The sequence below is a fragment of the Triturus cristatus genome, chromosome 3_2 (genome assembly GCF_964204655.1).
Source record: "Triturus cristatus chromosome 3_2, aTriCri1.1, whole genome shotgun sequence".
Lineage (NCBI taxonomy): Eukaryota > Metazoa > Chordata > Amphibia > Caudata > Salamandridae > Triturus > Triturus cristatus.
This window is the reverse complement of record NC_140584.1, coordinates 1,072,526,172-1,072,598,260: the sequence shown is the minus strand read 5'-3', so window position 1 is coordinate 1,072,598,260 and position 72,089 is coordinate 1,072,526,172. Positions and strand designations below refer to the sequence as shown.

The window sequence follows — 72,089 nt, the reverse complement described above, 5'->3', positions numbered from 1 at the left end:
TGTTTGACATGCTAATTGCAGTCTTTTGGCCTGGTCACATTTCCACATTACGTAGGTCTTGTAGTCCAATACTCATGTCCCTCAATTGTGTGATGCACCCTCCTCATCTGATCCACAGGTGTGGACCCTACAGTCTGTTGCTTGTGTCACTAGGGCACTGTGTCCCTGCAGTCAGCTATGCTTCAGCTTCCAGACAGCATCTGTTACCGTGACTCTGTTGTGTGTTTCATGGGTGGGTCAATTGTTTACACAATGCCTGAAATCTGACATGTGATCTGTGTGTGCCCTTGATATGTGTTACAATTGCTGGTCTGACTCGCCACATGTGCCTGGGGTATTTCAAACAAACACATGCAGCGTGGGACTCCAATTTGTGTGCCTCAGGAGTATGTATATCAAGTGTGCCACACTTGCTTAGCCACCTGACTACTGTCCAGGGCTAAACACTGTTTCACGTAGACCTGGGCTGTCATGCCTACTCAAGGGCATATAGAAACACTCTGTAATCCCACTCCTGTGTATCAACTTACAGGTTGTGCTTAGTGACGTGCCTTCAGGTGTCTGCCTCTGTGTCATTGTGGTGTGGCTTCCTTTTCTGTACAACTGTGGTGTTCATGAGTTTGAGGGTCAGCAGGACATCTGAGATGTGACTATGAGAGGCAAGACCTGTGTGACATATAGGTGTGTGATCACTTAACAGTGCACAATGGTGTATGCAACTGTGCACTTCAGGCAGCTGTGTTACACGCACAGCAGACTGTGATGTGCTAATTTACAGGGAGTTGTGTTCGCAGAGACTCATATGTCTGTTTTGTATGATGTGGGGTCTTCTGGGTCCGGGATATGTTGTGTGCAGGGGATGGGCAGGTGCACTTGTCAGCTGCAGAGTTTGCTTTACCCATGAGCTATGATTGTGACACAGTGCATACTGTTGTTGTCTGGATGCCCTGCCCCTGTGACAGAAGACAGTGTTGACTGACTTTCCAGGCATGCCAGTGCCATGGAATTTAACTTGCTATGAGTGATCCTGCATTGTGTTCAAATGTGTTCCATGCACCCCATTGTGGCATTTACTATCAGGACATGAGAACATCATAATGTGTGTTGATGGCATGCATCACAAGCATGTGAAATGAGTCTCTGCCCATCCCTTCATCCTGACACCTGTACTGAGTCAGTGGCAAGAGTTGTGATGTGTGTATAGTGACATATTCCTAAATGTTCACTTGCATGTCCAACAAATGTGTAGGTGGTGCATGTCGGCACATTGGGGTATTAGCATCCAACATGCAACAGACATATGGGTGCAGGTCCAGGAGGGATATGAGTGCCATGGGTGATGGTGAGACTGACAATTGGCTTATTCTAAACAGTGTGAGCACTTTGAGCAGTGTTCACCTGATGATGCCAGGGCTTGATGTACTCACTGTGGTGTGTGCAGTCAGTGCAGGTGACTGATGTTGTTCTCTTTTTTCCTAATTCTATCCAGATACATCCACGGCCACAGGAGGGGACAGCTCCACGGACCAGGAGGAGCCACAGAGCCTGACTGGGACAGAAGGCGAGGAGTTGGAGGGGCACAGTGGCATGGAGGGCGAGTGGAGCCACACCGAGGAGGCCTCAGCACCATCCACCCCAGCTGAAGGCCACAGTAGCTCTGAGGATGACTCCCTTGTGGAGGCAGGTGTCAGCAGCCACCACACCCTAGCTAGTGAGGCTGTCCCCGCCACCGCCACCACCCCCACCACCACCATCACCACCCTCCCATCGGCTCCCATAACAGAGGTCCATTGAGGCTCCCGTGTTCGGGAGCATGTCTCCTTTGTGCCAGGCACCGCACCCCTGCCTCTGTGTCCCCTGCTGCCCTGAGTGAGGAGTCTGTGGACTTGCTTCGACAGATCCATGTAGGGCAGACATCAATGCTGAGTGTCGTCCATGTACACACCAGTCTGTTGACACAACTGGTGTCGTTCATGGAGGGCATTTCATTGGGCATGTCTGTCCTACAGAGGACCAACCAGTCCGTGGCCTCCTCCCTTACGGCAGCAGTGTCCCTCCTCCAACAGTCCCGCACCCCTCCTACCCCTGCACCACCCATAATTCCTAGCATCCTACCTGTCCCAAGCACATGCACACCTGCACATTCTCACAAACCCACAGACATGGGCAGCACACAAACACCCAAACCAAGGTCTAGACATGCACACAAGCAAGCGCAGGGGACTGATACCACACTCACAGAGGATGGTTTGCAGACAGACACACACACAGTCATCCACAAGCACTCCACAGTCCTCCGATACCTCTCCCTCCCAGCCCCCTTCCTTTGCCTCACCTGCAACCCCATCTCCACAGAAGCTCTTCCTCTGTGACCTTGGCCTCTTCCCCACCGACCCAGCAGATCCATCTTACAAGGGGAAGAGGAAGTCCCCACACACAGAGGGGAGTGCCCCTCACACCCGGTCACCCTCCCCCAGGCGCAGTCAGACTGAGGCCCCCACCCGCAAGTCCCCCCGGAGCCGGAAGAGCAAGACCCCATCCCCGCCCCGCAGCTCCACGACGAAGTCGCCATCCTCCATCCCCCAGGTCACCACTCCACAGGTTCCCCCACCACACCCTGCCCCAGGTTCTCCCACCCACAGATACACCATCCCCAAAATGCTGAGGCCCTCCCCCTACCACTTGCTCTTCCACCCCCGGTCAGACAGTTTGTGCCACTGATGTGGGGACCATGTCCCCCCCTCTGTCCTGCTGACCTCACCTGAACCCCATTCTGTTCCCATTGAGTTAGGCACTGGAGTGGAGTCCACGACCACCCCGTCTGACTTGGGCACTGCAGTGGGGACCCTGTCCACTCCATCTGACCTGCCCACTGCAGTTGTGCCGGCATACACCCCACCTGACTTGTGCTCCACAGTTGTGACTGCACCCACTACTTCAGTCAGCTCCACTGCAGTTGCCAGTGACTCTCCTGCATCCACCACCCCTTCACTGCCTCTTTCTGCTGCGCCCTGACCCTGTCCCTGCGGTGCCTGACCTGCCCCCATGTATGCGCCTCCGAGGGGATGTCCCCTGTCCTTACCAGTGCAGGCAAGCAACGTGTGACAGTTGTCACTCAAGTTAACTTTTTGTCATTGGAATATGGACTGGCCATTGGCCTTTGTTCTGAAAGGACTTTGCATTTTAAAATTGCTGAATAAAGCTTTTTTCTTTATCCTTGTGAATTTGATTTAGCTGGTCATTATGTTGATGATGTTTAGAATGACCTTGCAGTTGTATTGCTGGATTTCAAATGTTGAATACTGAGGTGTTGATGTGAGGTACTCCATGTGGTCCATGAGATATGTATCCTATTCTGGTCATTATCCAAATCATCCTTTGCAGCTAAATGGGTGTGTCATGATTAACAATTTATGGACATCTCTGTAAACATTTCATTTGCATGGTCACATCTGTGGCTTGCACACATGCACATATGATGTGCTTCCCATTGTTCAATTTGGCTATTTCCCTGACTGTGGGCGCATCTCCCTGGACATATAAGTGTGGGCATCATTTGTGTAGGAGCAAGTGGGTCCTCTGTGCAACTTGCTTGACATATGTATTGAGTATGTGCAGATGACTTAAGGGAGACTCCCGTACCCAGGCTGTTGTGACCAGAGCCTTCATTGTGTGGTAACTGATGGCTGACTGATCAAGTGTTCTGCTGACATGACTGAGACCTGCTGGGGCTATGTTTGGCACAGCTGAGCTTCCACAGGAGTTGAGTCCCCTCAAGTAAGTGTGCTGTTCCGTGACATTGCCTTGACCCATGTTGTGTGTTGTGTGGGCATGTGTGTGTGGGCCCGATTCACAGAACTAACTTAAGACAAAATCCTAAACTTACTACCATTTTGGTATCCACAGAAGGCACTTACTCATTTTGGTATTCACAGAAGGCACTTACTCATTTCGGTATTCACAGAAGTTAGGAGTCCTAACTTTAGGACTCCTAAATGCCTTCTGTGAATACCGAAATTCTTAAAATTAGGATTTTTCTCAATTTAGTAGTAGTAAAGTTAGGACTCCTAACTTTAGGACTCCTAAATGCCTTCTGTGAATACCGAAAGCCTTAAAATTAGGATTTTTCTCAGTTTACTAGTAGTAAAGTTAGGAGTCCTAACTTTAGAACTCCTAAATTGAGAAAAATCCTAATTTTAAGACTTTCCGTATTCACAGAAGGCATTTAGGAGTCCTAAAGTTAGGACTCCTAACTTCTGTGAATACCGTAGTGAGTAAGTGTCTTCTGTGAATACCAAAATAAGTAAGTGCCTTCTGTAAATACGAAAATGGTAGTAAATTTAGGAATTTGTCTTAAGTTAGTTCTGTGAATCGGGCCATGTGTGTCCACATCCCTTTTCATACACAGGCAGTGTTCCCTTAGTATGTTCCTGTTGTTGATGCTTGCTGAGTGGTACTGTGTTCATCCCACAACTTTGCCATGGGCTACCAGATGTGTGGTTGCATGACACACTACTGTTAATTGGTGTTTCATCATTGGGATTTGTCTGTTCTGAGTGGGGATGATGTGATCAGACGCAGATGGGACACAGTCAGGGGTCCCCAAGGCACTTGTTTGTTCGCAATATCATGTAGTTCTCCCTAGGTGGTACCTTTCACTGATTGAGACATGTGTGTGTGCCTGATCCCACTTGTCCGGTTAAGGGCTGCAATGTTTAAAGGTGTCAGCATGTGTGCCTTGTGGTTCTCCTTGGCTTCTGCATTGTCCTGGGACTGTGCCAGGTATTCGGAAGGTTACGTGAGCTTTGACGTCATGGCCATCTACCGCATACTGTGCAGTATGTCTGTCATTCACCGGGGTTGTAAACTGTCCTTGTGTGATGAGTCTGTGCATCTTAGTTCCTCCCAACATTACTGTGTTTGTCATGGGTGCATGTGCAATGTCACCTGTCCATGTTTGCTTCACAGATGCACATTGGTGCAGTTCAGGGTGTGTGGTGTTGAGGGTGGACTGGTGTAAATGTTTACATGGATGGGCCCCTAGCTCCTGTTTGTCCATGGATGACGGGCCATGCTGAGTGATTTGTGTTTGTGTAGGTGTGATGTACGTTTGTGGCACAGGACACATGTCTGGGTTTCACAGTTTGTACGACATCTACCTTTGTCAGCACAGTGGACGTGTCATGCATGCTTGTGTCACCCCAATGTCTGGTCCCTGGGGGTAGTGCTGTTGTGTGTCAGTCCCTTGCTGTGTTAGTTGCTGTTCATTCCAGCTTGTCTCACATGTGTCTATTGTGCTCCCTCTTATCTCACAATGCCTGATTGCCCAGTAAGGGGGGACCATTGATGGTTTACTTTTGTATGGCACTGTGTCCACATCTGTCTCACTGTGGTTCAGCCCCCCTCATGTGTTGTGTAGTTGCCTGGGGATACTGATAGACACACACACACACATGTTGTATCAGATGTGCAGTGTGAGGTTGCCTGTTTGTGTGCATTAGCATTAGTATTGCTGTTGTGTGCCATTGTCTGGATGTTGTTTTTGTGATTTTCCCTGCTGTCCCTGTGAGTCATATCACATCATTCTGCACATTCATCCTAGTTGTTAGGTCCCATTGCTGGCATAGAATGGGAGTTTGTGACCTGACACCTACAGTCTCCACAGGTTGTTTTGATTTGTGTGTCTATTTTCGAGATGTGTGTATGCTTTGTGATGGTCACTTCTGCTTTTGTGTCATTGTACACTGTATGCATTGTCAGCCCCCATGGTTGGTGCTTGTCTGCACATGGCCGAAAGTATGGTTGTGTTTCACAGCACTGTTAGCCTCACCACATCTCTGTGGGTATGGGACATAACCACTACTTTGCCACAAAAGTGTTTCATGTGTTGGGACCAGAAATCATACATGCTGCTTGGCATTTGCAGCTTTGACCTTGATGACACTTTCCTTTTGGTCACTGTGATGAGGGGGGTTTTCAACCCCATCACCACAATGCTCAACATTTGCTGCAGTTTGGAACCACACACTTAACATTTGTTCTACACAGTGAGGGGGTGTTATTTTTACATTGACACAGTGCTAGTGATGCTTGCCTTGTGTAGGCCACACTCAGTTTTTGGTCACACATGTGATGGTAGTTACATTGTATGTTCAAAGTCATAATCACTGTTGTGGGCATTTGTCACAGACTACACACTGTTTGTCATGATGTTAGAGGGGATGTATTTTGCTGACATACCTAATGTTGGTGTATGATGGATGTGTGGCGCATCACCCATCCTATGAGTGAGGGTGGCAGTCGTGATGGGCAAAAGGTCCCTTATGGGTGGGGGTGGCAGTAGTGATGGGCAACATAAGCCCTATGAGTGGGGGTGGCAGTAGTGAAGGGCAACAGGTCCCCTATGAGTGGGGGTGGCAGTAGTGATGGGCATCATAAGCCCTATGGGTGGGGGTGGTAGGAGTGCTGGGCAACAGGTCCCCTATGAGTGGGGGTAGCAGGAGTGCTGGGCAACAGGTCCCCTATGGGTGGGGTTGGCAGTAGTGATGGGCAACATAAGCCCTATGAGTGGGGGTGGCAGTAGTGATGGGCAACATAAGCCCAATGGGCGGGCTTGGCAGTAGTGATGGGCAACAGGTCCCCTATGGGTGGGGGTGGCAGGAGTGATGGGCAACATAAGCCCTATGGGTGGGGAGGCAGGAGTGCTGGGCAACAGGTTCCCTATGGGTGGGGGTGGCAATAGTGCTGGGCAACATAAGTCCTATGAGTGGGGGTGGCAGGAGTGCTGGGCAACAGGTCTCCTATGGGTGGGGGTGGCAGTAGTGATGGGCAACATAAGCCCTATGAGTGGGTGTGGCAGAAGTGATGGGCAACATAAACCCTATGGGTGGGGGTGACAGTAGTGATGGGCAACAGGTCCCCTATGAGTGGGGGTGGCAGGAGTGATGGGCAACAGGTCCCCTATGAGTGGGGGTTGCAGTAGTGATGGGCAACATAAGGCCTATGAGTGGGGGTGGCAGTAGTGATGGGCAACATAAGCCCTATGGATGGGGGTGGCAGGAGTGCTCAGCAACAGGTCCCCTATGTGTGGGGGTGGCAGTAGTGATGAGTGTTAGACCTGACATCCTTGGCGTGGGTTTTTCCCCTATCTTTTGCCTCTGCTACATGGATTTTTGATGCTGTGCTGGATTTCGTTTTGCTGGTTTAGATGCTTTGGACACTCTGCCACTGCTAATCAGTGCTAGAGTGTAAGTGCTCCTTGTGTAAAATATCGTATTGATTGGATATACCTGATTGGCATATCTGTATCACCATGAAGTCCCTAGTAAAGTGCACTGTGTGTGCCAGGGCTGGTGATGACAGATGCTACTAGTGGGTCTGCAGCGCTGATTGCGCCACCCACCTGTGTAGCCCTAAAACAGTGTCTCAGGCCTGCCGCCGCAGGCCTGCCTGCAGTCCCCGGACTGCCATGTCCTCCTGGCCAGTGTCCACACTGACCGGGCCTAACCCTTCCCTTTTTATACACGTCAGTCATCCCTATGGAAGGCCCAAGGTACCCCCCTGGGCAGAGTGCAGTGTATGTAGAAGGTAGAGCATGTACTAGTGCAGGTAACATGTTCTGGTAGTGAACACCGGCCATTTTGTGTGTTCACTACTGCAAGGTTATCTTGTTCCATAGGCTAACATGGGGGAGGCGGGTGCCAATGGCTATCCGCCTATCTTCTCATAGGAACAAGATAAGACATGAGTGTTTGATATCCCTGAGCTCAGCATTTAATAACACATCTTTTAGGAGAGGTTGTTTTTAAATCCTGAGTTGGAGAATAGTACTTTTTAGAGAGTAGCTGTTCTCTTGTCTGACCCTTCTGTGTGCCTGGGCGCGCTTGTGGATTGACTGTCTGGTTTGAGAGTGACAGGGGCTGGGGATCCCCCGGGAGGTTGGCTGAGTCAGCTCTCTGCTGAATGGCGACATTTGCAAGGAGAGTGGAGGGAGGAGATAGCACCTGGGATTGAATAGGGCTGTGCCTGCCTGCCACTCTGCTGGCTCCACCCCCTGCTGGGCGGCTGACGACTCTGCCCCTCGCTCTGAAAAGAATGTAGAGGCCAGGAAAACAAAGTGCTCCAGCAACACCCAGAACTGGATCAGACCGGGCTCAGGACCCACTTGCACAAAGACTTCAAAGACTTTTAGGGGTATAAGTACAGGACCCCTGACAACAGATTTTCAGATTCGACCATCGAGAGGAACCTCTGCTGAAAGACGGACCGCTGAAGAACTAAAGGAAGATTGCCGTGCTGTGTGCTCTAAAGGCTGACCTGTTCTGGCGTACAACTGAAGCTGAGAAGGAGAAGGGGTCTTGCTGTGTGCTGACCCTATCCACTTGACCAAACAAGACTTTGCTGTGTGCTGTGTCTTCAACTGAATCTCCAAGGGCCTGAGAAGAGCTGGACTCCTGTTTCGCAACCCAGGGATAGAAAGGTTGCCAAGAACTCAAGACTCTGCTGTGTCCCGCCTGCGCTGCTGTGTGCCGCAGGGACCGTGGACTGTTCTACCAAGCTTCTCAACATCTGCCTGTGAGGTGGGCTGGCTGCTCTCTGTCTTGCTGGAGAGTACCGCACCGATTCGGGCCTGACACCGGTTGCCGCATCAAACAGATCGACGTGCTCATCGGCACGTGCCTTGCCGCGACCCGGAGGCCTGACGCAGATCGAGAGTCGTATTTCCCTGCTCTACGAAGCCTCGCTGTGAGTGGCTGACTCCGGTGACATCGACATCGTCACTGGGGGGGCTCGTCGAGAGAGTTGTGGAATCCTTGCACCGAACAGCCCGAGGAGCGCTTGTACATCGAGTGCCGCGACACCGCCGGAGCAACGTAGCTGCCTAAACATCGAGAGCCTACAAACTGATTCATTCTCAGTGAGTATCGAATCACGCAAGAGACTAGAGACTATCGTCTGACGATCCCGACCAACCAAGACAGCGAATATTGTGTAAACCTGTGATGCTTGATTTCAACTGCGGAAACTAGATAAAGATATATTATTTTTGATATAACTCACCTGTGTGGTCTAAGTTTGTGGTGTGCGGAGGGGGGATCATTGTGTTGTCTACGTGCAAATACCTTACACATTGCCTTGGGGATAAGCCTGTCTGCTCGAGCCAAGCTACCTAGAGGGTGAGCAGGGGTTATCTACCGTGTGTGTCCTTGTACCCTGACTAGAAGCAAGGGTCCCTATTTGGTATAAGGTGAATACCTCTGCCAACTAGAGACCCCCAGATCTAACAATGAGCAACAGGTCCCCTATGGGTGGGGGTGGCAGTAGTGATGGGCAACATAAGCCCTATGTGTGGGGGTGGCAGGAGTGCTGGGCAACAGGTCCCCTATGGGTGGGGGTGGCAGGAGTGATGGGCAACAGGTCCCCTATGGGTGGGGGTGGCAGTAGTGATGGGCGACATAGGGCCTATGAGTGGGGGTGGTAGTGGTGCTGGCCATGCAACCCCTATGGTGGCCTGTTGCTAGTGACCAGGATATGGATCCCCTGTGTGTGTGTGACATTTTGCAGGTATGTGTCATTTGTTTGTGGGGTGGGTGTCTGACTTACCATCTGCACCGTCCGCGTCGGTTCCTGATCCGGTCATTGATGTACAGTACTGGTATGATCTGCGCGATGGGATTCATGATGTGTTTGTCTCATACACGCTGCTTGTTGCTCCGTCTCGTACCCGTTGCAAGCTGGACCATCTCATAGCCGTGGATTGAGTTCTGGGGCGAATCGTACCTGATATGCTTCTTTTCCGGATGCTGTGACGTGCCGTACATGGCGACCCGTCTGGCACGTAAGATGTGCGCATTGTACTTGTCCGGCCGGAAACTGCTATGGATACTGCTTCCGGGCGACTTGGTTCGGCGTTCGGAGGTACGGCTCGGACGGAGAATGAAGCTTGAATCACAGCCTACATGTCGGTCGGATTTTTGTCAGTTATACACATCGTACTTCATCGCCAGGGCGGACCGGCTCCGGGTAAGAGTCGGTCACAAGGTAAGGCTACGAACAGCTCTCGGAGAGCTGTCCGACCCGGATCGGAATCAACCCCTAAGTACTAATTTTAAGTATCCGTGATTTAGTACAGTACCCCACCCACAACCCCTATCATTATATAAAATAAAAGTAAATTGTTATAGAGTTTTTATTGTTTTCATTGTTCACGAAAAAAATAAATACACAAGTATTAATTTTAGTCCTCGAGAATTAATTTTAATGTTCAGTACGTTTTTAAAATAATGTGTATTAATACATTAACCCACCCAAAACCCCTTTTTTATTTGTATCCCGACCCATTTGATGGTATAATTATTAAACACAAGTAATAATTTTAGTACTCGAGTATTAATTTCAATACTAAGGGGCCCGTTACAATGGCGGTGGACTTTGTTCGCCCACCACCATAACGGTAAACGGGACCGACCGCCAGAGGTGTGGCGGTCCCGATATGCCAATTAGGATGCGCCTGCCACCCAGGCGGTCGCATCCTGCATATTATGCATTGCGGCGGGCGGTGCTGCCACCTTGTGCATGTCGAAGAAGGGGGGTACCATAGGTATCCCCCAAGTGCATCCCCCACCCACCCAACAGCCTGGGGGTCCGCAACGGGCCCCCATTGTCAAAGACCACCTGCCTTTCCCTGGTGGAGTCTCCGCCATGAAAAGGCCATTTTCCGCATGCTTCATAATATGGATGGCGGTGCCTGCAAGGCACCGCCACCATGTTAACTACATTTTCTGCCCGGCCGGCAATCCGACTGGTGGAAAAGCGGCAGACAGTCTTTCCGTCCGCTGCGGTGCCCCTCGCCATACTAATATGGCAGGGGGCGTCACAGAGGACTTTAATCATGGTTACTCCCATGCTCAGAATTCTGTAGACCCCAAAGGGCATCCTTGTGGATTAGTTTATTGCATACATAGTGTTGTGATTAAAATACTTATCTTTTTTAAATAAGTGAGCATTGGGCTGGATATCACATTATTGAGCCTAGTGTGTGATTGAGTTTGACTCTCAAGACTCCATACTATCTCCATGAGACACCTTTAACTGGTGAGCTCACTACCTTAAGAGTGAATTGTACTTATTAGAACTATGTCCAGTCTGTTGAGTTATAGCAGTAGGGGCCCCAGGACGGCAGTGGCAAATGACCACAACCACATCAATAGCCCCTTGCCACCCAGTGGCCACCTCAAACAGGGTCTGACACATGCTGCAAATTGAACAAGTCTGGAGGTTTGCGGTCCGGTCATGCTCTCCAGGACAAATGTATTCATGCATATGACCATTGAAGGGTCAATTGTGTGATAAAAGTATGAGGCCTATCAGCAACAACCGGCGATAATAATCGCTAAGCGTACTTAGCGCTAGGATAATTATCGCCGGCTAGCATGGATTTTTATCACTGAGATAGCGTGCTATTAGCAACGCTTATCTCAAAAGCGATAAAAATCCTACCGCTAGCTGCCTAACGTGAGATTATCGCTGGAAAATCTCACGAAATATGGCGTTAGCTTGTTGATAGGGCCCCACAAACTTAGCCATGATATCCACCTTCCATAGGATATCATGGCTAAGTCAGTCCTTAAGCAGGCGTAAGGAAAGTAGCGATAACAGGGGTTATCGCTATTTTTCTTGCCGCTATGCTTCATAGCGTGGGGCTTGATGATAGGAGAAATGTCGCTTAGCGACATTTCTCCCGTCATGTTAGGTCAGGAACGCCCACTTTGCATCTCATTAGAGATGCAAAGCTGGGCGCTAAGATTTTGTGCGCTACTGCAAGGTTTCACGCGTTAGCGTGACCTTGCTAATTAGGCGATAAAATTATCGCCGCTTTTCGGCCGAAAACGGCCGCAAAAGCGGCGATGATTTTCTATCGCCGCCTTGCTGATATGCCCCTAAATTTGTAAAAAATGCTTGTATTATTGATCTAAATATCACACAATTATCGTTTGCCCGTTTTATAATTAGTTAGTGTGCACTAATGGCTTTTCTTGCTGTGCTTGCCTATAGAGAAAGGGACCTCTTTCATATTTAGCGGGCTAGCCCACTATTTTTTCATCTGCAAGACTCCCGCCTCCATGGTAGGAGTTGCTTTAGAGGAAAAAGATAATTGATGGCAGATCCACCATGACATGCCAATCTGACGGACCTGTCAACATGCTGGTGATGGAGTGTTCTTTAAAGAGGTGTGTCTTTTTTTCAAACTGGAGCAGCATTGAAGTTGTCCTTATATATGAGGATATGAGGATATTGTTCAGATCCTGAGTGCATACATAGTAAAGGGATGCTGCCTTGTTCTTTTCTTTCATTTTACAATTCTTAGGGGCTGATTAGGATAGCGAGCGGACTTTAATCCGCCCTCCATCATCACGGTGCTGGGACCAGCCGCCATACGTGTGGTGGTCTCGCACCACTAATTAGGATGCAGCCGCCACCCTGGCGGTCGCATTCCGCATATTTGACATTGCGGCGGGTGCTACTTACAGCAGCACCCGCCGCAATGCCAAAGTGCCTTGTTGTGCATTGCCATGCACAACGTGGCAGGCATCACGCGGTGCCTGCCACCTTCTGCACGGAAATATAGGGGGTACCATAGATACCCCCCTAGTGCAGCCCCCCACCCCTCCACTGCCCCAGGGGCCCACTACGGGTCCCCAAAGCAATTCCCCACCAACCTTTCCATGGCGACAAAGCCGCCATGGAAAGGACTGTGACACCCTGCATCCTAATATGGATGGTGGTGCCTGCTAGGCACCACCACCATATTGAGGCCCAAGTCCGCCCGGCGGGCAATCGGAATTATTGCTAACCGGTGGAAAAGCAGCGGACGCACTTTGCTTCTGCCGCAATACCCCCCGCTGTCATAATATGGCGGGGGGTATATCGGGTTGGGATGGCGGGCAAATCGCCACCGCCAGGCTGGTGGTGGTGATCCGCCCACTATCCTAATGACCCCCTTAGTCTCCAGACTGATGGTGTCCTGGCACTGCAGACCATTTTCACTCTGGGGCAGACATGGTTTAAATGAAGGCCCCAGGCAGGAAAAAGGCCTACAGGCATAGTACTCTTTGGTGCAATAGGTTTCATTGTGCTGACATCTACAGTGGCTCCACTCTTGGTATTGGAACCAAGAAATGAACAGAGAGGGCTTCATCCAATTTTTTTGTAATTTTTCCAGTTATCACCCACCTTTAAATGAAGCCCTTAGTCTTCCGGCTCTCGTATTTTCCTAAGTGACCCAAATATCCTGGCAAAAATATCATTGGCAAAAATATTGTGGTTCTATACTTATAATGAAAACTACAAAATTACAATGCACAAATATCATTGATAGGAAAAGAAACAAGTAAAAATATAAAATTCGTAATAAATATGGACTTTTCAGTAATGAATTGAAAGTAGTTTATTATTTAAAAGTATTTAATAATTTTAGTAGTTATATATGTGTATATATCAATGTTTAAGTAAATATATATGAGTATACATATATATTTAAGTACATATAAATATTAAATAAAATATCAACAAATATATACATAGCCAACACAAATATTGAACCTAAATAAAATATTAAAATAAAAATATCAAAATGAGTTTTATTTATTTATACTGTGCATTAGATTTATAAATAAAATCACTTTTTTCACATATATTATTAATAGTTTATTCGTTTTGTATATTTTCTTAGAAAATAATAATCAGAAACAAAATAATCATGTAAAAACTGTCTATATTTAAAAAGGATTCCCTTTACTAAAATAGTATATGTAAATAAAATTATAAAAACTATATTGAAATAATTATATATAGCAACAAAGTTTTTCTTTCTATCACACGATATAATAATGCTAGAAAAGATATGATTTTAACGCTACCTTTGTCCCACGATATTTAAAACTAGATATTCTGTCAAAAAATGCTTGTAAGAAATAACACTGATCAACAGGAACAGACGATGCAATTTCATGTTGGATGCATTAGCAATGCACACAATAATTGAGCTGCATGTTCCCATCTATTTGCCAACCTACATCTGCCTTTACTCATTTGCATAATTCAACAGCTTTGCTCAGTTGATGTGTGCGTTTCGAGGTCTCTCTGCCTAGTCCTCTTTCTGTCTGCTATCTCGAGCGTGGCTGCATGTAATTGACGGGGAATTTTGAGATGCATGTTTACTTGTGTCTGTTTCTGCTATAAACTGTCGGTGTAACATACAGTAGGTGCTAATTGTGTTTCTGTTTTACGCTCTTCAAATCGGCTAAGTGATTTACTCCACTGCTTAGGAATATTACCTTTGATAATAGCTCTTATGTGTCGGGCCACTCACTCAGCAATCTCCCTGCACGATCGCCCGATATGTTCTTGCTGAACTTGAGACACTGAGGATTCAAATGTGTCCATCAGATTTATGGATACGAATGGCAGGCAATCATGCTAGGTATTTTTATCTTGGCTGGCAGTTAGAGGACATTATTTGCACTCATTTGTGAGGAAATATATATTGAATGAAGAAATATGGGCCTGATGTACTAACGTTTTCGATTCGCTAACCAGTTGTAGAATGATTTGTGGGTGCCAAGTATGACTTTCGATATGTATTGAGTATTACAAATTAAGGAATCGGTAATGTAGCGCAGATCACTGAATCGCAAGCCAAACTGAGATTAGGGAATCCTGATTCTTTAATAATGAATTGCAAATGGAGAGTGTAAGGCTTTTGCCGTCGGTGAATATTTGCAAAATAGCCTTTTTGCTTGTGCAAATTGCCATCAAGAGGCAACAAGTGGTAATTAGGTGCTACCAATAAACACGCATTGGCATTGCCAATAAGGCTCGCCTATGCAAGAGCTTTTGGCTTTAGCCATGTTCTACACCACCGTGGCTGCTGTTAACCATGGCGAAAAGTTAGTGGCTTAGAGAAGAGTGGTGAGGAGTGTCGTTGAGTGGAATGGCGAAGAGTGGATTAGAGTGTCGTAGAGTGGCATAGACTGTTGTGCATTGGAGGGGCAAAGAGTGGAATCACGTAGAGTGGTGTACAGTTCAGTGGCGTAGAGTACATGGGTCTTGTGTAGAGTGCCTTGGCATACTGTCTTACAGGTTATAGTGGCATAGAGTGCAATGGCACCGAATGCTGCGGCATAGAATTCAGCGGTGTACTATGCAGCATCGTAGAATGAAGTAGCGTAGATTAGAGTGATGCATAGCAGAGTGTACTGGTGTAGAGTTCAACTGTGCAGAATGGAGCGGTACAGAGTACAGTGTTACAGAGAGCAGTACCATAGAACACAGTTGCATAGAGTACCGTGGTGCAAAGTAGAGTAGAGTGGCATAGAATAGAGTTGCATAGAGTGCAGTTGCATAGAGTGGAGTAGAGTAGAGAATAGTGGCGTAGAGTGGAGTGGTGAGAGTGCAGTGGCATATAGTGCAATACTGCAGAGTGCAGTGGAGTAGAGTGCAATAGTGCAGAGTAAAGTGGTGGAGAGTTCAGTGGCCGAGAGTGTAGTGGTGCAGAGTAGAGTGGTGTGGTGTAGAGAGCAGTGTCATAGACTACAGTGGTGCAGGATAGAGTGCAGTGGCGTATAGTGCAGCGGCATAGAGAGCAATTGTTTAGAGTAGACTGTGTAGCGTGAACTGGCACAGAGTGCAGTGACATATAGTGCAGTGGTGTAGAGTGCAGTAGCGTAGAGTAGATAATTTCAGACAAGAGTGAAGTTGCATAGAGTAGAGTGGTGCAGGCCAGAGTGCAGTAGCGTAGAGTAGAATGGCATAGAGTAATGGCATAAAGTGGTGTAGAGTGCAGTGTATATTACAGTGGCATACAGTGTATTGGCATAGAGTGCAAGGGCGTAGCGTGTAATTGTACAGAGTAGATGCATTGGCAAAGAGTGTATTGGCATGGAGTGCAGTGTTACATAGTGGCCTAGAGCGGAGTGGCATAGAGTGGAGTGGTGTAGTGTAGAGTGGAATGGTGTAGAGTAAACTGGCAACAAGCGCATTGGTATAAAGTAAAGTGGTGGAGAGTAAAGTAGAGAGATGTAGAGTGAAGTGGCACAGAATGCAGTGGCGCAGAGTGCAGTGGTGCAGAGTGCAGTGATGTGATGTAAAGTGGAGGGGTGCAGAGTAGAGTGCAGTGAGATGAAGTGGTGTAGAGTAGAATGGAGTGGCATAGAGTAGAGTGAGAATGGTGTGGTAGCACACTGCCCTTACAGACAAGACATTTCCAAAAGAAATGACCATTACATTTACACAAGCATACAATTGATTTGTTTTGATCATATTAAAGTATTTGTTTCCAAAACACAACGCAGGACCCACATACCTGAATCACTGCCTCACATTCCACATGCTCAACAGACACCTCCGCACCGCCCAGCTGTCCCTGGCTACCATCCCATGAATCCGCAAGACCAGAACTGGAGGAATATTCTTCTCCTACCTTGCCTCCCAGACAGGGAACACCCGACCCATCCACCTCAGAAAATTACCCTCGCTGATGCAATTCAGGAAGGACCTCAAGACCTGACTCTTTGGATGAACTCAGCATGTAGTCTGTCCACTGCACAACCCCACCCCCTCCCCACAGCACCTTGAGACCCTCACGGGTGAGTAGCCGCACTCTACAAACCCTGATTGATTGATTGACACTTTAAAATTTATAAAAATATGCTTCATCTGAGCTTTGCTAATTTTGATTTTTTCTAAAATACTTTCACAAATCATTTAAATGTTGTTTTGTGCCAGAAGAAACCCTTTCCTCTACCCCAGTATCCAGCAAGATTGTCACATAAATCCTCTCACTTTGAAGCTGGACAAAGAAAACATAAACACCAAGCTCACCAAGCTCCCTCGAAAGACAGAGTCTGACAATTGACCTTTGTTTTGAATGCACAACAAATGTGACAATTTAAGAACAAGATTTACAGGCTTTTTTACAGAAAGGAGCACTTGTGGAAAAGTACAAGACGAGGTATTGTGATAAGGCTTTGCTCCATGGGAAGGATGAACTGAACCTGGAAAGCCTAAAAACAAATCCAGCAAATAGAAAGTCAGAAAATGTGAGTTAAAAATCATTAAGCCAATGATAAGCAACTGGCAGAATGCATTCCCAGGCAGGTATAAGTGCAGTCATGGCTCTCAGAGGTATTCCCTCCGGATACCTAGAGGCATGATTCACCAGTACCAGGATAAACCTGTTGCCTGAACCAATCTGTGGATTCATTGGCCCTACATTGTCAATGCCCATCCTCTCAAAGGGTTTGCCAATGACTGGTAGTGGGTTCAAGATGGTTTTAAGCCTTGGCTCTGTCTTCCCACTGGCCTGGTTGGTAACACAAGTCCTACAGAACAAATCTTGATCCTGGGCCAATAAAAGTGAGGGGCAAGCCTTACAGAGGTCTGGTCTTGGGCCAGGCATCCTGCCAGGGGACATTTGTGTGCCAGTTCCAGTATGAAGGCCCTGTAGCATTGGGAAGCCACTAGGGCCCTTTTTGTCCATGTACAGGAACCTTAGGCTCACGGTAAAGGAGGTTCTCCTCCCAGTAAATAAGGTGACTACCAGAGGCATCAACTGCTGCTTGGGCTTCAGCCTGTCGCCTCAGTCCCTCAAGGGTTGGGCACTCTCTCCATGCCCTACAAAACTCCTCTTTGGTACATCCTCCTTCTACATGCCTCCAGCAATAACAGGCATGTCACCAAGGGAAACAGTGCCCTCCTCAGTGGGCTGAAACGCGGACATCGCAAGTGCCCCATCCACCTCACTGGGAGTACACTCAGGGGCTGTTTTTGCATGCCCCTTTCCTGTTCCCTGTTTAGCAGCTGGCTGGGCCATTTTTCCAGACTAGGCTATGGACCTTGTCGTGGCACAGATCCAATCAGGTAATCCTAACAGCTCCACATTAGCCTAGAGCTCCACTTCCTTCCAGGTAGTGTGCTCATGGTCATTACATAACAAACAGTCCACTGGCATGGCAGGGCTCACAGCAACTTTCAGAAGATCTGAACCCCCGCCCCACTCAAATGTAGCCAGGGCCCCAGGATAGTGATCCTCTCAGATGTCAGCCACCACAAGCTGGTGGAATGCATTTGGAATTACCTGCTCTGGGGAAACCAGGTGACTCCCTGCCAAAGTCATACCGGCCTCTGTATCCCTCAGAGCCTCCACAACTTGCCCATTGATGGTGACCCATTGCCTATACTTTGCAGTATTAGAGAGCATATGGGTTTTAGAAACCATTTCACTGTCACCCAGGGACAATACCCTCATCCCACTAAACCCCCATTAACTAGGACAGACTCCTTTCCAGCACTATACTCACCACCCCTGGAACCTCTCCTCCAGCGGGAGTTTGTGCTCTATTTTGACACTTTGGGTAACCTTTCTAGTATCCATACTCATAGCACTCACAGCACTTAACAGACTTGGGCTGCTGGCTTTTTTCAGGGTAGTTTTTCTTCTGGTGGCTTGATTGAGAATGAGAACCAGACCTTTTCCCCTGTGAGGAGGCCTGAAAAGAACTCCTTCTTTTTATCTCTTCCTCTTTCTTCTGGTGGGAACTCTGACCACCCTTTTGACGGTCCCCCCAGATGCTTTCTTGGACACTCTGGTGCTGACTCAAATGCCTGCCTCTTCAGCAATCATCCTGGGATTAGTAAGCTTACTATCCACTAGGTGTTGGTGCAGCTCTGCAAAGAAAAATATCAAGCATGTGCTCCTTTAAAATTAAGTTGTACAGTCCTTCATAATCATCTACTTTGCTGCCCTCACCCAGCGCTTCAGTACCTTACCAGCATAGTCTAAGCAGTCAACCCACCTCTGTGTGGATAGCTAGTGATTAGCCCTTAACCTTTGTTCGTATTTCTCAGGTGTCACCCCAAATTTACTGGTCACAATTGCCTTGATAGCAGTGTAGCTTATCTGGTCCCGCACCCACCTCTAATGTAAGAAGAGTGTCCCTCCCCACCATGGTCAAGTACCTCCATAGCCTACCACCCCAGAACTCCTTCGGGACCTTGTGCACTCTTAGAGCCACTTCATGGGCTACAAACCACTGTCCATGTCACCCCCACCACATAGCTGGGCACTAAGGGCCATATGTGTGAAAATACATTTTTGTGATTCTCAAATAGCGATTTTTTGCGAATCACTATTTGAGAATTGCAAAACGCTATGTATGTAGGATTTGCAAATAATTTTGCGAATCCTACAAATTCCTTAATTGCGAATTGCAAATTGCGATTCGCAATTAAGGAATACCTCCCCATTCATTCCTATGGGCCTAGAGGCCCATAGGAATGAATGGGAAGACATTCTCAATTTGCGAATCTCAATTAGAGAATCGAAAATTGAGAATGCAATTTCAAGGGTGCCAGGGTGTCAAAAGGACACTCTGTTGCACCCCTGAAATGTGCATGTGTGCACATGTGGCACACTTACATGCCCTAACGGCATGTATGTGTGCCACATGGCACTTTGAAAAATGCAAAAAAGAGCATTTTCAGAGAAATCGCAAATTACCACCAACTGGAAGTTGGTGGTAATTTGCGATTCCTTAAGGCCAAATTGCACTTTTTCTGTGCTTCTTACATTGAATTTAAGGAATAGCAATTTGTGATTCCTTAAATGCAATCGCAAAATAAGGAATCGCAAATTTTGTGATTCCTTATTTTGCCAGGCAGTTTTTCTTTGATACATATCACTGAGCCAAATTGCGATCGCAAACGCCGAAATTCTACGAATTCCAGCGTTTGCGATCGCAATTTGGAATGATACATATGGCCCTAAATCCTTGGGTATACTGACCCTTGAGTCATGTGAAGACACTGCAGTTATGCTGCCACCATTACTGTTGCTGGACCCTACTTTCAGGGCTCTGATATTTAGCTCTATGAGGTTGAGCTCATGTGTAAGATTCCGCTCCTCCAGAGCCATGCTCCTCTCCTCTAGAGCTTGCTCCTTTTCTAGCTTTAGCTTGGCAAGATCCAGTTTCAAATGTTTCTCCTCCTTCCTGCCTGTCTGCCAGCTCCTCTGGGCCATTGTCTTGGAGGAAATGCTGCTTCCTGCTCTTGGACCCACTACTGCTCCCGGCAAGTTGTTGGCCCTCACTACAAGCAGGTCCAGAGCCACAGCAAACTCCAGAATCAGCTCAGCTCATCCTGCTCCTCCTCAGGACTTTCCTGCTCCTCATGTAGATGGTCATCCCTTGCAACCAGGGACCTTGCCCAGGCCCTCAAGGCTTTTTGCAACTCCACCTTCCAGGTGAAGCCTCTCATGGAGGCCTGGAAATCTTTGCAAAAAATCTTCCTCTGAACCACAGTGTAAGATTCTAAGCTAGCCAGATCAAACTCCAAAACTTCAGCTGCAGTTCCAGGTGATGCTTCTCCAGATTGAGGCATAATTTAGCAAGAAAAATCAAAAGGCCTATCAGGCAGATTTAAAAATAAATTGAAAATGGTCTAAGTGTAAAATTGTAGTGAACAATGAGTTACTATATGGCATTGAACAAACACAAGTCCTATCCTCACCGCTGATACCCAATGTTAGAAACTGGGTTTTGGGTTGGCAAAGGTATGCACCCTGTCCAAGCAGAAACCACATTCCTAGTCAATGAAGGCTAGATCCACTCTAAACCATTAGGTTCCTTTGGCACAGAGCAGTCAGGTTTATCTAAAGAGGCAATGTGTACAGTATTTTTGCAACACACACACAGTAACACAATGAATACACCACAAAAAGACTCTTCACAGGTTTAGAAAACTTAGGGGCTCATTACGATGGCGGGAGGATCGCCACCGCCGGGCCAGCGGTGGCAAGCCTCCCGCCATCACAATGTGATTCACCCACGGGCAGTTTAGGATGGCGGTAGGAATCACATTGGTTCCCCGGCGGACGGAAAGTTTGTCTGGCATGGTCCCGCAAGGCGGTCCTTTTCCGCCCGTCTTACGGAACCCAGAACCAGGGCATCATTGCGGCGGTGCCATGCAAGCACCACCGTAGTGATTAGCATGAGCCCTTCTGCCTGTCTTTTTGCGGTGGGAATCCTGCCACAAAAAGATGCGTGGTGCCTGCCACGCTGTGCCTGGAAATGCACATTGTGTTACAACAAACAAATGATGGACGGAATGCTGACAATGCAGACATTCTCCCCCAGTCTAGAGATCTGGGTTAAATCCATCGTTCTTTTGCCCACTACACCACCCCAGTTCAGACATGGCCATATGCAAATCAGTCTTGACCCTGTGCCTCATGGGAACAGTCCAGCCCGAACTGCCAAGCCATGTCTTCCCTGGACCGGAATCAAGCATCCTAGGACCGGTTTCTGGCTATCAGCCGTCATCAGCCAGGATAGCTTGACTCCAGTGGCGTAGTGAGCACGGGTCCCACGTCTGGGAATACCCATCCCACTTAGGGCGAAAAGCGTTACAACAAACAAATGATGGACGGAATGCTGACAATGCAGACATTCTCCCCCAGTCAAGAGATCTGGGTTAAATCCATCGTTCTTTTGCCCACTACACCACCCCAGTTCAGACATGGCCATATGCAAATCAGTCTTGACCCTGTGCCTCATGGGAACAGTCCAACCCGAACTGCCAAGCCATGTCTTCCCTGGACCGGAATCAAGCATCCTAGGACCGGTTTCTGGCTATCAGCCGTCATCAGCCAGGATAGCTTGACTCCAGTGGCGTAGTGAGCACGGGTCCCACGTCTGGGAATACCCAAGCCACTTAGGGCGAAAAGCATTACAACAAACAAATGATGGACGGAATGCTGACAATGCAGACATTCTCCCCCAGTCAAGAGATCTGGGTAAAATCCATCGTTCTTTTGCCCACTACACCACCCCAGTTCAGACATGGCCATATGCAAATCAGTCTTGACCCTGTGCCTCATGGGAACAGTCCAGCCCGAACTGCCAAGCCATGTCTTCCCTGGACCGGAATCAAGCATCCTAGGACCGGTGTCTGGCTGTCAGCCGTCATCAGCCAGGATAGCTTGACTCCAGTGGCGTAGTGAGCACGGGTCCCACGTCTGGGAATACCCATCCCACTTAGGGCGAAAAGCGTTACAACAAACAAATGATGGACGGAATGCTGACAATGCAGACATTCTCCCCCAGTCAAGAGATCTGGGTTAAATCCATCGTTCTTTTGCCCACTACACCACCCCAGTTCAGACATGGCCATATGCAAATCAGTCTTGACCCTGTGCCTCATGGGAACAGTCCAGCCCGAACTGCCAAGCCATGTCTTCCCTGGACCGGAATCAAGCATCCTAGGACCGGTGTCTGGCTGTCAGCCGTCATCAGCCAGGATAGCTTGACTCCAGTGGCGTAGTGAGCACGGGTCCCACGTCTGGGAATACCCATCCCACTTAGGGCGAAAAGCGTTACAACAAACAAATGATGGACGGAATGCTGACATTTTCACATTGCAGACGGTGCTGCACCGTCCTCAATGTGAAAAGGCCGGGATGCGCCCGCCAGTGTGGCGGGCGCATCCTTATTGGGCTGGTTGGACCGCGGCACGTCTGGTGGGCGGTCCCATCACTGTTATGATTGCGGGTGGACTGCTCGCCATCATAATGAGCCCCTAAGTTCTAATATTCTGGCCAAAACAAGACCAAAACGACATACATCTAATGTTAAGAAGTTGTGATATTATTTTTTAAAGAACATATGCAGTAAAGTGCTTAAAAGCAAGTAGCACGAAAAGGTTATTTTAGGTAACGCTAAACCAGGGCAAAGTCAAAGTTTGGGTCTACCTCTTCCAAGCGCAGAACAGCTTCAGGACCCATGCAGGCCTGGTCGCAAGCAAATAGATGCGTCGATCTTCTCCACACAGTGAAGGCGATGCGTTAGTTCCAGGGTGGGCGCTGAGATGCGCGATGTGGCGGATTCAGCCATGCAGTCAAGGGGATGCGTTAATCGCACTAAGCTGCTGCAGAGGTGATACGCTGTCCGATGCAGCAATCTCTGGAGGCACAGTGTTGGTTCTGATAAGATGCACAGATTTTACTCCCGCAACCGGGTCAATGCGCCAGTTCTGTTACATACTTCAAAATTCATGTTGCAAGTATCTGGCCACTTCCAGTAAGCCAGGCACAGGAGCAGGAGTAGAGACTTTGATATCCCTGAGTTTCAAGAGCAACAGGAGGCAAGCCACTAATCCCTTGGAGATTACTTGGAGGGATGGCAGAGTCCAGCTCTCTTTCAGCAGCAGCAGGGCAATAAACAGAAAAGCAGGCCTTCCAGATCAGCAGTCCAGTTGAGTCCTTCAAGCAGCAAAGCAGTTCTTCTGGCAGAGCTTCAGATACAATTCCAGCAGCATCTGATTTCAAGGGGTCAGAGACCCAGTAGTTATACCTAAAAGTTCCTTTGATGTGAGGGATAATTTACAAGTAGCTCCTTGAAGTTTACAGTAGTTCCCTTTTTAGCCCAGTCCTTTCTGCCAGGCTTTCTTTGGTGGGATGAGGGGGGTAAATCAGTTCTTTGTGTGGGGACAGGACACTACCTATTCATGTTAAGTGTTATCCCCTCCCTTCCATCCTGCTCAGTCAAGTCCAGCAGAATGCAGATGTACGTAGATGGGTACTCAGACACACCTATCCTTCCTGTGTTGTGGCTGTCTAGAGGGAACTCACAAAGTGTTGCTGTCACCCCCAACCACCACCTCCAGCCGTGTATTGGAGACAGGCTGTCAGGCACACAGGACTGTATGTGCAGAGAAATGTCTACTGGATTCAAGCTAGCCTGGGTAATAAGGGGTGATGCCCCGAAATTGGTACCAGGATGCTTGTTTCCTGTCCAGGGAGGCTTGCTAGTTCGACTGGACTGTTACCGTGAGGCACAGGGTTTAAGACTGATTTGCATATGGCTGGGTCTAAACTAGGCTGGCATGGTGAGCAAAAGAACAATGGATTTCACCCAGATCTCTTGACCATGATGCATGTTTGATTTGCTCTGCATTCTGTCCATCATCTGTGTGTCTTCTGCTTTCTCACCCTATGTCCGCCGGGTATGCCCAGACGTGGGTCCTGGGCTCACTGTGCTACTGGATACAAAATAGCCTGACTGATCAGGGGTGACGCCCAAATTTGGTCCCAGGATGCTTGTTTCCTGTCCAGGGAGGCTTGTTAGTTCGGCTGGACTTTTCCCATGAGGCACAGGGTCCAGACTGATTTGCATATGGCTGGGTCTAAACTGGGGTGGCAAGGTGAACAAAAGAATGATGGATTTAACTGAGATCTCTTGACTGGGGGGAATGTTTGGTTTGCTCTGCATTCCGTCCATCATTTATGTGCCTTTTACTTTCTAAAAGTGGCCTATCTAAAACAGTAATGTTAAATCCAACTTCATCTGGAAGGATGATTTATCATTACCATTCCAATCATATGAAACATGAAAAAGCTACTACTCTCTGATTAACAATTGCAGCTTAAAAGTGTATTAAGGAATTCCCAGTGCTAACCTAGGAGAAAAGTAGATCTCACAATAGAGAAAGCATAGGCTGTTTGTCACTATAAGGACATGCAAAACTTAAAAGTGCATGTCCTACCTTTTACTTACATAGCACCCTGTCCTTCGGGCTTTCTAGGGCATGCCTTACCAGTGCTTTATATGTAATAAAAGTTGAGTTTAGAGCTTGGTAAGTAGTTTTGAATGCCAGGTCGTAGTGACAGTAAACTTTACACACAGGCACTGCAGTGGTAGGCCTGAGACACATTTATAAGTCAACGTCTGTGGGTGGCACAATCAGTGCTGCAGCCCACCAGTAGCATTTAATGTACAGACCCTGCGTATATGGTATACCACCTTACAAGGGGCTTACAAGTAAATTAAATATGTCAATTAGGTGTACACATATTGCCCGCATGTTTAGAGAAGAAGCACATGCACTCTAGCCCTGATAAGCAGTGGTAAGTGCTCAGAGTCCTAAGGCCAACAAAAAGATGCAGCAAAACATGGAGGTAAAAATCAGAACGATTGTGGGAAGACCACCCTAAGGCTGACAAGCCTAACAGCTGGTTTCTGTCTAGAGTAGCACAGTGGGTGAGAATCAATTGATTTTGATGCATCCCAAGCAATTGCCAGTGACCAAGATTAATTCAAGCATTCAATCCAAACCTTGTTTCATGCTGCATCGTATGATGTATGACACTGATAGAAATGCCCTAGAGAACGAGACATGGGATTGTGGGTGAAGGCTCAGTACATTGTGCCTACGTTAAGTGAACAGGTAAACTTCATTTATGACAGAAACATCATACATAGAATGGGCAGTGGTTTTCGTATGGGCCACCTGCTATTACACCCATACAAAGATATGAATGTAATATGCCTCATATAGGGGCATATTAACAAGGAACAGGGAAAATTAACACTAAGGGCGCTTAGCGTTAATTTTTTTAACGCCCGCTATCGCTGGATAATATCGCCTGGTTATCGCGTTATTAACAACACTAACTGCCTAGGCGATAAAAAATCCAGTGATAGCGACCTTTTGGGAGGTTATCGCTGGTAATGCAGCGATAAAACTACACGGATAGGGATATCCTAGTTGATAGCCCATGGTGGATTTAGCCATGTAATCCACCTTCCATTGGATTACATGGCTAAGTCTGAAAATTAGCAGACGTAAAAAAGCAGCGTTAACCGTGGTTAGCGCTGCTTTTTTTGTATCTAACAGGGATAGCGTGAAGCTTGATAATAGGAGAAATGTCGCTTAGCGACATTTCTCCTATTAGTTTGCTCTGGAACACCCACTTCGCATCTCATTAGAGATGCAAAGGGAAGCGTAGTGAAAAAGGGTGCTAACATGCGATTTTGCATGTTAGCACCTTGTTGTTGATAGGGCGATATTTCTATCACCGCTTCTTTGGTTTTTAAAGCCAAAAAAGCGGAGATAAAGCCCTTGTTAATATGCCCCACGGTGTATTGTGCTACAGCTCTTCATATGGAATTGGGAATACTACAGTGCTTAATTTGTGCAGAGGTTTTCCAGAGCTCAGCTCCTGCACTTAATTGTTCCCACCTGTATTTTCTCACATGGAACCAGTCTATTTTTGTATGGAGCACATCATTTTAATAATTAAATACACCTTTATTAAATACTATTAGAGCATCCAGTCCATTCTTTCTGCTTTCAGTGGCTTTGAATTTCTGGTAAGCAGTGTTTATACTACCACGAGGCAGTGATGGCAGTTCTAGTTCCAGTAGCCTCCAGTCCTGACCAACACCTGGGAACATTCCATTTATCTACAAATTAAGCACTGGAATAAAACTCTTCCTAAGCTGCATTGGGACGGAGCCATGCACATTGCACATTGATATAGAGGGTGGTCTATTTTGGAGGAGCGCCTTGGGGTCATTCAGTTTACAGAATGCCCCATGTAATTATGGTCATTGAGTCAACCAATATATATAGGAAAAAAATATCTTTGGTTGTTTCATTGTTATCTTTTTATATGGCTGGCCCGGCTATTTTCTCATATGGAATACTACTCCGTCCGATTTTATTTTAGTTTCTTATACTCGAAAAATAAGCAGTTGCGTCATTTTACCTTTTGTGAAAAGTGCTTTGAGATTAGGCTATGAGTCGCACTTTGAGCACATCATTATTATTGTTCATAAACACGCTCCTACAATGATGAACAATGCTTATGCATTTGGAATCAATAGAGAGAGTAATATGACCATAAATCTAAAATTCTTGTTTGTCAGCACTGTCATCAATCACCCGAGAGACAGATTAATTGTGAACAATTGGTTACTGCAAGACTGAAACTGAAAAAAGAACAACCTCTTATGTACTATACTGTTTTCTATTATAAATGTTATATAAATTGTATTTTATAGCTGCTCAGTCTCGAACGAAGGGAGACATTTATAGAGTTAGATTTGTCTCATTTTAAGCAGATATTCGAATTAAAAACTGTGCATAATGCAAACCAGCACAGCTGAAAAGGGGGAAATCCCAGAACTTTAAACCTGTTGGACTTTAAAATAGGTCTAGAAATACATCACATAAACTGATTTGGTGTCAGTCAATTGTGTGATGGAGCCAGGCAAATGTGTACTGGGTGTTCAAAGCTACCAGTAAGCCTTGTGAAACTTACCGAATTTCCTTTGCACAAATTTGAGAAAATAAAATAAAATTACTTAATTTTTTTTTTTTTGTTTTTTTGTTTTTGAAACCGTTTATTGCAATCTCAAGAATATACAAGTATGGGCCTACAACCTTCCGGCCGGCCGCTAGAATGACAAGAGCATATGACATACGTTCAAAAACACTTGGCGTTGCAGAGAAGCAGAATCAGGAGGTATCAACGTCGTGGGCCACATCACTCTGACCCCACAATACGGTTTCATTTTATACAAACAACACGAAAAATCACACCCGCAAGGCAACCCGCAATCGAAAGTAACAGCACGTGCTCCCCGAATGGGGGACCCCAGCCATCCACAGGAGTCTAAAGAGGGGAAGGGGAACAGATCGAGGACTGGGGGAACTCTGTGCCCGGGGCTGAGGAAAGGAGTCAACTAAGGGGACGGGGTTGGTGAGGCAGCAGGCAGCAGTGGTGGCGCGCAGATACCCCCGCGGTAGGCGTTCCAGGGGCCCCATACTTTCACCCATGCCCCAGGCTTACCCCTCGCCACATATACCACCTTTTCTCGGAACATGCACCAATCCATGTGTTCTTTCCAGGCCGACACCGCCGGGGGCCTCTGGGATCCCCACAGTTGAGCGATGTCACGCTTAGCAACCATATATCCCAGAGTCACCCATCGCGTCTGCGGAACCGAGTAGTCAGTTGGTTCCCACACATTCAGCAGGCATCTCCTCGCTTCAGGCAGCAGCGCGACATGCGTAACCACTCGCAGGACCTCATGCACACCACGCCAGAATCGCTCCACCTTCGGGCATTCCCACAAAATATGCAAAAAGGTAGCCAATGCGCCACACCCACGCTTACACAACCCATCCTCAGCATAGCCCATACGCAGAAGCCTTGGCCCCGTCATGTAAACCCGGTGGAGTATCTTAAGCTGGACGAAGCGAAGGCGAGCCGGTATGGCCACCTCCTTCGGAGAGGCCACCGCGGAAATCCAGTCCTCGTCGTCCAACTCCAGCCCATCGGCAACCCAAGCCTCGCGGAGGCCAGTCAGCAAGCCCGATCGGTCATTAATCAATTTTTTGTAAATAAGGGAGATCGTGCTGTCCGGAACGTGGCCGTCCAGCACCCTATCCTCCAGGGGGGAAGACTCCGGGATGGAGGCGACGTCTGGGAAGACGGAGCCCAGTGCGTGACGGACCTGCAAGTACCGAAAGTATTCACTGCCCTGCAGCTGAAACTCCGTCTGCAGCGTCTCGAATGTTTTAAATCCCCCCCTCGTCCAGAGATCCCCCACTTTACTGATGCCTATCGTGTCCCACCTCTCGAAGCCCTTCGAGGTCCACAGGGAGCCCAATCTCTCAGACACGTACAACGGTGATGCCCGGGTCAAACGGTCCTTCCACCCCATAGCTGCGTTAGCCGCGTGCCATACTCGCACCATGACACGCGTAGGTCCCGTTAGGCGGGGGCCGGGCGCGCCAGAGTAGAGCGCTCGATTATAGTCGCCACCAGGCAGGAGCATCTTGTCCATTTCAAATGCCGGATTTAAGGCGGGCCCGTAAAGGCCATGGTTAATTGCAGCTAGCTGGGAGGCCCAGTAATACCGTTTAATATCCGGGAGGGCAATCCCCCCGTCGTACCATGGGAGCGTCAACTTCGCCAGGGCAATACGCGGCCTCCCGTCCCAGAACAGGCGGCGCTGTAGACTCTCCACCTCACGGAAGTAGCGCGCTGGGACTAAATCCATAGTGTTCTGGAGAGCGTACAGGAAGCGTGGCAACGACATCATCTTAAACAATGCCGCCCGGCCGAGCGGCGAAAGCGGCAGGCGCCGCCAACGCGCGACGTCCTCCTTCAAGCGCTGGAGGGGGGGAAGCAAATTCCGCTCGTAGCGGGCCTCCGGGTCCAGAGTAATATAAACACCCAGGTACCGAAACCCCCGAGAGGCAATCTGGATCGGACAGCCCCGCGGGAGGACGGGAGCCTCCCCGGAAAGCACATACACACATGATTTAGCCCAGTTGATGACAAGGCCTGAGTTGCGGCCGAATGAGCGCAAAACATCAACCAGGACAATCAGTGATTTACGCGGGGAGGCTAGGTACAAAAGGATATCGTCAGCGTATAGGGACACGCGGTCCTCATACTCGGGGGTCCAACGGAGACCACGGATGGAAGGGTGCCACCGCAGCCACTCCGCCAGGGGTTCCAAGGCCAGCGCGAACAGGAGCGGCGACAAGGGGCAGCCCTGTCACGTGCCCCGTCCCAGCTCGAATGGGACCGATACTCTTCCATTCACCACCACCTGCGCCAAAGGGCCCGAATACAACAATTTGACCCAGCTGATGAACCCCGGGCCAAATCCAAACTTCGCCAGCATCGCCCAAATGTATGGCCACTCGAGCGTGTCAAACGCCATGGTGGCGTCTAAGGACGCCAGTAGTATAGGTTGTATACTACTCGTCACCATGTATTTTCGCTAATTGGATGTGACAGGTGGCCACGCCCCTTTGACCACGCCCCTTTGGTCCGTGTGTCTATATTGGACGCGTTCCAAGTCTGATTTTAATCGGGGTTTTAATCGGTCCTTATAACGTATTGATAAGATTATAGCATTTTATTGTTTTATAGGTCGTTATTTTGTGAATCATGGCTTATAAAATGATACGGCGATGAAATCAAAAAGCGTATAAAACGATAAGTTAGGATTTGTGAATCAAGGCTTATAAAATGATACGGCGATGAAATCATAAAGCGTGTAAAACAACCAGGCATGCCCGGGCATGTCTTGCTTTAGGCATGTTTATGGGGGACTCAGTACGTATAAATCGACCAGGCATGCCCGGGCATGTCTTGCTTTAGGCGTGTTTATGGGGGCTCAGTAATCGGATATATGGGGTGCAGCTACGAATTAAAATGATATTTTATACATTTCCCATCATCACATTATTGAAAAGAATAATAACGCGTTTTAGAACAAATTGCTTTTATTAAATGTAAAATGAAAGCTCGGAGAAGTTTTATTTTGGGTCAATATTTACAATTTAATTGAAACCATTTTTTACATAACAGAAAATCACATTTTATGTAATTACAGTTTCATTATATGGAATTACATATACTGACAGCATTTAGTGACAATAGAAAAAAAAAAAAGAAAATCAAGCTTATAGTTGAATAATGAGGTAGAGGTAGTTATCAAATATAATATGCACCATTGCATATAAATCACAGTATCAACAGCACACATAAAATCTGCGGAAGTTACATTAAAAAAAGGAATCACAGCATATTTTTGGTACCCGGTAATAATCACAGATAGCTATAAAACATTTGTAAAGTATAGAAAACACATAGTCAAGCTTATAGTTGAATAGTGAGGTAGCGGTAGTTCTCAAATACATTATAAACCAAGACATATGAATCACAGTATCAACAGCAGACATCAAATATGCGGAAGTTACATAAATTTTTTAAAAGAGGAATCACAGCTTATCGTTGTTAACTTATAATAATCACGGATAGCGATAATACATATATAAATATAGAATTCACATATTTAAGCTTATAGTTGAATAATGAGGTAGCCGTAGTTAGCAAATACATTATGCACCTTGGCATATAAATCACAGTATCAACACTGAAAACAAAATGATGTACATAAAAATCAAGAAACCATAGCGTATTAACATCAACCAGTAATACGCAGTATGGCCACCGGGCATAAAATTATACAAAAACTATATGTTGTGATACAGATGAGGTATTTACATAAAAAAATATTTAGTTACCCAGTAAAAAGCATAGGTCTCTATTATAAGTCACGGGTGCTAAACAGACAACCATGGCAATCTCGCGAAGTGTTTTCTTTTTTTTGGCGGGAGTGCTTGGCCGTGTGTTGTTACGGGTTCGTGAGCATTGTCAGCGGTATCACGGAGGGCAAGCGTCGGTGCTCTTCGAGGGGTCGGTGAAAATGGTGATGCGGGGGGAGAAGGGATAACAAATGGTGCAACGGCGTTGTTCTTTAAATCTTCTAAGTGGATACGATGACCACCATTTCCTAGCACCGATGTCGGAATGTTCAGTTCTGCTAGGCTCTGCATGAAGGCATCCCAACCGACAGGCGCTTTATTATTTGCAAAAGAGTGTGTTTGGGTGGCGCCTCTGATCAAATCATGCAGGTTTGAACCACGTATAACATTACCTTTATAAAGAAGTTCCCCCTTATCATTCCAGAAAGCGATGTCTTTATTTTGATGAATTTTATTAAGAAGTAATTCTGCTTTCTTTTTGTGCCGGGGGTTAACGTTGTCAAGGATTTCATTAACTAGATTAAAGGCGTGTGATTCTGGCTCTCTGACCGGTGAAACGGGTGGCTCTTGACTTTCAGGCATGAATAAAGTCAGGCCCTCTTTTTCCATTTTACCATGATGGACAAAGTTCAGATACTTTTGAAGGATAGCGGTATAAAGCTTAGCTTTCTCGTGCACCGGTAAATCACTACGATGAAGAATTTCGCGCATCTCAGCGTCCAACAGATCCGTGGCTGATTTTCTAATGTCGGTATCAGCGCTTGGGGGACTCCGCATTCTGTCTAGCTGATGTTTAGGAACGAGATACATTTTTTCAATGTGAGCCATCACCGGCGGCGCAGCAGGCCCGAGAGAAGCGGGATAGCAATGCCTAGCAGCGATCCTATGAAGCCCCCAGACTGCTTGACAAGACTTTTTTTTGTTTTAATAGAGATCCTCTTATTGCTCAGTTTTTTAACAAGATTACTTTTCTTTTTAAGCACTCGGATCTGTTGAGGACTCAAAGGGACATTGCCCTTCAAGGTATTTAGGGCTATCTCCGATATCGCTGCTACTAAATCGTCAGACGCGGAGCATAGAAGAGCTTTCCTTTGTTGTGGGGGTGATGAAACCAACAGTCTTAAAAGAGCTAGATTGCGCGCTATCCGGCTGGACATGGTCATGAGTGTGTTGGAGCTCTAAACTGGAGCGCTGCTTTTTATTTATCTTCTTTTTATAGCCGGGTAGGACTTTTTTAGAGTATAAGCAACAGGAAGATCCGGTGGGAAAAGCCCGGTCCTTAATCTGTAATCCTCCGGCGTGCCGGCGTTTAAATCTACAAAAAGATACCCATAGGGGCTCTGAGTGGCGTCCTCAAAGGCTTCTAGAAAGAAACTAGAGCGACCCGGGTACATCTGTCTGGCTAGAGTCGTTATTTGAAGCTTGTCTCGGGGGTTTTTGAAAAGCACCATGTACTTGGTGTTCAGAGCGATGGTTCGTGAGCTCTTACCTTGGCAGAAGACGTTTTGCACAATGTATAAAATGCTAAGATTACGATGGTGAACATACTGAGTAAAAGCTTTTTCAATTTCACCGCTGTCACAAGCAGAGGCCATTAGATCATCTACAATTAACATATTAACACTAGAGGGTGGAAATAAAATGTCATCATTTAAGGCGGCGGGGAGCCCCTCGACAAATTTGAGGTGTGGAAGCTTTAGCGCGAGTTCTTGATAGAGCCGCTGCCAACAGGAATAGGCCCACACTACGTTGGTGGGTGGCTGGGTCAGCATTTGATGCGCATTTTCCAAAAGTTTTTTTACAAAGTAACTTTTACCAGAATTGGAAGGACCTGCGAGGATGCATGAGAACGGATGTTGCAATCTAATATCCATACTTTAAACAACCTCTAATAAACTATACACACCAAAAGCGGAAAGTCCTTTTTCTCGCTAGCCCCGTGTTTACACAGAGGCTGCATAACTCTTAAAAGCCGTAGGGCAGGGTTTTATAGTCCTCTTTAAGAACGCGCTTATCATATACAACCCTCAACGTTTTGCGAAGCGGGCGTGTCTCAATATCCCAACGTTTTTTAATTCTCACAATGCAGGGGTGCTGCACTACTAAGCTTTCATCTTCTGGAACACATTCACCTCTTTCGGCGTGCTTGGCATATTGAGTGACCAGCTCTTTTAAGTTTTGAAAATTTACTTTTTCGCGGTTCTGAACATTGAGGGTGATCCCCTTCACCTTCAAGCAGATTTTACCGCCTGATAAGCGGTAACCGTAGGTTTTGGGGCCGGCTGAAACAAACTCTGTGATGTGTTCATCGGGAGGTGTTTCGCTAGTGAGTTCCCCCAGATAGTCACCCACCGGAGGGTTAACATCGCCCTTTTTGCTCACAAAAATCACAGAGTCTGTGTCGTGGTAAAGACAGCGGTCTTGAAGCAACTCCAGGAGCTTGTACAACTCCAATCTAGCATAAGCGGTGGTGAAACTGGCAATAAATATGTTAGCGTTGCATGAAGGCGGGTAATGTTCTTTGGTATACCGCCAACACACACAAGCGGTATCATCATCTATGAACTCGCAAGATGACACCTCGCAGTAGGAAGTAAAAAAGTACTGATCAAATTCATCCGGCTCTGTCACTAGAGTAGTTTCTGAGCGGTCTTCTCTCTGCCCCAGTTTTCCCCATAGAGAGTTGAGAAACAGTTTAGCAATCTGTCTTTTAGTGGGGTTCACATGGATTTTATTAGAGCGCAATCGAATACCCTCTTTCTGAAAATATTCCCTCCGGTACTTCTGTTTCTCGGCATTATCACTACACCACTGGGGGTAACCCGAAGCTTCTTGCTTGTCTCTAAGGTGCAAGTTGATGTAGTCGGTAAACAGATCACTAGAAACATTTTCAAAATGCCATATCTCATAAATGCGATCTATCACATAGCCTTTTTTCAGAGCTACATTCACTTCTACAGTGCACCAGGTGCCGGTCAGAGCACGTTCGTCATCAGAGTGATCACACCGGAAGGTCTGTCTGGCTTCTGTGCAGGAGCGGCACAGGGTAAATAATAGTTTTCCCTCGAATCTGTAAGGAAGCACCGGGAAAAAAAGTCCTCTAGGCGGACGAATTCTACATCTGATTAGACCGAAATACATTTGAGGGGCTCCAAAATCTTTATAAAGGATCTTAGGATGTCCCACAGGGTAGACTTTTGTCTTGTTAACAAAGGGGTATAAGCTGGTAAAATCATAGTAAAAAATCTTTTCATCACCAGAGGCCTTTCGATAAAGAGTAACGGCGTTGGTTCGTCCTCCGTAGAGAGAATCACGCGGTTTCAAGGGCTCGGGTAAGTCACGATCCTTGCTAAAAGTCTGCAGATCTAGATTACATGTTAACTGCTCACGCCACGCGTGTTCCCAAATACTTCTGACGTTGAAGCCGCGTCTTTTTAAAAACTCCTGTTTAATAGTTGTGCGGTTAAGCAACTGACCATATGTACAACCGGTCATCTTATTAAAATCGTTTCCGGCGTAACAAATTGGACAGCCGTGAAAAAAGCAACCATTAAATTCAAAGGCAGTAGGGACCCCGTCAATATTGGCATAACCATCTAAAAAATAGGACCCAATTTTAAGCTCCCCGCCCCTCAAAGCGTGACGGATGGTGATTTTTTCACTGTATTCCAAATACATCAACCATTGAATAGCGGGTGTTGAGAATCTCTTTTGCTGTCTGTGATAATTATCACGAGGTAGCAACGCTAATGTGTAAGGTTTTAAAAAACAAAATCTGAACATCGCCAAGCAGACTGAAGCTAAAGTGATGTACTGAAAGGGGTCGATGAAGTCAACATAGGCATACTCATTGGCCTGACCCGGGTTCACCAAGATTTGCTTGCTAGACATGGCAATGACGCCTTCTCTAAAGCGGATACACGCCTCTCTTAAAATGTTCACATCTTGTTGGCAGTAATGAGACAGCTCCTTCTGGAAATCAAACTCCCGATCTTTGTTCGATTCATACCAGGACACAAATTCTGTTTTCTCAGAGGGTGACATATAGTTTACACCGTAAAATTCTGCTGAGGGCATAGCACCAACGTATTTTTGGTTCTGCAAAGTGTTAAAGTAATGCGGGAAATACCCTTTAGACTCTTGGAAACCCATTGCCTGTGGAAGTTTACTGAGTTTCATGGGCAAAAAGTTTATAGAGTCTATAAACCTGATATTGAGTACTTTGGTTGTAACGCACATGAGCTTTCCTCCCTGAGTGATCAGTGACATTGCCACCTTTTCAAGCACTAGAGCTTTCACTACAAAATAACAGTCATATCCTTTAGAGAAATGTGCGAGAAAACTATAGTTTTGAAATCGGGGTGTAATGAATGTGTTGATAAAATCATTGACGCATGTAGGACCTGAAAACTCCCAAGTAGGCTCACCATTAATATGTCTGGCAAAAATATAATTTGGCTCGTGAATGATATTTTCCTGACGGCACTCCATATCGTAGAATATATAATCATTTGTTTTGGTCGGCGGTTTGAGTCTGCTCATAAAGCAGAGATGTGAATCAAATGAAAACACCCGGGCTTTACAGACACCGCATTCAAGGCCTTCGCATTCATGACTTTCGGGGCCGTAGAGACCGCACGAATCACACAACTTTTTGCTGAGACAGCTCACCTCCCCCGCCACGGCTAAAGCACGATGACGCTCTAAACACTCCGAAGAACGACAAAACAGTCGACACCGCGGACACCTTTGGAGATCGTTGGCAATGTCATGGCAATCGTTCGTAACGCACGCTTTGCAGAAGTCTGCGCACGAGTGATTGTATTTGTGGGTATAGGCCGAATGGCAATATTCGCAGTAATACCTAGCGCCGAGGAATTTTTTTATATCTTTCACACCGTAAAAATGGCTTTCATGTAAAAGAACAAACAGAATTTTAGATTTGTTGGCGGTACCGCTGGTGAAATAACGCCAGCCGCCTTTGTGATATAATACTTTAATCGTCACACCCAAGTAATTTTCAAATGCTTCTATGTCTTGCAAAGAGACATCCGTATCTGGGGGGATGTTTAGGGCATCGTGCATTAACTGTGCCTGCTCTGTCAACGTTCTATCCGTAGATTGACCGTGAGCCAATAACCCTGCCAAACACCCCGCCAGGCACAAATTTCCAGCTGTGTTGTTCAAATCAATCAACCATCGACGTTTCTTTTGAATGATCTTAGTAAACAATACAGAATTTAGAGCCCGTCTGGCACCGCCGCCCCTACTTTTTATCACAGTCACAACAAGTGTTAAACTTTGTGACCCCAGAATCTCTGCATTGCTATTCATCATGTCAACAATTTTGTTTAAGAAATCTGAGGCATCTAGGTCGTGATGCGGTAGCCTGCGAGTGTAAAAAGAGTTAGCCAGACCACCGCCGCTCAGGCGAATTTGTACATAATCGTTGGGGCCTATGTCTGGGGCCATTTGGTCCAGCAGCAGTTGGATAGAGTTAATAACCGCTTCTAGGGCCAGTCTAATAGAATCTATGAGATGAAGATTGACAAAACGAAATTCTTCATAAAATTCTATAGCTCTAAATTTTTTGATAACTCTTTGATATTGTCGCACGCTTTCTAAAAACACCGGCGCAGGGTTGTTACTGATGCTAGAATTATCGCAAGCGACAGCTGTTCTCTGAGGTGTTTGCTCTAACTGCGTGGGGCTCGGTGGTAAATACCCATTGTTGCTTTGAATATTACGGCGTATATTTCTCAAATGGTTTTTGGCTCTTTTTAGGTTTTTGGCTAACCGATTTCTGACTACTTTAGCGGCTAACCATTTCTCTTTACGTTTGGCGACTGTAGTTTCAGACCTTCTCGGCGACCTATGCTCTTTGGGGGTCATTATCAGTTTCCCGAGTCGAGACTCAAGGAATCAAGGTTGGCTTGGGCATCTGCTAAAATAGATGCGAGCGAAGTCTGAGTATTTTGGATCACGTCCTCTACTGCTAGTTTGACATCTGTTATGCCGCCGATATGTCCGGAAGCTTCCTGTACACGTAGAACATTAAAAACGGATGAACTGACGGGTGCAGAGTTCAAGCCTAATCCTTCTAGGGTATTTATTAGGGGAAAAATGGCGTAAATTGCCTGAAGTACAGCCGCGTCGCTGGGAAGTGAAGCTTTAACAGCAGCAGCAGCAGCCCCACTGCGGGGGTCAAGTGGTGTCTTTATCTCAACGTTAAGTGGTTTTTTGACACTTAGGACATCATCTATGGCGCGCGAGGAGACAGAGGTCTCGAGCTGATTTTGAGCAGTTACTAAAGCAGCTGAAAGTGATTTCTCTAAATTTTGCTGTATACGTACGATGCCAGCTTTGATGCGTTCAATGGCTTGTATCTGAGCTACTGTATCACGATTACTTAAAGCAAAAATAATAGCTTCGCAGATAGATGCTGTGTTAAGAGTGCTTCCCCTAAGGTTTGTTATTAAAGGTAAAATATCGTGGCATGCTGATGTTACTGCGGTAATGTTTAGGGGTGGTGTGGGGTTATGTCTAGGAGCTTGTAGCGCCGCTGCGGACGCCCCGTTTGCTGCAGCACTGTGGGGAATTTCAGTCTTTAAATTATGGTGAATAGCACCTGGTGCGAACCTTACTGGGGGACTGGTGATGGCGGGTCCTCCTCCTATTGTAACATCTGTGTGACACCCCCCTTGTGAGCGTGGGTTCTTGGAGCATTCGCTGTGTACAGCTGGCCCTGCTTTTGATCTGTTTTGTTGAACGGGTACATTCGCGTTTTCCCCCCAACAGTCATCATCGTCAAGCAGCGAAATTATTTCTTGTTCATCGGGGGGAATAATGGCGTTTGCTGGTTGCGCATGCAAGTTCTTTGATGGTTGAGAGTGAGACTTGGGGGTAGGAGTAGGTGGGGGGTGCACTAATACCGGAGTATCGCTGCAAGGGTGCGTTGTGACACCTAGAATCTGTTCTGAATTTCGGCTGGGGAGAACGCGACCAGGGGTAGGCGTGTTTGAATTCGAAACCTGGAAGGTCTGTAGAGTAGCAGAATTGTTATCATTAGCATTCGCTTTCCTATTGCGCTTTTGATCACCCTTTTCTTTACAGCCAGAGTGTCTCTTTCTCAAACCGCCACCATTTACAGACACCGGTGGAAACTCATGCAATGCAGGCCCCCCAACAGTACTCCCCCCAAAACCACCCTGCAATGTTTGTGGTGGCCCTCGCCGCCTCGCTTCTTTACGCTTCTGACCTTTGCTTTTCAGATCGTCAGGCGGCAACCTTGAACTCCTTTGTACAACCGGTTGTTGTGTATTTGATTGCTGCACGTGTTGGATGGAGATTGCATCATCAGTTTTATCTAAGTAAGAGCAAAAAACACAATTTTAATTCAAGCAATGAACAGTCGGAAGAGTCCTCAATAGTCATCAGTGCTACAACTAGACTGAGAGTGGCAGCGCAAGCACGCACACACACACACACACACACACACACACAAGCACACACAAGCACACACACACACACACACACACACACACACACACACGCACAAGCACGCGCACATCAGCATGGTCTATGGTAGAACATACTACCAGTAGAAAAGAGAATTAATTCTTACCAGCATGCGCGCTGAAGCCGCAAATTTGACTGGCTGCGATAGGATTAGGGCCTTCAAGCGCAGTGTCGAATAAAAGTGCGTCTGCCGCCTCGGCCACTTCCTGCGAAGACAAAAATGCAAACAGCTGTAACACATTTCCTATATTGGTTTAAATTAAATTACTTGAAAGCACCGCTATACGTATTTACAAGCTCATGCAAACAAAAGTACACACACACACACACACACACACACACACGACCGCAGAAATAGACCCAGACCTTAGTTGTCAAATTAGCTGCTTTTCAAGCCGCAGCTCAACCCCGGCTCGCTGGCCCCAGGCTATATAGTGACATTATTTAAGACCTCGAGCGTTATTAAATCATGATCTGTAAAGCAAGGAGGCGGACTAGTCCTTGACTTAAAAACACGGATCAATGAGCAGATAGTCTTTGAGGTAAGAGCATGTGCAAAATCTAAACACACCGAGAGTCATGTCATATTTCCTATTGCTTAAAATGCCAGCTGCTGTAACAGTACTAAAAGTCTTTTGACGACGACGTGAAAGACTGAATTAGAACCACATGCTAGAGCATTTTTCAGACGGGGTCCGGCAAAGCAAAAAAAAAACGCAAACACACACACACACACACACACACACTTTTTTTTTTTTTATGCATCTTTCACGGTTCCTGACTAGCAGTTACAGTTAATTCAAAACACCCCGAGTTTCACCTAATTTTATCTATTGCTTAAAACCTTTTGACAGAGGAGCGAAAGACTTAATTAGAACCACATGTTAGAACATTGCCCGGGACTTCGGTCTAATTCGTCTTAGTGTGACAGTCTGAGCCGGAAAAAAAGCTTACATCCCTGATAAAAAAGCATTTAACCTTTGAGAGATGACGCTAATAGAAGCGCAACTTCAAAAAGAGCTAGAGGATTATATAAAAAACATAAAACAATCTTCTTACCAACAATTCTTGGTCCTCAGACATGTTCATAAATGGAAACGGTGCTCAGTCATCAGGTGGTGAAATCTTTCAGGGGCTTCAGCTTTTCAAGCGCCCGATGTGGTGGGAGAATGAAGGTGTCACCAGCGCCGTTGGTTGGAGCGTCGTAGCTTTCCTGAGAGCTCCAGCCTGAATGTTCTTGCAGACCTCACGTTTTTATACCCAAAACCCGACAGTTTCCCGCCACAACTCACAATACCACGTATGTCTTCGTGTGTCGAGAATTAAACGGTATAATCCACTAAGCATTTCAGGTTGAATATAAACAGCTGTGCATTAACGTGGCAGCAAGGTGCTGAAAAAAGTCAGACCGCCACGTAAAGTTAGGCCCCCCTTATTTTATCCATATTTTTTGCAAACCTCGACAGCACACTAGGCACCATATGCGGACAATAGCCTGTCTAAGCATTTCAGGATGAATATAAACAGCGGTGCATTAACGTGGCAGCTAGGTGCTGAAAAAAGTCAGACCGACACGTAAAGTTAGGCCCCCCTTTTTTTATTCATATTTTTTGCAAACCTCGACAGCACACCAGGCACCATATGCGGACAATAGCCTGTCTAAGCATTTCAGGATGAATATAAACCACGGTGCATTAACGTGGCATCTAGGTGCTGAAAAAAGTCAGACCGACACGTAAAGTTAAGGGCTTTTTTCATGCAATTTATTTAGATACATTTTATATCACAGAGTAAAAATGTTCGGTACAAATATGATTTTAAAAGTCCAATGAGAGCGTAAAATAGACCTTGTGGATGTCTGCTAGTTATCATAAACACTGTAAACATGTATATTATCAGTGAATGAAATACAATTTTGCATCGGTCTGTTATTTACACGGCCTCTTTTCAATCTGCGTAATTGCCTCAACACAAACCTTGTTACTAGAGCATCATTTGCCTTCAAATCAGCTGAATACATTTTTAAAATGCTTTCAAAGTCTACACCACGGCATCTATGAAATAAATAAAACAAACAATGTGCCCCGCAGGTAAATGATACATCATCCTGAATCTGGTTTTCATGAAATGTTATTAGGCCTGAAGTGTTTCTTTTTAAAAATTGCCATATGGTATTGGGGTACAGATAACTGTTTGGTGGCACGCCATAGGAGTCAAAAAACTCAGAGTCCTTTTCTGTTAGAAATATTGCTAACCAGTGTCGACCCCTTTGATCTTTACCGTCTGTATTGACTATTAAATGAAGCGGTCGCTGGCGATTACCCAGATACATTGGTAGAGTGTCAGCTGCGAATACACCTAAAAATGAATGTTTTGCCGTCTCGTCTTTGGCGAGAAAACGTTCCAGTTGCCACGTATTCATCACATATAGTCGATTAGCACCTCTCGCCTATGGTTAATCTGTATAACATTCTGAAAGACAGCGTAAATCAGAAGGTTTATAGTAGACGGTAGAGCGGCGCTAAAACGGAGCTCCAGACGTACATTGCCTGATTTTTGTATCGAAAAATGGCCGCCACCCACGTCGTTGTCAGGGCATAGATCGAAAGCCAGCATAGAATAGCCTTTCGAATACTCTACACGATCCACAAAGAAGGGTCGGTCTGATGCGTACTTCCCAGCAACTTGCAGCACACCCAAATATTCTCTAGCCACACCCCCAGTTCCAAATGACGGCGTGTATGGTTTTGCCGGTATAGCTTGGCCGTCTACGGAGAGGCTGCTGTGAGATATATTATAATGCTTGAAATTAAAGGGGTTTCTGCCATATTCACCGCTAAATGCTGCGTTATCGACCAGCGCTACTATTACAGTTCTTGGCAAAAATCCGAAAAAAATATTCTCAGTATTCGATAGTAGCGCACCGGCTGGGATGCTGAACACTTTGAGCTCCACTCTTTCGATGGGGTACTTGGCATTACTGGTTAACAGAGTCTCGGCGTGAGCTAAACGCACCACCGGGCTCACTTTGACACGTTTCACAAATAGTGACGCCGCTAAGATATGCACTTTGTAATTTTCTGCATCGCCGCTCATTAAGCAAAAAGTGTCTTTATTTCGAATCAGTTTAATCTTCACATCTAGACCGTTAAGCATTAATTTGTCTTGGAAAAATAAATCGCAGTGTAATTGCCCAATCAGTTCCACTTTACGACTTCGGGCTGTAAAGCTAGCTCTGCTCTTAAATCCCGCGTTAGCACCGTTTAAAGTCGTGTCCTCGTGCTCTCCAGCGGTGTCTCTGTAGAAGAGACCTGCAGAAAGTTGGCGTTTTAAAGTGGGGTCCCCATAATTAAGTACCGTTTCGAGATAAGCCCTGTATGGATACGTGTTGTTTGACTGGCTGATGAGCCGGTCGCCGAGGCTCACATCCAGTTGGTTAAAAAGTGCGGCTATGGGGTATGGAGAAAACGCCACTCGGGCTGCGGCGTCCAAATCGGATCCGTCTGCGTTAGTAATTTTGCACGACAGATAAATCAGGGTAGCTGAAAGGTCCAGGTAGTCATCCGACCGAGCTATGAAGAACTCTAAGGGGGCTGTGTCTGACAGGGCTGAAAGTGGCGGTACTTCGACATATAGAGAACTTTCAATGCTGGTTTGCGTTGGTGGTACTTGGAATAGGTCCAACTCTGACTTTGTGCATTCCTGGGAACCGCAAGGGACGGAGGCCATGGTCCGATTTAAAATATGTTGCCCTTAGAGACTCGTTTTTTTCCGTGTCTTCTCCGGGTCTTAAGCGAACTCTTTTGAGCCGGTCGCCGGCGCTTCACAACGCTTTGAAGGAACGCGGGCGGCCCCCTTAGTGATACACCCCTTTTTCTCTTCCTTCCTCTTTCGAGATAGATTAAACCTGAGCCTTCTTGACCCGTTTTGGTAAACTTTTTCATCACCGCCCCCGAAACGTGCCCTGCGACGTCTCGGGCAATATTTGCTGCAGCGGTTTTCACGTGCGGTTTTACCAACTGGAACCCTCTTCTTAAAAGCGGTACTGCTTTTCTGAAAAGGCTTCTGAATATACCGCCAACACCCGCCCCGTACATAATAGGTGCCCCGTGGAACCCCGGGAGGCCTGAGCCGGCTTGTGCTCTATAGTAATCCCTATAGAGCGACGCGTCGCCGTAATTTTCAGGTAAAATCATTATTCTAGTACACTTCACCACGTCGCGGCCTGAAATGAAGCTTCGCTATGACTTTACCCACTTTAAATCTTATATTAGTGTTCAAATCGTCCTTCAGTTCCAAAGTTATTGTGTGAAAATGTTTTTTGCTGATCGGTACATAATCTCTTTTGGTGTAAATGATGTTTATCATGCTATTATTCTTGCCTGTGATTTCCACGCACCGGAGGAGAGGCACGTAGCTATCCCCCACTCTCTGATGCTCTATCACGTCGCAGTATACAAACATCATATAAAATCCGCCGTGTACATCCGTGTAGGCTTTCCCCGATGATGAAGAGTGGTGAACGTTAGGCGTCAGCCCCAACACTCTCCCCAGTTTTTCACGCACCAAAATACCATAGTCTTGAGCATTCCTCAACTGCACTTTTCGAAGTCGTGGTTCATACGTTAATCTAAGGTCAACAAGTTCCGATATGTTACCAATGGATTTATTCATTACTTCTACAATGTCTCGTATGTTGTCATAGTGCCCCGGCGGGAAAGAAAGTTCGTGGGCGCTTTCCTTCTTGCGTACCACCGTAAATCTAACATCCTCTGTTTCAAAAGTGTCCCACGTGTGCGGGTACTGAATTTCTGTTAGGGCCACCTCCCAATCTCCTTGTAGATGAATAGGTTTTGCTAGTTTCACCGTAAAATTTGAAATTTTGTTATTAGGGAAAGTGTCCAAAGACGCGTTACTCGGGAGCGTCAGATAAAAAGGTCCGACCTCCATGGCGCTTCCGCGGTACCTAAATGCCTATATCCGCTGTTGTAGACTTTGTATATCCTTTAATTCACTCTCAGAGACCCAACTATTAAATTTATCAGGCCATCCCCGCCATTTAACTAGGCACTGTCTTTGTGCCCCGTGCCCCTTCTTTGCCAAAACGTTCTCAATACGGTACACACGATCTTGATCCTGTTTTATTTTTTGCAGCTCTTCTTTGTAAAAACACCCTTCGACCTCCTCCCCAGCATAGTCTTTTAAGTTAAAAACTGTAACGCCTGAATGCTTGGAAATCTTGTCTATCACAAAGATCTCATCTGTAAAAGTCTGCTCATACCCCTTTTGAAATACCCCCTTGCATCTAGATACCCTAACATGATCACCTTTTTTGAGCGTGTTTTTTGAAACAGGGTTGTTGGTGAACACGGACCCGTACACAGTTCTCCAAATTTTCAACTCATTTTGCGGGGATACTTCTACAGGGGACATCTTAATGGTTCTATGATAGCTATGATTGTAACTTTCAATAAAATCTTGTAAACGATCTATATAACGAAATGTGTTGTACGCTGTAAAATACCGCCAAATTCGTGCCTTGAGAGTTCTGTTGAATCTTTCTACAATCGCCGCCTTCACTTCGTTGTTTGTAACAAAATGTTTTACACCATACTTGTTCAGCAGAGCTTTTAGCGTCTTGTTTTCAAACTCTTTTCCTCTATCTGTTTGTAACTTTTTAGGAATTCTCCCGCTGCTGAAAATGTAATCAAAGGCTTTTGTGACCGAGCTCCCCGATTTTTCCTTCAGGCCAACGGCGAATGCATACTTTGACAGTACGTCTATCACCGTTAATATAAATTTTACACCATCATTAACCGCGGCATGTTCACGGACGTCTAGAAGGTCCGCCTGCCATTGATGATTTAAGCCGCTGACTATCACACGCCGTCTTTGAAAGCGCTTTCTCGACCCCTTATGTAGCGTGTAGGCATCTTCGCCCGATAACCAGTCGCGTACCTGTGTTCTTTTAACACCGTCGTTGTGGATTTTGCTCTCCTTGTACAAGGCTTCTACACCGCCAAAACTACCAACTTTCGAGGGGTTGTAATAAACTCTTTTGAAAAGCTTCTGCATCGTAGCGCTTCTTGAACTAAAATACCGCAACCCCTACTCCCGCCCCCCTATTCTATTAATTCACTTTTGTTTTATTATTTTTCTTTATCAAATAATCAGAACTAGAAGCCGGTTTATTTTACAATAGTAGATTATTTAATAACACACGAATTAAACAGTGTATGATTTAAACTGGTAATATAGGAATGTACAGCGCTATAAACGATAATAACGATAAAAACATAGATATTTAACACAATGCTCTCAAAAACTCGTGACGTAGAATCAATATTTGGATTTTGCTAGCTATGAACGGTACCAGTCTTCTTACATCCTCCCCACGCCCCTTCAAGAAGGCTCGACAAAACAAATCAGATATTGTATTCATGAAATTGAAAAACTGTTTCTTATTCAGAGTAGTTCCTAGGGTGCAAAATGTCCGCCTGATATAATTGTCGATGCAATCTTCGAGCACGTCGTCAGCGCCCAAGAAGATTTTGCTCTTTTCAACGTCGTAAAAGCCTCTAGGTTTCTGACCCAGTTCTTTTTCAAGCTCTTCGATGATTTCACATCGCTTGTTACGACATAGCGCGGTCGGGCGAAACACTGGTTTGGGGTACGCCATCTTTGCTCTGATCAGAAAATAAAAAGCGTCTTCCAGGCATCTAACGCTCGGTCGCACGCCGATCTCAACCATGTGTCGAAACACACTTTCCTGCAACGGAAAAACACACATACATAATAGTAGCAATCGCGAAGATCATCATGTTTTCATTTACTCTACATTAAGAAATGTCATGTTCCTCGGTTTTAAACTCCTGTAAAGATACTTGATCTTAAAATATCTACGGTAATTCTTCCTTCTCAAATGCTGTTTCATTATCAAGCGTATGTATTCATCACCCGCTTCATACATACTTTTCACATGCTCTGATGGGGACTGTACTCTCTTAATATACTTTAAAACATTCGCAATCATCTTACTACAATCTTCGGGTACTGACATTTCTTTCAAGCCATAGACCGCCCCCAACGTCGCCATAATCTTATAGGGGTCCAGCTTGTAACATAGTTTCCGTATCAAACTGTCTTCATATTCATCACCCGTCGTGAGACAGTCGTGATGCAACTGACTCGGGTCGTCAATTTTACAACCTTCGCATTCGTCGTACCACCCCGCCTTTAAGCACAATTTTATGATCGCGGCTATCGCTGTCAAAAGTCCGCGATATCGATCCGTGCTCCAACTTTCACCACGACAAAATTGTACAATTGCGTCTAAGCGCTTACAGCTGCAGTTTTTATGCGTTACGGCAAGTTTTTTCTGTCTTGAGCAGCAGAGACATGAAAAACGTAGCGATGGCTGTGTGACTTCCATAGTCGTGCTAGCGGTTTTGTCGCCTGGGGCTCCTCCTCCTCTCTTTTGCTGATAAAAAGAAAAAAGGGGTTTTTCGACCTCAGCCTTCCTCACAACTACACGCCTCATCATCACACTCTTAAACACCCCAGAGGATTTGCCGAAAAATTGCGGTTCGTACTTACTTTTCGTTTTCCAACTTCGCACTTTTCTGTTTCGTTTACAGATTCTTCTCCGGAATCCATCTCTGTACATTCGCTAGAGTCCTCGGGTTCAGGCTCTTGCAGGTCAATACCCTCGTCATCTTCACTTGGTTCCGCTCTTCCACCGCCGTCTGTAGCATCGGAGGTATTGCTCGCCATTTTAGCAACGCCACCAACCGCCTCTTCGCAGGCTCCGGTCTCGGGCTTTATATTCGGCATAGCCGATGCCTCGACGTCTGTCTCGGGCTTTTTATTCAGCATCGCCGATGACATCTCCGACGTAGTACCCGCAGGCGTTGTTGGCGCGCAATTTTCCTTATCACTATCGTCGAGTTCTGCAGCGTCGTCTGCAGCATTTGCCGCTTCCTTCAGCATCGCTGTTATAGTTTCTCCAAGGGGTCCCGCTTCCACGCTAGAGCAAGACATTCTCAAAGTTGTCTTAAAGCTCGAGCTTTTCTTTGTCGGCAAAAAGCGGGGGTTTCTTAACACACGGTCCTCGGAATGCTGGCTTATATCCTCTGTGAACATACTAGACACGCCCCGCGGTATGTTTGTAGACTCGTATTTCACACTACCCCCACTTCTTAGCAACCCTCCTGCATGCGTGGTCGATTCATACGTTTTTGATTTCATCGCAGTATCATTTTATAAGCCTTGATTCACAATTCCTAACTTATCGTTTTATACGCTTTATGATTTCATCGCCGTATCATTTTATAAGCCATGATTCACAAAATAACGACCTATAAAACAATAAAATGCTATAATCTTATCAATACGTTATAAGGACCGATTAAAACCCCGATTAAAATCAGACTTGGAACGCGTCCAATATAGACACACGGACCAAAGGGGCGTGGTCAAAGGGGCGTGGCCACCTGTCACATCCAATTAGCGAAAATACATGGTGACGAGTAGTATACAACCTATACTACTGACGCCAATACGGCCGGCTCCCGCACAAACGGGACACGCGCGAGCACCCCGTGCAAGCGCCGCAGATTGAGGGCCGTGTTGCGATGGGGAATAAAGCCGGACTGGTCTTGGTGGACCAGATCGCCCACCACGCCGACCAGCCGGTTGGCTAGCACCTTGGCGAGGATTTTGGGCTCCGCATTCAAGAGCGAGATGGGCCGATAGGATGTAACCCGGTCCCGGGGTCTCCCTTCCTTGTGGATCACCACGATTGTAGCCAGACGCTGGTCCGGCGGGAGGGAGCCCAGCGAGTGGGTCGCCAGGAACATCGCGCGGAGATTGGGTGCCAGTACATCCGGTCGCAGCTTATACAACTCGATAGGGATGCCGTTCGGGCCCATGGCCTTGCCGGATGCGACCGAGCGTATGGCGAGGGCAATTTCGTCAGAGGTGGGAGCGGCATCTAACGACACCCTGTCCACCACCGAAAGGGAAGGCAGCGCGATATCCCTAAGCAGGGCATGGGAATCCTCCTCCGAGCAGGGAGAAACCGGGGAATACACATCGCGGAAATAATCCGCGAAACAAGAGACAATGTCTTCTGGCTCGGTGACACGCACACCATCCATCCTCTCAACCAGCGGGACCACACGACTCGCTCTCTCCTTCTTATCCAACCACGCAAGCAGTTTACCAGCCTTATCACCTACATCATACAGTCGCCCCTGTTGCTCTCTACTGAGGCCCCTGGCCGCCTCCGTGACGAGGGCCCTGTAGGCCGCCTGCTTAAGTTGTAGGACATGTAGTGCAGCATCCGTCACCCCACCCTCTAGATCACCCTCCAATTCAGCAATTTCGGCCTCCACCCGGGTCACCTCCTCCTGCTCGCGCCTCCGGGCATGGGAGATAACGGAGAGGGCCTCCCCTCTAAGAACTGTCTTGAAGGCTTCCCACAGGGAGATAGCCGAAGGGACGGACCCCACATTCTCATCAAAATACCGCTGCAAGGATTTAATCAAATCAGCGCGAATGGTGGGGTCGCGCAGGTACCAGGCGTTGATTGGAGCTACCCTGCCCTCCCCCCTCGGGAAGACATCAAAGTGCAACAGGAGCGGGGAGTGATCTGAAATACCCCACGCCAAATGGCGTACCTCTCCTACCCTCCCCACATAGGCCGCAGGGACAAGGACATAATCAAGCCGAGAGAGGCTACCATGGGCACCCGAGTGGAAAGTGTACTGCAGCTGCGTGGGATGTTTTAAGCGCCAGCAGTCCACCAATCCCAGTGTATCTAGAAAGCCGGACAGCCACGCCTGCGCCCGGGGAGGTCCCTAGGGGGGTGGCGATCCACGGTCCCAGAAACCACCGCATTGAAGTCCCCCCCAACCACCAGAAGCCCCCCCGGAAGGTCAAGAAGGAGGCACCCCAGGTCTGCAAAAGTGGTAGACTGTAACCCCGGTGGGACGTACACTGATACAAAGACAACTACTTTGCCCTCCATTCTCCCCACTAAGACAGTGTAGCGTCCCCTCTCATCATGGCGCACCTCGTCTATTTCCAACGGGAGCGAGTTCTTCACCATGATGCCCACCCCCCGTGAGCCCGACGTGAAGCCCGAGTGGGCCACCAAACGATAGCCACGCCGATTCATGGCACAAAAGGAATTACCAATAAGGTGTGTCTCCTGCAGAAAGACCACATCTGGCGAAGTTCGTTTCAGATACTGCAGGACCACACCTCGCTTGATCCTATCCCCCAGTCCATTAACGTTCCAAGACAATAAAGTCAGGTCCCTACCCCCCATCACGTACAGAAGCCATCATTCGTCCCCCTGAGAGCACCTTAAAAACACCAATACAATAAAGGGTTTGCCTTGCGGTAAAAACAAACAACACCCCACCCCAACCCACCCATCCCAACAAAACTCCCCCCTCCCTGCACCCCTGCATGAGCCCAAACAGCCCCCCCAAAGTGCAGTGTGCCTGTCGCCCCATAGATGATTAAACTAACTAGTCCCCCAGAGGAGGAGGGAGAGCCCCCAGGAGACCCCGTACTACCTCCACAGGAGGGGAACTTACACGAACAGTCAAAAGTGACGATAATGTTGTCCAAAGCGAGGCCTATTATTAGTCCCTCAGTCCTGATCCGGCGAGCCCTCCCCTCCAACCGCGCCCTCCCCCACCCCCCCGGCCCCGATCCCCGGGCAAAGAGTCCAACCAGTCCCCGGCCGCTTCGGGACGATCAAAAAAGTGCGTGCGGCCATCCACCTCCACCCGCAACTTAGCTGGAAAAAGCATCGCATACTTGAGGTTCAGGTCCCGTAGACGACGTTTAACTCCGAGAAAGCTCAGTCTCTGCTTCTGGACCGCTGGGGTGAAATCAGGATAGAAGTTTACGTCCATATTGTCGAGTCTGACCGGTCCTTGTAGCCGAGAAGTCTGCAGGATAGCGTCTCTGTCCCGAAAGTTGAAAATCCGGGCGATGAGAGGCCTCGGAGGGGCTCCGGCCTTAGGTCTTCCTCCGGGAACCCTGTGGGCACGTTCCACCGCAAAGAATTTACTCAGCCCCCGGGGCTGGAGATGGGTGAGAATCAGGTCCTCCACAAACAGGTCCGCCGCCGCCTCCTCACGTCCCTCCGGCACCCCGACAATGCGGACATTGTTCCTCCGGGCCCGACCCTCGGAATCTTCCAGTCGACGATCCATCAGGGCGCTCGCCTGGCCAAGCCGGCGCACCTCCTTTTGGAGGGCCGCTACGTCCGTTGTGAGGCCTGAGGTGGTGTGGGCCAAAGAATCGACCCGGTCATTGGTCTTGGATAAATCGGCCCTCACCAGGCCAACATCCACGTGGACCGAGTCAATCTTCTGCGCCAGTGTGTCAAAGCGCTGGTCCACCGAGGCCTTCATCTCGGCGATAGCGCCCATGACATCTCGCAGGGTCAGATCCGCGGGCAGAGCAGGAGCATCAGTCGGGCCCTCAGGGGACCTACGCGGCACCTCAGGAGATCCCTTCTGGAGGGTGTAGCGGTCCATGTTGTTGGACTGATGGGCTGCGCCACGGCGGGTCGATTTCACCTTTGCCCGGTCGCCATCTTGCTTTGTGGACAGGGTTTCAGTCCCCAAATCGTGCCAATCACCTCGGAAAAGGCCGACAAACCAGTTCACGGGCTCCGGGGGGGGGCAACCACAGGTCCGCAGGACGGATCACAGCCGGCGGGCCGGCAGGGCACCCCAACGAGGCCACACGACCGCACACCGCCCCGCAACCCAACCTCGCCTACGCAGCAAGGAGGGTGCAAAAGCGAAAGTGAAAGTGCGGGGTACGCGAGTCGCCCGGCCCTGCCCGCCGCTGTTGATCACTTTGTCTCCGGATCGCCCCGCAACTCCAATCCGGGGGGCCGGCGTGGAGAAGGCCGCAAACCTCACTCGGTGCTCCCGCCGGTATCCGAGGTCCAATTTGGAAGCGGAAAACGGGTGACACCTCAGCTCTGGCTCACCAACACAGTCCCCTCATCTAGGACAGGATATTGTCAGGATTTATGTAGGAGGTCACGGAGGTCCTCGGGAGCCTCGCACCTACGCGGCCATCTTGGTTGCGCGCTAGGCTCCTCCTCTAAAATTACTTAATTATATAACATCCTATAATGGTGTAATCTCTGGCATTTCGCGTACTAATTGCAAAACATGTCAGAAATTACCCAACATTCTGCCGACATAAACAACATTTTGCCCAAGCTTAGCTACCACGCAATTGTACATCAGTCATTTTTTTGTTTAGTTTTTTTGTTCTCATCACCCATTAGTTTCTCATAGCACTGTTCCAGCTACTGAGGAAAGTGATACACTGAGATTGCTGATGCTAGCTCGCTGGCCCCGCCAGCTTAGCATTCACAACACAAAGAGGGTTAATCATTGGACAAGGCTGATGTTGGTGGCATTCGACGTAAGCTTTTCTAGACCCTATCGTAGCTTCCCGAATCACATGCCATATCTACGTAACTCATCGAGCTGATATTTTTGAGTAGTGCCTCAACAGAAGGGGGCTCTGCAGACTTCCAGCCTATATATCTCTCTCCTCGCCAACAAGACCAGATAAAAAAACAAGCCTCACCTTGGTGGAATTAGACCCAATATTCATCTCGGGGTCCCTCTCTAAAAGACCAATTGAGCGCTTACCTTGATTTGATGCCCAGTTATTTCACAGAGGACCTTACTCACTCTATACCTGTAAGATGGCAATGCAGGGCAGAGCATGAGCATGTGCATATCATCTGATTGTAAAGCGCCATACTTCGGATAAACAAGCGCCTGGCAGATCAATTTTGTCAAATTGCTCGGACCCCAGTAGGCCCTGTAGATAGTAAAAAGATGGTTTCTCTTAAGTGACACATATTTTACCATAGAATATAAAGTATTTAAGGATCCTTACCACAATTGCCTTATATCACCCTCAACTAAGTCATCCTTCCAGATTAAGAATGGTTCAGGCTGATGTTAGTCTTCAGCCATAAAAAGGTCCTAGCACCACGGTGCCACTTAATTTTGTAATGGCTCAGTGTTTATTAAGTGATCTTCCCACTCACTCTGAGCCTCCTTCGACTACTCCTGTGATGCCCACCGTGACTGTAGCTGATAATACTTAAACTTTGAAATCTTTTGCCTAGTAAACACTGTGAGTTCTTGCCACTCTATTAATCTTACCCCCATCTTGCAAGTGACTAAGCGAATCATTTAAAAATTCTAGCGCACCATGAGAGTCACGGATTGGGGCTGAGGATGCACATAACCATCTGCTGACATAGGCGTTGAGTTTATCTAATATTCAATTATAGTCTCTCAGGGGGCTCCGGCTCCATCTCATACAGGCTCACTAGAAGTATGGCCTGTCCAATTGCAGTCCATGATACGCAGATCCCTACCTCCAACACTCACTCCATATCCACTTACCTCACTCAGTAGCATTCATTCAGCCAATAGATCAGTCTCCTGTGTCCAAGTAGGTGAGGCAGAGGTTGCCGTTTGTGTCAAACCCATTGCTACCTCTCCTGTCCGCCCAGTCAACAGTAGCTTCCCTAACATTTATCCCAAGTTTTCAAATTGCATTCATAGTAAGGGATAGTAAAGCCTTTTTAAGATAAACCCATATTCTTACTGTGGCAGGAAGGAACTTCAGCCTTACTTTTTAAAATTAGGATCTCCGTATTTCTACAACAAATGACTCCCTCCCAGGCCCATTAAAATTGTTGTGTACAGTTTACCCATTGGTGAATTATCTGGTTCATTTGCTAGCATCTGCATGTTTTTGAAGTGAAATACATGATAGTGAATCTGGAAATTAGTCAATTCCAAGCCACCCGCAGTCAGCTTCCTATTGAGCTTTTTGTCCGTGAGCGTCTAATGCCTTTGGATGCCCACAGAAAACTGCAAATTTTTCCCTGAAGTTTGCTGGTATGCTCTTTTGGGAACATTAGGGATATGGAGTTAAACACAAATTTTATTTTAGAGAGGGTCATCATTTTGACCAGATTTGCTCTACCATAGATTGTTAATGGCAAGTTATTACTAGGAGCTTCTCTAGTTCACGATTAACTCTTTTTAATTTGAGCACAGGAATATTTTCCAATTTATGGACTATTTGGACTCCTTAGTACCTCATCTGCATCTTGACAATCCTGCATACCACTCTTCATATTCAATGACATGACCTTGGTTTTATCTTTGTTAATCAGGTATCCTGACAACTTACCAAATCCCCTACAAACAAGGTATCCTATACAGTAGCATGTCATCTTCATACCAAGCAAATTTGACCTCCATATCAGAGGTACTGACTGGGATGATCGTAGAGGCCGACCTAATCGGGAAACCTCACCCGGCCCGGACACGGAAAGGATTGACAGATTGATAGCTCTTTCTCGATTCTGTGGGTGGTGGTGCATGGCCGTTCTTAGTTGGTGGAGCGATTTGTCTGGTTAATTCCGATAACGAACGAGACTCCTCCATGCTAACTAGTTACGCGACCCCCAGCGTAATCTTCCAACCAAAGTCTTTTTTCCATTACGTTAAGCCACCGGCATTTAGCGCCAGCACAATAACGGAGATCACGTGATGATCTCGCGTCTTAAGTAAACCTACGATCACTTGGCTCGCTTCCCCTTTCATCCTTCACACGGGACCGGAGAAGCAGGGTAAGAGCATCCTTGTAGCTCCCCGTTAACTGATTGTTGCATTACTTTGTGCAGTTTGTCCGTTTATTCTCCTGACAACTGTACTGTTTTCCCTTATTTGCTGCGTTGCCCTTAGATTTAAGCCGCTTACTAATACATTTTATTTATTCACTGGTCAACACGGTCCTTTGTCCTACTATCCTCAGTGACTGGACCGGTTGGGTATTCTTTAGCATACTTAAGAACCCTCGGGGTCACATTTTTCAGATCACGATACCTTCGTGATTTTGCTGGCCACGCGCGTATTAATGGCACGTTCCTTCCTCACTAGCTCCACGTAGCTGGACCCCTGTGCCTTCATTCATGCTTTGTGATTTATGCAGGTCCTTTCTGACGTCTGGTTGTTTAATCCTCTCCCTCCCTCCCCTCCTTTTTAGATTAATTCCTTGGCGGCGAATTAGTGGCGACTAGTCCCCAACTGCCTTGTCCATAATGAATTGGATTTCTTTCCGGGAGTGCTGAATATTGAGAGCCTCCTGATTTAACTCGACAGAAAAGCCTTTCTGCGACATAGTAAGTTATGCGCCTAATCGTGGAGCGCCTTTGTTTGGTAATTTATCTCCACTCTATCCACTAACTTACCTATTCGATTTTAGGTGGATACCTCTTTTCCCGCTTCTGTCGTTACCTTCGGGGAGTTTGATACCCTCCACCTTTGACGATCCTTTGACGTCTTAGAGTCCTGTCTTCTGACAGATAGGGTAACTTTTTTTGTATAACTATTGCAATCAATTTCTTTCCCGTTTTTATAGATCTATTAGCCTTACGCTCGTTCAATTTTGTTTTTTAGGTGCCCACACCCACCCCCCCTTCCACTTGCACCCCAGTCCTGATGAAGACCCCATCCCGTAAGGTCGCAATGAGTACCTACATGCCTTAAGGGGTCGAAACGTCGACACAACATCTTTGCCAATATTATCACCAGTTCAGGATGTACTGTGATCTCCTTCATATATATGGCTTCTCTTAGAATTGTAGATATTTGAATCATGATTTGATCTGATTTTAAATACGGCAGAGATTTAATTTTGCCGATTAATTTGATTGTGTTCTTAATGCATCTATTTTTTGTATTCACTTCCTTCCAAATCCTACACTTTATCACTCACCTCCTGACTCCTCCTCCTCTTTTCTGGGCACTGTTATGATACCAAAAATGTTGTCTGTACTATGGAGCTCAGTAATAACAAATTATAAGTGTTCAATGTGATTAAATAGGCATTTGAACCTCCTTAAAAGGTTTCTTGGTACATTGTTTTTCTAAATGCTTTGTATTGAATGATTCTGTATGCTGGGACCACTGTTCTCATACTGACCTAATCTGATGAGCAAATGGTTCTAAATAGAGCTTGAATAGGAGGAGTGGAAGAGGGCAACCTTGTCTATAACCCCAAGATATCAGTAAACAATCTGGTAGCTCATCATTTATAAGAACTCTGACAACTGGTACTTCATATAGGTTCTCTATTATTCTGATCATATTTTGGTTGAATCTGAAGCTCCTGAGGACTTTCCAGAGATAGGCCCAGTTAACCCTATCGGATGCCCTTACAGCGTCCAATGTAACAACTATCAAAGGAGATTTCTGGTTACCCGCTAGATCAATGACTCCAATCAAAAGATGATTGAATTCACTTAGCTGCCGCCTGGGACAAGGCCTCTCTGATCAGGATGCACCACACTCCTAATTACCCCTGCTTTTCTGCTGGCCAATATCCCTGCGAAGATCTTGTAATCTGTATTTAGCAACAATATTGGTCTATAGAACTCTGCTTTAGTTAGGTGTTTATCGGGCTTCAGAACTGAAACTATGGTACCCTCCGACCAGGAGGGTGGGGCCTTCTCCCCCGTGTGGCAAATCGCGTTGAGCAAAAGCTTCAGGGCTTGCATTAGTGCCTCCAAAATTGCCCTAATGAGCTGGCCGGGACCCATCAGGCCCAGTTGCCTTAGCACCCTTTTTTTCTTAACCTGAGATCGTAGTTCCGTCATCTTTAAGCTTAGCCAATAGCCAGTCCTTAATATTCTCTTTCTCTGGCTATATATGTTCTTTATTTCGTTTGCTGATTTATTTCCTCACCTCCACTTCAATCGCCTTATTAGTTACAAGAGACTGCTCTGTATCAGAGTCATATAACGTGTGTATAGTGTTTGTAGTTCTGTCAGACCTTGTCTTCCTATCTAGACGGGAGCTGCAATGTTCATCATATGCGAAGTGCTGCATATTGCTAGTTCTCCATTTATCTTGAATTTTCCTGCTTAACCTGCCTTCGTACTCCACGAGTATTCCCTCAAGTTCTAGCCACAGAGCAGATTGCCTACATGGCTCTTTTATCCAAGCACCTTATAACTTTTACTCTTTCAGTGCAATTTTGGGCTGGAGGATTTCTTTTGGATTTCGAATTTCCCCCTTCCTCCTTTGTTCATATATTTTTTATTAATTATACTCGTATCGTGCACCATTTACATAATGATATTGCGGTAATGTCATGCAGCTAGTCTGGCCCAGATATCCTCTACAGCAATAGAGCCATATAGTACTGAACAGATAAACAGGATCCCACGGTAGCAACAAGCGTCAAAACCATGTAACAGAGTAAGAAGAAAACAATGACCAAAAATACAATCAACTCCGCTCTTCTCCCTGCAACTCGCTCCCCACCTTCCAATCTACCAGAGAAAAAAGCAATATCACTTGAGTGACACCTGGAATGCAGCAATGCTAGGCACCATGGCTAGGCCTCATACCGCTACTCAGGAGGAGTAAGTATAGCACTTAATCTGGTCATATAGTCATTCCACTGTTCCATAAAGTTACATCTCCCATCCCTGACTCTGGCATCTGTCCAAACCAAAAGTTCTACGGATGCCCTACGGATCACAACTTTCGGCCAATTGGTAACCACAGGGGCAGTCGTTACTTTCCAGGACATGGCAATACATCTTTTTACTAGTTCAAGTGCTAGACCTTCAAACCCCCTTCTGATTTTGTTTGTTTTGTTACTACCCCAGAATGAAGAAGGTGGAGCACAGGCCAGGGTCACGTGGCATAAATGGAGGTAGTGACATCTGATATACAGGAAGTTACAGTTTGCCAGGAATCCACTATTACAGGGCAAAGCCACACCATATGAAGAAAATCTGCATCAGCCTGCTGACATCTGGGGCATGTCGCTCTGGCACCTGGATACATTTTTCTATTTTGTTAGGGGAAAGTTATGTGTGGTGTAATAATTAAATTGTGTAACCCTGAAGGGCATTTCGTGTAATCGTTCTAACAGATCCCAAGCATCTCTGCCATGTGGCATCCTGTAGGTCCAGAGATAGTTTCTCCTCCCACCATCGCTTAAGAGCCGGTAACCCGATACCTGCGAATTTGCCCGGCAAAGCTCCATAAATGTGCGAAATAGCACTCCCTAACCCCTTTAAGGTTATCATCAATTCTAGTGGGCCAGCTTCCTGTGCCGGTTCCCAGTCTAAATTCCATCATTTCCCGCCACCCCTATTAAGGCAGAGTATAGGAGACTCTGACCCCGGTCTAATGTGCCCCCCTCCCTCAGGTCCACAGAAGTGCAAAGGCTACCCTCCACTACTATGTCTCCTGAAGTTGTGTATCCAGCTGTGGTCCAGGCATCTACTTGATAAACCTCTCTCAGTCATCTGCATGGTGGGGGTGCCCAAAGGGGTAGGCAAGGTGCATAAGGCATCGCCCTTTTATCGCAGTGTATGTATTTCGTCCAAACACCATGACGCCACCCTCAATAAAGCGCTGGGGATAGTACAGTATAAGGGGCAATCCAAGAGACACTCCAATAATAGTGTCCCTGAAGTCGAAGCTGTTCCGTGGCCTGAGAAAAAGCAGGAAAATGAAAGTGCAGCTTCATATCAATGAAGACATTCACCCTGTTGCTCAGCCTTCTTGCAGAGTTGCGTTTCATCTACACAAAACTGTAGAGAAAGAGTTGGAAGCACTCTTACAAAATGACATAATCGAACGCTTCACAGGCCCCAGGCCATGGATTTCACCCATAGTAGTAGAACCAAAAAGGACAACAGCGAAGAGGTGTGCAATTGTGTTGATATGCGCTGGGCAAACAAAGCTATTGAGAGGGAGAGACACCCTGACCTACACATAGGTGACATGAATAAGCAATTGAATGGAGCCAAAGTGTTTTCCTGTCTTGACCTGAATAAAGGATACCATCAACTCGAGATGTAGGAGAACTGCAGGTACATTACTACCTTTTCAACTCATGTTGGATTGTTCTGATATAGGAGACTAAGTTTTGGAGTGTCTTCGGCTGCTGAGATATACTAGGACTTTATTCACTAAATTATCCAACCTGTTACACATGCTTTCAATAATAGCGTGACATACTTTAGTTTGGGAGATCACAGCAGGAGAACGACAAAGCCCTTACACAAGTTTGCCAGTTATTCACTCAGTGCAGCTCTCACTCTGATTGCCGCAAAATGTGAGTTTCACAAACCAAACTCAAGATTTTTGGGTACATATTCTCTAATTGGCGAATGACTCCAGACCCAGACAAGGTGCAAGCACTATTACCATGCTTTGATCCTTTCAAGGCATGGCCAGTTATTGCTCAAGATACATGCACAACTTTGCTACAGTGAGTGTGCCATTGAGAGACCTGACAAAGTGAATTGTACTGTTTCAGTGGTCAAGGTCAAAGGTCAAGGTCAAAGTATGCTTTATTCGAAGTTCATTCATAAAAGCAGAAACACGAAAACAATATAAAACAAATACATACAACGATTTAAAATAGAATTAAATTTCAGTCGATGACATCAAGATACAAAGCACACTTCTTGAGGTTTTTCTGACTCGTTTACTGGGCCTGTATATACGTACTATTCTATTTACAATGGCATGTTTTAAGAAATATTAAAATTTATGAATAAGAAAAATTTAAAAATAACATCCATAATAAAAATGCAGAAAAAGATGGCATAACAGAGAATAGTCAAATGGCTAGCAGTCTCTGTTTAATCAAGAGAATAGTCAATGACTAGCAATCTCTTTCTAATCGACCACGCCCATCCTAAATACTTTGCGGTTGCTACTGAAATCCATGTCAAAGTACTGGTGCATATAATACGAAGAGCCACAATGCTACTGGATGTCCCCAGGTTTTTACACATTGGGGACAACCAGATACGCCTTGGCACCGCATAAGAGCTACAATAAAAAAGTGGTCTCCGGAATGCGACCAGAGCTTCAAAGACGTTAAACCTGTGATTGAGAATACAACGGAAATGGCCTATTTTGACCAAAAGTTGCATACCGAAATAATGGTTGATGCGAGCCCTGTAGGGTTGGGAGCAATGGCCCTCGGAATGCTCAGAGACACATCATGGCCTATGCCAGTGAAAGCCTGTCTTGAAGAGAATATGCCTACTCTCAGCCAGAGAAGGAGAGTATGGCTGTGGTGTGGGCTGTGAACTTTTTAATGTATTCCTCTACTGTCAGCACAGATCACCAGGCATTGCTCACAATTTTAGGAAACTCGAAGGCTAAGATGCCCACTCACACTGAGAACTGGGGGTTAAGACTGCAAGAGTATTGCTATGAAATTGTGCACAAACCGCAGACAGACCAAAACTTAGCAGAACCTTTAATGAGTGCTGCTATCTCATCACAGTTCGACCTCAAGGACAGCTAAAGCATATCTAAATTTTATTGCGCGATCCAGTACATCAGCGGCTCTGTTTGTGGAACAAGCCCTTGTCGCCACAAATGCAAATAAAGACATATACATAATCAAAGAGCTCATCACCACGCACTCATGGAGAAGTACCCAGTCCCTTGCCAATGATGCAGAATTTCAAAAGTTCAAAAATGGTCAGGATGAGTTAGCACCAACCTTACACAGCTTAATACTGTGAGGCTCAAGAATTGGCATACCTGGAGGCCTAGGATAGTGGGTTATTGAGCTGGCCCATGAAGGACACCGTGCTATCATAGCCACCAACAGAGCCTTAAGAGACTGAGTGTGTTTCCCTCGGCTAGTTGTGCGAGCCAAGGAGGAGCTGAAGGCATGCCACATTTGCAACTGCTCGCCCCCCACGGTAACTCAGTACTCAGTGATAATGTCGGACCTTCCTGCCCATGGTTGGGAGAGGATTGCAGTTGACTTTTTCGGGCTCTATGGAAATGGACACCATCAGATGGTAGTCAAAGACAAACATTCACATTTTCCTTAGGTGGAAGACCTATCTTCAACAACGCATGACAAAGTGATAGAATTGTTTGATAACATCTTTACAAAATGGGGTATCCTTGAAATCCTCAAATCTGATAAGGGCCCACCCTTTAACAGCAAAGAGTAAAAAAATTCCTTGTCCAACTCAAAGTCAAACACCTAGAGAGTACACCTCCATTCTGGCCCCAAGTCAATGGTGTAGTTTAATGATTCATTTGGGTCATTGGACAAGCGTCCATGGAGAGGATTGATATGATCTAAACTCTGTGCATGGCCCTCTGGGCCAACCGATCAACTCCTCACTCCACGACTGGTGAGAGTCCAGCCACCTTGCTATTTTGGAGAGCCATCAGAACTAAACTACCACAGTGGACCCCCAATCGATAACTGAATACTGGCAAGGTTCGAGATCCCGACTCGATTCGGAAAAGGAACATAAAAATGTATGCAGATCAGCGTCACCTTGTCCAGGAGGCAGTCTTTAACAAAGAAGCAATCAAGTTTGGTATGTTTGGAAAAGTGGCAATAAATGCTGCGTAATGGTGTTCGCAGATTTATTATCACTGTTTTAGAAATGCCACTTATAGAAGTGGGCATTTCTGTGTGCTATGTGTCTTTGTGCCTGCCTGTTGTGTGTTGCATGTCTGTCTCTGGATGACAGGGGCTGGGGAGGTGCAGTGGTTCCAGAGGACCTGGGTGAGTGAGCGTTAGGCTGAATGGGCCTGACATGCATTTGGAGTAGTGAGAGGAATAGAACCTGAACCTGAATAGGACTGTGCCTACCTTCCACTATGCTGGCTCTGCCCCCCTGTCATGTGTCTGGGGCCAGAGCCTACACTGACAATGGGGAGTGTTGTGTACTTGTTAAGTGCCCCCCAGAACTGGTTTGGACTAGGTCCAGGGCCCAGTGCCAGGGCAGAACAAAGACATTATGTGGTATAAATATTGGGGCTTTGTCCCCATGTTATGTGTGTTGTACCTGCTTGGAACTGTGCTTGTTGAAGGACTGCAGGGCACCAGGAGGAACCGCCACGAAGGACTTCCCCTCTGCTGGAGGGCCTTGTGAGCTGGCCTGCCTGGGCCCAGCCCTGCCCTTTGCCAGTATCGTGAGAGGGGCGCTGTCTGCCCCTGGTTGTGTCTCACCGCTCGTAAGCAAATTCAGCATAAGGAGAGGCCCTCAAGGGAGAAGTTGGGGAGACTTCGCTCCATGGCTGAGGCTGGAAGACAGGCAAAGAAGCCTGACCGTGGGCGGAGCCCAAGCCAGAAGTCAGGTAGAGGTGCAGCCTGTTTGTGGGCGGGACTCCTGTGTTGCTGAGGAGAGCACCGCGTGCTATCTGAGCCTGCTGGTGGGCAGGGCCAGTAGCAGGAACGAGTGTAAGCCTCGCATGCTCCTGATGCAGTCGAGAGGATGGTCGGCTCTCCAGCGAGCGACCGAGGAGACCCCGGTAAGGAGCCCTGCTGCCTTTGTTCGACCGGTGACTCGTGGGCTCCATCCTACAACTTACCATCTCCCCCCGCCTGGTAGAAGGATAGGCGTGCCCCGTAGCAGACAGTCTCCCGTGAATGACCCGAGGAGATTGGGGAAGCCCTGGTGAGTAGGGCCTGCCAGGCACACTGTTTGTGCCTTAATATTGTCACAGCTGCGCCGCATGGTTGCGGAGAGCTGCAACGCTGGAGGCATTCTCCAAAGAGGAGACAAGGGTGAGTTGTACCCCCGCCCCCATTACATTATGGGCCAGTTGGGGGCATTGTTTTGGCTGCATCTGAAGCTAGGGGGTTAGTGGAAAGCCTTGTGTCCACAGAAGGGCCACGCAGTGTGGAGAAGCCCTTACTTTAAACAGGGACAATGAAGGAAAGCTCAGGGCGGGCCCTCGGGAATGAGACTGCCTAATGTTCACCCCTGAGGTTTGGTGGGACATAATGCAATTAGGTGATGTATGAACCTAATAGGTGTTCATGGTATCAGTGTGCCCTGTTGTTAAGGTATAGGCCTAAGGTGGGCCTGATGTGATTATTATGTTTTGCATAATATGCTATACTAGGAAGTACTATGATGTACATGCCTCATGCTTGATGCCTAATGTGGTGTGCTAGACACACCCTTACCAGTAGTTACTGGTTGCTTCTTTAACTGTGAACTATGATGATTATGGCAGTGGCCCAATTGGCCCTGTAGTGTATATAATCCCTGTAAAGTCATGCCAAGTGCCAGGTGGCACAGTGTATATATGTGATTACGTTCTGGTATGTTTTATGGATAATACAAAGGCTATTTTTGCATAACCTTGTGTGGAGTTTCTTTTGTGGTGTGACTAGTGTGTACCTGCTGTGTGAGTGTGTTACGAAAACACTTTACACATTGCCTCTAGGATAAGCCTGACTGCTCTGCCAAGCTACCAAGAGGGTGAGCAGGAGTTTATCTTCAGCGTGTTACTCCCTTACCCTGACTAGAGTGGTGGTTTCTGCCTGGCTTAGAAATCCCATTTCAAACAGAGATGTTAGGGTGTGGTCAATGTAAAGTACGATTTAATGTGCAGGTTATGAGTATATGCAGAAGAATAAAGTAATGCTTGATGGCAGCTCCTGTGTGGCATAATTTATCCTCCTAGGAGGGGAAAGACTCTACACTGGTGAGTCCAGCGCACTTGATTTAAACAGATCTCCAATGATCACACATACCCCCTTGCTCTCCACTTAGACATTTTTAACCTTCTATTCAATTGTTCTTTTTCTGGCATCGGCCAGAGCAGAAAATCTTGTTTATGTTGCAACTGTTTGCCCCCTCTTGAGCAGAATATTATCAAGAGAAGAACCATATATTTTACCGGTCAAAGATTGTCAAGCAATAAAGTGTGCTAATAATAATAATTCATCTACCCAACATCAATCCTCCAAACATTTCTTTAATTGTGCTTTTTTCTTGTCCAATCCAACTCACCACAAATTGCAGATGAGCCGCCAAGTAATATGCCATCAAATCTGGCACACACAGCCCAGCTTTGTCATAGGTGCATACCAAAGTATCCCTCTTGACTCTCGTCCTCTTTTTCTCAAGATTAAAGTATTTAATGCTGTTCTCAGTTGCCCAAGGAACATCCTGGAGATCGTATTCATACTGCATTGAAATAAATACACCTGGGCAGTAATACATTTTTGCTGTACCTATTCTTCCTGCCATGAACAAGAGAAGAGACACCCAAAAATGAATCGCCCGCTGTATGCCCGTGATCAGTATAGTGGGATTACGTTTATGACTTTTGATTTCCATGCATGTCACTATGATTACCAGATACCTAAAGGCCTCAGGTTCCCTTTGCAACTCCAGTGATGAATGTCTCTGCACAGGTAGGGGCGCCAACACCCCCAACAGGTATTTAAACAGTCAAAAAATAATTGCCCTATGAAATGCTCCCAGTCGGGAGGCCAGGGGGTATAGAGTGCCGGAATTCTTTGCACCCTTTTCATTGAAAAAAAGTTTGATAGTCCTTTAGATGTCCACATTTTTGTTATTCAGCCTTTCAGGAATAGCTCCAGATATTCTCCTTCCAATTGTCAGGTATACCCACCAATCGCACATTCGTTCAGCGTGATCTTGCTTCCACATTCTTGTGCGATTTGCAGCATTTGTCAATTCTATTCAAGAGATAGGCCAACATTTTTTTTTCTTTTAATGTTGCCATTGTGTGCTCAGTTGTCCCTGCAAGCAATACTCTTTTTGCAACATTGCACAGGTCTCTCCACACCAGGCGCAAGTCAATTGCAACAGCACCTACTTTGGTTTCTAGTGAGGTTTTTCTTTCTTGTATGGCTTTACATACATCCACCAACATATGCTTCATTGCTTTCTGTGGCACTGTTCTCACACTCTCCTGGCTACCAGCCAGTGAACTAGTGTATTTATCTATATTGGTCTTGGTTGTAGGTGTCTTAGTGGCAATATCTTACTCAAGGTGACTGTATGGGATTAACAGCAAGCACAGCACCCCTGCTCTGCTCCACAGTTTCATCTGCCTGCCAATCGGGGAGAACAGACCTCCAGAGTCTTGAGTGGAGCACAGATTAGGACAATGTCCAGCTTCAGAATGAGTAGCAGTGTTCCAGGCATACACCCCTTCTTGGTGTCTTAATTTCTATATAGGTACTCACTTAATCTTGAGAAATCATTTGCACATACACCCAAAAAAAGAGTACCTTTTATTTCAGATCTTGTTTCCTGCAGGCTTAGTATTCTGGTTTTACAGATCATGTTACACCAACTGGTCAGTGCAGATCTGACCTGTTTCCTCTCCTAGTGACACTTTGACTGCAGCCTATCTGAGCCGGCTGAGTGGGCCTCCGTGAAGCGAGGCCGCTACTCTCCTATTCAGCGGAAGGGCATACTAGCCGGCAACCATGCTAGCCCAGCCATTGGTGCTCACTGTGCGCTTCTCTGACTTGCCCAGGAAAACCTAGGACCCAGCAGCCCTAGCCTTCTCTGCTCATCTTCCGGCTCTGCCCCTCCACCCGCTGATGCACTGTGATAACTCATCCATCATGACTTCTCCGTTGCAGGACACAGCATCAGCCCGACAGGTAGGTCATTGTCATTCCTGGTGTCCTTTCAACTACAGTTGCTGTGGGTTCCACCCACCGCTGTTATGTTTCTGCTTTGTGGTCCGTAATATCCCAAGCTGGTGCCACAGCCAGCATTAGCCACGGTTAGCAGCAACATCGCTGATGCCATCTTGCTCCACAATTCTTATTGGTGTATTGGGCATAGGGGGGCTTCACCAGATGCAGATTTCTTCCTGGACACAATAGTACTGTGAATTGTTCATGGATTGTTGTGCAAAGTGATGCTTCTCCTATCTGCTTGTGTTGGTTTCATATCCAGATGGGCCACTTAAAGGCAGATATAGACATAATGCAGAGGGCCTATAGTGATGCTTACTCGAAGCATGGTTGCTATGCCATATGTCTAGGATTGAAGTTTTGAAGATAATTTGGGTTAACTTGCCTTGATAAGTGGCGATGGTTTGCCATGTGGACTTTATTGTGTCTTTCAATTTGTTGTCATTTCTTTTCTATTGACAACTTCATGATCCGATATGTATTGTATGTAATGAGATACAGATGATGCCAGCATGTAATCCCCACTTGGACAGAATTAGGTTCCCTCTCTTTTGCTGACGATATTCTGACTATGAGCGTTTCAGTGAAATTGATTCACAATATTTTATCTTGTGCCTGACAGGGGTTTGATGAAGGGACGATTTGACATGCCCACTTGACTTACAGTATATTCATCAATAACCCTTTTATGAGATGCATCCTCCTGTATAATTTGAATTCAATTGATGGTGTACTTTCCACATTTTACAAATATATAGTCAGAGATGGCAATTATAATACTTTCTGTATATTTTTTAGCGTATTGTCACTATATTCGTGGTGGTGTTTCCATGTCACGCAACGGGTGTCCATCCTCTTCTGTTCCCAGTGCCTCCCTTTTCGGTTTTAGACAACAATGACAAATGTAAAGATGCTTTCTAAGGCCATGATGCTTGTTTGGGTCTCAGTGGCACTGGCACCCCCAGTACTCCTAGGCCTCTGTCAGGCATAGCAGATCCAATAATGGCACTACATTTTAGTGGTCCAGGGCCTCCGCCAAATGTGGTCCTCTCCCATTGACTTCACAAAATGGGCTTCTCCATTAAATTGCCAGGTTTGTGAGTGTCAGTTGATTCTCCTGTGAAACTTCTGCATGGGATAGGATGTAGTCTGGCCTTTTTCAATGAAAACCTTAAAGGTGAGGTAGTGTGCAGTTGGGCAAATGTTGCTGATTGGTTGTTTGCTGGATGATTGCACCACTGAAGGTAGCCAACTCCATCCATCATTGACTAATCCTGTTCATGCTGAAATAAAGTCTTGAAATGGCTTTTGGCATCGTTTTGATCTGTCTGCTGACCTCCCTCCACTTCACATGCTACACATGGCTAGCCATCCATTCCCCATTCTTTGATCACCTCTGTTATACATCTCTAAAATTTAGTAAAATTCGTCAGCCAGATCTAGCTGCCTGCACGGGTGATGCTATAGCCAATAATTTAAACTATGTGGATCTGATTGGACATCAGGTGTAACTTGTTTTCTAATTACCTATATCAGAATGTATGGGACTGATAGAATGTGAGTGCCATAGAAGAGGATCTGGATGCTGTCCGAAGGGGGTCCTTAAGAGAAAGGAGAGGTGATGGACCATGCACATGGACGTCAATTCACCGAAGTGCCAGGGGTAGCGAAAGTGACATCACACGCCCTTGACCTCCACTTTCACTCACACACAGATACATACACACAAATTGACACATATATACTCTTTCACACATAAACACACTCTCTCCCGCAAGCATACACACAACATAGATTTAAAGGCATTTTTTTACTTACCTCAGCTGCCATGGAAGGTCATATTCCAGCTTATTGTACTCCATTTTTATTAGACTATAAGTGAATAATATATTTTATTTATTCACTATTAGTGTAACAAAAAATTGACAGAAAATAAAGAGAGTGGAGCCCCATCTGCCCCTGTGTCCCTGGCACTGAATGTGCCACCTCTAGGGCCAGGCGTCACAAAGGCAGTGCTAGGGGTAGCAAGGGGTAGCAATGCAATGATTTTGTTTTAAAAAAAAGAAAAAAAAACGAACCGGACAGAGAACCAAAGGAAGACGGTATTTCTGAGCCCCGACTCGATGAGGAGACAGAAAATATCATCCATCAGGGAAAATGACCATTGTAAAATATAAACACCTTGCAGCAGGGAAGCATTCCAGCAGACTCTGCCAGCGACCTCAATTATTTAAACACTTATTGGGATAGCTCTGGTTGGCATTAACCTCCCAGGTTCATTCTCATTCATTTTAATACCTTTCTGGATTCCAGAGTGCTTTAATCACTTAGAGTACTCGACGCCACTGTAAGAAAAAATATCAACACGGTATGCACGAAAGAAAGACTGCTATAGGAAGGCGTTACAATCAGGTTAAATTTGGAGGTATTTACCTGCATTTTAGATGGAAAGTAATGTGCAAGAAGAGGGGGGTGCTCAGGTATCTTGTGAGAAGTTGGCCTTTTGCACAAGTACTCATATTTCATACAACATTTAACGCAGTTAACATTACACAACTGACCAGTCAAATGAAATGACAAATAAGAAATTAAGGGGCATATCTACAAGGCAGCGATAACAAAATTATAATTTTAACACCTAATCAGCAAGGTCATGCTATCGCGTGAAACCTTGCCTTAGCGCCTGAATTCCGAACGCCCATTTTTCCATCTCTAATGAGATGCAAAGTGGGCGTTCCTCCCCAGGATAACGGGAGAAATGTCGCTAAGCGACATTTCTCCTATTATCAAGCCTCACGCAAAGCAGCATAGCGACAAGAAAAGTAGCGATGACCTCTGTTATCGCTACTTTCCTTACGGCTGCTTTGAAACTGACTTAGCCATGATATCCTATGGAAGGTGGATATCATGGCTAAGTATGTGAGGCCCTATCAGCAAGCTATCGCCAAACTTTGTGGGATTATCGCTGGTTTTCCAGTGATAATCTCACGTTAGGCAGTTAGCGCTAGTATTTTTATCGCTTTTGAGATAAGCGTTGCTAACAGCACACTATCTCAGGAATTAAAATCCACGCTAGCCGGCGATAATTATCCTAGCGCTAAGTGCGCTTAGCGATAATTATCGAAGGTTGTTGCTGATATGCCCCTAACTATTTATAACTTACACTACAAGTTCTTCAAACAGACATGCCATCTTTTTAAAAATTTTGGGGCATATTATCAAGCACGGCGTTAAAATTATCGCCGCTTTAGCGGCAGAAAACTGCCGCTAAAGCGGTGATAATGGGCTTCATAATATGCCCTAGAGCATGGGTACTCACAAACTTTCTCTCGGGGGCCAAATTTACAGTGTGGTTTCTGGCTGAGGGCCGCACCGGTGGGGGCGGGGCCAGTGGGGGAGGGGGCGGGGCTAGAGCAAAAAATAAACTATGACCATGAGGTTGAACACAGGCCACTGCAGCAGACGCCTTCATCTACTGAGCCACCAGACCCGGTATGCACATCTGTCTGTCTGTCTGTCTGTCTGTCTGTGTCTATCTATCTGTCTATCTGTCTATCTGTCTATCTATCTATCTATCTATCTGTCTATCTGTCTATCTGTCTATCTGTCTATCTGTCTGTCTGTCTGTCTGTCTGTCTGTCTGTCTGTCTGTCTGTCTGTCTGTCTATCTATCTATCTCTCACTCTGTCTGTCTGTCTGTCTATCTATCTATCTCTCACTCTGTCTGTCTGTCTGTCTATCTATCTATCTATCTATCTATCTATCTATCTATCTATCTATCTATCTATCTATCTCTCACTCTGTCTGTCTGTCTGTCTATCTATCTATCTATCTATCTATCTCTCACTCTGTCTGTCTGTCTATCTATCTATCTATCTATCTCTCACTCTGTCTGTCTGTCTATCTATCTATCTATCTATCTATCTATCTATCTATCTATCTATCTATCTATCTATCTATCTCTCTGTCTGTCTGTCTGTCTGTCTGTCTCTGTCTGTCTATCTATCTATCTATCTATCTCTCACTCTGTCTGTCTGTCTATCTATCTATCTATCTATCTATCTATCTATCTATCTATCTATCTATCTATCTATCTATCTATCTATCTATCTATCTATCTATCTATCTCTCACTCTGTCTGTCTATCTATCTATCTATCTATCTCTCACTCTGTCTGTCTGTCTATCTATCTATCTATCTATCTCTCACTCTGTCTGTCTGTCTATCTATCTATCTATCTATCTATCTATCTCTCACTCTGTCTGTCTGTCTATCTATCTATCTATCTATCTATCTCTCACTCTGTCTGTCTGTCTATCTATCTATCTCTCACTCTGTCTGTCTGTCTATCTATCTATCTATCTATCTATCTATCTCTCACTCTGTCTGTCTGTCTATCTATCTATCTATCTATCTCTCACTCTGTCTGTCTGTCTATCTATCTATCTATCTCTCACTCTGTCTGTCTGTCTATCTATCTATCTATCTCTCACTCTGTCTGTCTGTCTATCTATCTATCTATCTCTCACTCTGTCTGTCTATCTATCTATCTATCTCTCACTCTGTCTGTCTATCTATCTATCTATCTATCTATCTATCTCTCACTCTGTCTGTCTGTCTATCTATCTATCTATCTCTCACTCTGTCTGTCTATCTATCTATCTATCTCTCACTCTGTCTGTCTATCTATCTATCTATCTCTCACTCTGTCTCCCTCCCTCTGTCTCCCTCCTCCGTTCTCCCTCCCTCTGTCTCCCTCCTCCGTTCTCCCTCCCTCTGTCTCCCTACTCCGTTCTCCCTCTGTTGCACTTTGTCTCCCTCCTCCGTTCTCCCTCCCTCTGTCTTCCTCTTCCTCCCTCTGTTGCACTCTGTCTTCCTCTTCCTCCCTCTGTTGCCCTCCGTCTTCCTCTTCCTCCCTCTGTTACCCTCCATCACCTCACCCTGCTGTCCTCTGTCACCTCACCCCGCGCTGAGACGGCTTCCAGGGAACGCACACGGCCGCCGCACCCAAGTACTTCACAGGTCTTTTAAAGACCATTCACTTGTTAATGAGACTTTGTTGTATTTCACCTCTTCTTAGCGCCCCTGCATCTCCACTCAATGAGAGGGGAGATGCAGGGGTGCTAAGAAGAGGTGAAATACAACAAAGCCTCATTAACAAGTAAATGGCCTTTAAAAGAATCGCCCGGCCTCACAGCTCCGCGCTGCTGTAACCGGCGGTGTTCGCTGACAAGCACAGGGCACAGGCACTGTCTGCAAGGTCCGCGGGCCGCCAAGGAAGGCTTGCCGGGCCGCCAACGGCCCGCGGGCCGTACTATGAGTACCCGTGCCCTAGAGAATTCCAATAGAAGCCCATGTTCTGGTGTCAACATGGGCTTTTATGGGAATTCTCACGGACATATTATCAAGCCCATTATCGCAGCTTTAGCGGCAGTTTTCTGCCGCTAAAGCGGCGATAATTTTAACGCCGTGCTTGATAATATGCCCCTTTATCTTTTATAAAGTGCGCGAATGCCCGGAAGGATCTTGGCGCTACCACTACAGAAAGGAAATAGCGAGACAGACTCTATAAGAGAAGATTTGAGGAATATCCAGATAAGAGCCGATTGATTTAAAGCTCATGTTTTAGTGCTTTCCTGAACATTAGACGGGTGTCAATTTCTTTAAACTGAGAGAAAGAGTGTTCCAGATTTTGGCAGTGCAAATAACTAAGCTTCCACCACCCAAACGTGACCTTCTGAGCTTGGGAAGGACAACTTTGTTTGCCGACGAAGAACGCAATGACCTAGATGGAGTGTACCAAGAAAAATTGTGTTTAAGGTAGTTGGGGCCAGAGTCATGAGTGGAGGGCTTTAATTGCCATGCGAAGTGCTTTTAAATGAAAGCACTTCCTTATAAGCAGTCAGTGTAACTGAATGAGGGCCTGTGAGGTTGACTGATGTTTAGGGATCCATAGCAGCAGAGGGGCTGCAGCATTCTGCAAAATCTGCAGTTTGTTTAAAAGTTTTTTCTGCAAATTAGTATAAAGGGCATTGCAGTAATCCAATTTGGATAGCACAATAGCAGTGACAATAGTCTTCTGCAGCTCCTGGGGTTATAAAGGGAGTACTTTCCTGAGAAATTTCAAGGTGAAGAAAGAGGATAAAGGGATTGCTCGATGGTAGGAGCATTGTAACTACCTGTTTTCAATCGCACTAATTGTTTGCTTGTGCCTTCTTGTGCCTCCAAGTTTGCCTGGCTCCGGTTGAGGGCTTGCTGGCATCTGTGTTAGAGCACCTTGACTCCTTTTAGCCTTTTAATTTCTTTTTCTCATGTTTTTCTTTTGACGTTGTTGTTTTAACTCTTTTACTTTCACCAGTATTCATCTGCCTGGAAGGGAAGCCTCCCAGGTAGGTGTGGGGCTGCTGGGCTCCTGTGTTTTGTTTTTTTTGCCCTCCCAGGTTTTCCGATTGCTTGCCTACGTCATAGCCACACCCCTTGAGGGCGGGCTACATATACATAGGCGGTGCTCGGATGCACCATTGGCGCGCCAAAGGCAAGCCACCTGCGCCTGGACAGCAACAGGGGCCAGGACCCCTTCCTGAACTGCCCCCCAAACTAGATCATTTTCAGCTGCAGAATTTGGTCGATTGGCGCCTTCTGCTGGTGCAGATTGCCTTCATTCCTTTGACATTTCTCCGATGACTAATGTGCAGTAAGTTGGGTTCGCCTTAACAGTCCTGTCGTCAACGACATCCACAGACAATGTTGCGGTGTGCTCACCTCCAATGGCGCACTGTTTCTCATTAAATTGCAGATCACTACCTAAACATAAATGTGAGATTTTTGAGTTTTGATTCATGAAGACATTTTTATGCAAATATGATCTAGTCTTCGTCAGCACACATGCCCTCGCCTCCACGGACTACATCCTCCTCGGGGACCTGAACTTCCACCTCAAGAACAACAACGACTCCAACTCTTCCACCCTGATCGACAACCTCGACAACCTCGGACTCAGACAACTCGTCACAACACCCACCCACTCCGCCGGCCACACGCTTGACCCCATCTTCACCGCAAGCCCCCACATCTCCTTCAACCACACCACCGAACTCCACTGGACCGACCATAGCTGCATCCACTTCACCTTCTGGAAACCCACCGCGCACCACCGCACCCAACAGATCCCCCGCCACTGCTGGAGCAAAGTCACTGAAGACCAGCTAACCACCACCCTCGCCCGGAGCCCACCTGCAGACCCGACCGACCCCGATGCCGCCGCCCGCAACGTCAGACAGTGGATCGACAACTGCGCCAACACTCTTGCCCCACTCAAGAAACCCTCCAACAGCCACACCACAAAGAAAGTGAGCTGGTTCTCTGAAGACCTCCAGGCCTCCAAGCAAATGCAGCCCACAAGAACGCCACCCGCAGACACCACCAGCTCATCGGATCCGCCAAAAGGGCCTCCTTCAAAGACCGCCTAGACAACAACGCACGCAACAGCAAAGAGCTCTTCAGCATCGTGAAGGAACTCTCCAACCCCAGTTCCAACACCAACAACATCCCACCTTCGCAAGACCTGTGCGCCTTACTGGTCACCTTTTTCCACCACAAGATCGTAGACATCCACGACAGCTTCAGTGCTGCGACCGCCCCGGCAACCACTGAGACCCCTTCCCCCACGACAACCACCCGCACCAACCGCCTGATCTCCTGGACCAACATTAACGACGACGACACCATCAAGATCATGAACTCCGTCCACTCCGGATCCCCGTCAGACCCATGCCCACACTACATCTTCAACAAAGCCAGCACCACCATCCCACCCCATCTCCGGAAAGCCATCAACATTTCCTTTGAGACAGCAACCTTCCCGGAGAGCTGGAAGTGCACCGAGATCAACGCCTTACTCAAGAAACCCAAGGCGGACCCCAGGACCTCAAGAACTTCCGACCCATTCCCCTGCTTCCCGTTCCCTGCGAAAGTCATCGAGAAGGCCGTCAACAAACAACTGACCAGATTCCTCG

The 72,089-nt window shown here is 46.6% G+C and overlaps 1 long non-coding RNA gene across 1 annotated transcript; it reads right to left on the bottom strand.

Annotated features, from left to right (window-relative positions):
* Positions 1-44,674: 44,674 nt before the first annotated feature.
* Positions 44,675-46,136, bottom strand: LOC146859140 (uncharacterized). The gene is made up of 2 exons (XR_014979739.1): positions 46,084-46,136; positions 44,675-45,256 (listed from the first exon to the last, which is right to left on the bottom strand). It is a non-coding gene; the product is annotated as an uncharacterized LOC146859140 (long non-coding RNA).
* Positions 46,137-72,089: the final 25,953 nt, after the last annotated feature.